Source organism: Crocuta crocuta, unplaced genomic scaffold, assembly GCF_008692635.1.
Source record: "Crocuta crocuta isolate KB4526 unplaced genomic scaffold, BGI_CrCroc_1.0 scaffold256, whole genome shotgun sequence".
In the NCBI taxonomy this organism is placed as follows: domain Eukaryota; kingdom Metazoa; phylum Chordata; class Mammalia; order Carnivora; family Hyaenidae; genus Crocuta; species Crocuta crocuta.
In genome coordinates, this window is record NW_027530999.1 from 1,621,022 (window position 1) to 1,693,110 (window position 72,089).

General features: G+C 36.8%; 2 protein-coding genes across 5 annotated transcripts; one reads left to right on the plus strand and one right to left on the minus strand.

The window, feature by feature from the left end:
• The first annotated feature begins 14,288 nt into the window (after positions 1 to 14,288).
• KCNMB3 (potassium calcium-activated channel subfamily M regulatory beta subunit 3) lies at positions 14,289 to 21,160 on the plus strand. The gene is made up of 3 exons (XM_077770584.1): positions 14,289 to 14,536; positions 18,324 to 18,522; positions 19,678 to 21,160. Exons 1-3 carry the CDS (start codon positions 14,289 to 14,291, stop codon positions 20,056 to 20,058), a joined length of 828 nt encoding a protein of 275 aa, XP_077626710.1. The 3' UTR covers positions 20,059 to 21,160.
• Positions 21,161 to 24,005: 2,845 nt separating this feature from the next.
• PIK3CA (phosphatidylinositol-4,5-bisphosphate 3-kinase catalytic subunit alpha) lies at positions 24,006 to 57,151 on the minus strand. 4 transcript variants are annotated; one of them, XR_013336692.1, is made up of 21 exons: positions 56,730 to 57,151; positions 56,008 to 56,217; positions 54,142 to 54,392; positions 53,122 to 53,367; positions 52,315 to 52,400; positions 49,769 to 49,874; positions 49,106 to 49,258; positions 48,889 to 49,023; positions 43,955 to 44,079; positions 42,986 to 43,067; positions 42,496 to 42,660; positions 42,169 to 42,272; positions 40,799 to 40,970; positions 37,740 to 37,846; positions 36,848 to 36,969; positions 35,946 to 36,024; positions 31,377 to 31,547; positions 30,706 to 30,823; positions 30,436 to 30,587; positions 25,410 to 29,651; positions 24,006 to 24,251 (listed from the first exon to the last, which is right to left on the minus strand). XR_013336692.1 is itself a non-coding variant. In XM_077770583.1 (20 exons), exons 1-20 carry the CDS (start codon positions 57,079 to 57,081, stop codon positions 29,381 to 29,383), a joined length of 3,207 nt encoding a protein of 1,068 aa, XP_077626709.1. In that variant the 5' UTR covers positions 57,082 to 57,151; the 3' UTR covers positions 25,204 to 29,380. The 4 variants fall into 4 exon arrangements, 1 of the variants encoding a protein (XP_077626709.1); XR_013336694.1 differs by lacking the exon at positions 24,006 to 24,251 and having other exon boundaries at positions 25,204 to 25,555; positions 28,457 to 29,651; XR_013336693.1 differs by lacking the exon at positions 24,006 to 24,251 and having other exon boundaries at positions 25,204 to 25,703; positions 28,457 to 29,651.
• Positions 57,152 to 72,089: the final 14,938 nt, after the last annotated feature.

Here is a 72,089-nt window from a genome sequence, read left to right on the forward strand (position 1 = left end):
AGAGTCTGTGACTCCCTCTCTCTCTGACCCTCCCCTGCTCACGCTGTCTCTCTCTCTCCTAGTAATAAAAAAAAAATATATTTAAAAAATAATTACATTTCTGATACTGATCCATTTTCCTATCATTTGTGTTTCTCCTCAGAAAGAGAAATAGTGAAAAACAACAAAACAAAACAACCCAGACAACTTCTAGTTAGTTGATAATTCTGATTGAGTTCTTGTGAATAAAGTTATTCTATAATTTGTAAATATATATTGGAATTAATGAAGAGACATCACTTGGCAAGAAAGTGGTCAAGTCAGGAATAAGAATTTATCTAAAAATAATTAGGACACACACAAAACCACCAAAACCTATGAACATCTGGTCTCTGGTGAAGACCTGGCCACCAACATTCTGTGAGAACCTTAAGAATAAGACACATATCCTGGGGCGCCTGGGTGGCTCAATTGGGTAAGTGTCCAACTCTTGATTTCAGCTCAGGTCATGATCTCACAGTCATCAGATCAAGCCCTGTTTAGCAGCTCCATGCTGGGTGTGGAGCCTGCTTAGGATTCTCTCTCTCCCTCTTCCTCTGCCCCTCCCCTGCTCCCTCTTTCTCTCAAAAAAAGAGAATAAGACACATATCTCTAGCTACTGAGTGAGCAGGCAGAATGTTATTGTCAATAAAAGCATGGGCTTTGAATCTGATCTCTTTTAGAGTCCTGGACCTGCCCTTGATTGCTTTGGTTTTCTGATTTAGGACAAGTCATTCAGCCTCTCTAGGCCTCTGTGGCCTCATCTTTCCAAATTCGTGAAGTATCTACCTCTTTGGGTTATGTGACCAAGGAAATAATGTTCCCGAAGCACTGAGCACAATGCCTAGTACAGGGTTACTCAGAAGCCNTAGCTGAGGTGAAGAGTTCTTATACTGTTGTGACTCCAGGAGAGGAGATAACATCTGCTTGCAAGCAAACTTACAGTGTCATATATTTCAGAAGATCTTAAATGTGGAAAGTACATTAAATCATCTGCTCTAAATCCCACACTGTACTGAGGGATAGGCTGAGACCCAGGAAGGTCATGTGATCTGGGACTAGAAGCAGTGTTTAGTTTTCCAAGGTCAGGTTTCTAAGACCTATTTAACCCATCATGTGACCTGGAGTTTTCCAAAGTATGAATGCAAGCCTTGTACATTGGACGTGTAGGATTATATTAAAATCACATGAGGAGTTTTTAAAATGCAGTTTCCTGGGTCTTACAACCAAATTATTTTATCAGAATCTGTAGACATGGGGCTTAGGACCTGTATTTCATAGCAGGTCACACTTGAAATCAAGTGCCACTCATGTAGTGATCAATACCTTGATTTACAATATTATAAAGCATGCCCAAACCCAGTGCCACCTGAAGACGTGGTTACAGTGGATTTGAAATAGTTCCATAAATCCAGGGCTATCAAATTGTGTAACAGTTTCAGCTATTGCTTCTATTACTTTCTGCTTCAATTATCCAATGAGTTGTCCCTATGCCAGGAAAAGCTCAGTTCTGTGGCTCTTGTCAAATCGCATAACTCAGTGTGGCTCTCTGATCTTGTAAAAGCCCAAGAAATGAATTAATACATGTAAAGCCTTAGAACTAACTGTGCCAGACTTACAGCAAGTGCTCAATAAAGTTTAGTTATTAGTATTATTTCTCATTAGAGCAGGAAGAACATCTGCAGGGGGGTGATGGCTGGTTTCCCTGACATAAGCTTAGGCCATATCTGACTAGCAAAGATGGCTGGAGGCAGTCATTAAGATAAAGGCAATGGGAGATCCCATTAAGACTCCCTAAGTGCGTGGCACAGATCATACTCCCTTGTTGTTTTTGTTGTTGTTTTTTCCTGTGAAGAGAACATAAGATCAGATATGACTTTGCTTTTGATACTTTAAATTGTTGCTTGCATCAGCAGAAACTACTCATAATGGGATGATGGTTCAGTTGGGGATTTAGTTTTTCTCCTACTTACAAACACAGACCCACAAGAATGTAGGCTGTTGTTTTCACATAACGGAATAAGAATCAGGCAGAAGGGATGACCAGAAAGCCCCAGGAAATGTGGATTCAAGTCCTGGGAGCCAAATTGGGATCTCACAGGCTCAAACATGATTATAGTTCTGAGACTGAATCAACTGTGTAAAAATAGTAGCAATTATTTACCTCTTCAAAGAGAGTTACACACCAATTGCAGGGGAATTTGTTAACACATCTAAATCTGAAAAAGAAAGGTTATATATTTATAAGGCTACATTGCAAGGAGGGAGCAGAAGGGAAAAATTTTTAATTGTTATTAGATTTTATTCCAAATTATATCAGTTCATTAGAAACAAATAGTTTATAAAGGACTTAGTGCATAACCCTAATAGAAAAATAATACAAATCAGAAGCATATCAATATATATTTAAAAGAATATTAAATAGCTGCAAGTAACAGTTAAAGTGGCTGTATATACATGGATATTTATAGATGAAATTATGCTTACATTCTTGCACACAGTAATGTTTTGGAAAATGGTAAGATGATAGTACCCTTATCAGAAACATAAGGCAAAAGTGGTCTATCTGACATTTTATTATCCACATTTTAGTAAGCTACAATATAATGCTAATTGATGTTCATGATTTGAGGGTATTGAAAGATCTCCAATGTGTTCTGGGTTATCAAGGAAAGATAAAATGATATTTGATACAGTTTTTTAAAACTTTGATAAAGTTTTTGTTTGATTTTTTTTTAAAGTAGGCTCCACACCCAGCGTGGACCCCAAGGGTGTGGAGAGGGAGCTTGAACTCAGGAACCTGAGAGATGAAGACCCGAGTTGAGATCAAGTCAGGTACTTAACTGACTGAGCCACCCAGGCACCCCTTGATATAGTTTTAATGGTGAGTTATTTTATGGCCCTTGAAAATTTGGGAAATCATATATGGTATAAAATTATCTTAATTGGAACATGCAATTAACGGGGAAAATCCACTCTCTTGCACTCTAATAGACAATTTGTGAAAAGGGAAACGTAGTCAGGGCAAAACATTTCCTCTTTTTATAAACCTTGAACCGAGTATGTCCCTCACCAATTACATAGGGTCCCTTGGGCCTCAACTTTCCACAAGTGGTTAGGTCTCTATGGCAATGCACCTGGCTGCTGAGGCGGAACACAGGTGACGAGGCGGAGGCAGGCGCTGGGCGACCCTGGCGAGATGGTCTGGCTGCAGAAGGTCATTAAGGGTCTTCTTGAGCGTCTAGGATTGATACTCTGCCTTGCCGAGAAAATGCAGAGGCCCCTTTCCTCGCCCACCTGCCTCGATTTCCCCTCTCCCGGAAAGCGGGCGTGCACACGGCTGCCCCGCAGGCTCGAGTGCTTCTGATGGATGCTTGTGCTGAGGCTGGCGGCTCCCTCTGGGACCCCACTTCCGTTTATGCCTAAGCTTCGCCCTTCTTGTGCCCTCAGAGGCCATGACTCAGGTGAAAGGAGTCCATTTTACCCAGCCCCCTGGCCTCATGCAGCCGTTCAGCATCCCCGTTCAGATTACACTCCAGGGTGGCCGGAGGCGCCAGGGGAGGTAAGTCACCATCAGAATCTCTCTTGCTGAATACCGGCTAGAAGAGCGGCCATAAAGGTTAGCTTTGGCCTTCACCTGCTAAGGGTGCCCGCTTGCCATGCCTTCTGGGGGACTCTCAGGGCTTCTTCCCAGCAGCCCTGGCATCAGGGGGCTGCATCCTTTCTTGCTGGCTTCCTCCTCAAAATTTTGAAGGCCAGGGACCTTTTTTAACACTCACCTGTGGCTCCCTAGCATGAGAACATGGCCCAGAACATGTTTGGTGCTGAATAAATATCTCTTGGTTGAAAGAAGGGATGAAGAAATTGCCACCGGCATTTGGTGCCCCTGGTGAAGCATGCTTGGGCCTTGGAGTCACAACCGAACTGAACTGAATTCAGATCTCAGTTCCACAACTTAATGAGCTATATGACTGTGGGAAAGCCATATAATCTCTGTCTGCCTGCCTCATCTCCTTGTCCATAAAGTGGGGATAGTAATAGTCTCTACATGCCCTGGCATGCTCTCTAGTACTGCTCTAGGCACTATTCCATTATACGTTCTCTATATTTCAGCCACTGTTATTAACCACCCACCTTTTAAAAAAATATTTATTTATTTATTTGTTTGTTTGTTTATTTAGAGAGCGTGCACGTGTGAGCAGCGGAGGGGCAGAGAGAGAGAGGGTGGGAGAGAGAGAATTCTAAGCAGGCTCTGCATTGTCAGTGTTGAGCCTGACTCGGGACTTGATCCTATGAACCGTGAGATCATGACCTGAGCCGAAAGTAAGAGTCACTTAAGTGACTGAGCCACCCAGGCACCCCTTAACCACCCACTTCTCCTTGAAGGAGGAAGTGAGAGAAACTATCTTAAGGTTGTCTTTTCTCCCCAGAGAAATGCAAAGCAGAGGAGCTGAGAGACTTAAATGAAGCTGTAGTCCTTCTCTCTGCTCCTGCGTTTGGGCCAGTGGGGTGGTTGCAACTGGGCACTGAAATTGAGAGAAGAGCAATCCCTGACGGTGTTTGAGGAATGGAATATTTAAAGCTTGCCAGCTTACTCTTGGAAGGGGCACACCTCACAGCCAAGTTCACACACTCTGTCTGGAAACGTGGATGGTTTGTTAGTGGCTCAAGTGGAGTTGGGAGCTGAGGAAATGGAAACAGTAAAGACCACAGCAGCCATCACATTCATCCTGTAACAACACTCCTGGGGGTTTGTGCGAGAATGAGGGAAAGTGAGATAGAGGGGTTTGGGTAGAGGTGGGGTTGGAGGAGAAAGAAACAGACCAAAGGGGAAAGAGTCGAGGCAAAAGCACTTGTCTCCTAGAAATGCAGTAATGCTTTTGTGAAAAGACAATTAAAGTGAATTACTATATGGCAGAAGATCAAATGACGAACATACAAGGGAACAAGTTTTAATACCCTGTTCATAATGTAATTAACTAGATGTAAGAGCAGTTGTATTCTCCCCAAAGCAATACAGTCTCACATTTTCATTTCTGAGATGTACAATTGGATTACTGCTCTTTCCTCTTGCTGAACTCTGTGAACCATGCTGACTTTACTCAACCTCATTTGCTGTTTCAAAAGAAGTTGTTAAATAATTTTGTAATTTAAAAAGTAGAAGGATAAAAATAATTACCCAAATCTCCTCTGTAACACAAATTACAGGGAAATGTTAATTTAACATCTCAATGCTTAGAAGTTACAAACACACACACGTGAAATGAGTGTCAGATGGATTATCAAACTTTGACGAACAGCAGCATCTTCCCAAGGATGCTTCTCGCACCAGCTACTGTGTTGGAGGGAGAGGCTGCTTGCTTCTGCAGGGATCACAGCCAGAGGAGCTTGTTCAAGCTCTTAGAAATTGAGTTTGCCGGAGGCTAAGCCAGAAGGTGCCTGTAGCAATGTGTGGGAAAGGGCTGGTGGGAAAGTCAGTTCTGTCTGCAGGAAAGAAACAGAAGGGAGTGGGGGCTGCCTAGACTATGAATACAACACCTCCAGTTAGAAGTGGAAATATATTGCTGGCAAAATGGAATAAAAATGCTAGTCACTCATCTCACTGGCTAGAGAGCAAAATGAGATCATTCTGAAATGCTTTGAGGTCCTTGGATTAAAGGTGCTTGTAAATACCACAAGTTAATTACAGGGATATTTATGGTCTCAGAAAACTGGAAACCCCCCCCACAATATTCAACAATAAGGAAGTAGGTAAGAACTTTATGGCATATCCGATTGATGAAATATTATGTAGCCAGTAGAAGGTTTACAAAGAATTGCTCATGACATAAGAAAGTGCTTATTGTGGTAAGTGAAAAGAGGTTTAAAAAATATAACCTATATCCAGAATGACCGCCTATTTAAAACAGTATAGAGGAGGGGAATAACCTAGTAAGTGAATAGAAATTCTCCCTAAGTAGTAGAACTGTAGGTGATTTTTATTCTCTTCTCTAGACTTTTCCACATTTTCTGAGTTTCATAACATGAGCATATGAAAAGTATATTACTTTCACGAATCCTTTTAGATTTGTTGAGGCTTTCTTTATGGCTCTGTTTGTGTTTAGGTCTCATAAATATCCTTATATATTTGAGAAGAATATATATTCTGTAGCATATATAGGATATATGCATTCTATATTTTCACTTGATAATATAATCACTTTGTAATTACAAAGGACATCCCAAACATTACAAAGTAATGTTACAAAGTAATGTTACAATGTTAATTACTTCGCTGAAATCTATTTCCTTACTGATTTGTCTGGTTGAGCTATCAGTTACTGAGGGGGGATGCAAAAATATCTCATCATCCGTTTTTGAGTTTTGTCTGTTTCTTCCTACAGTTCTGTCAGTGAGGGAATGCTATTAGGTACATATAAATTGTTAGCTTTTCCAGGTGAATCTTTAATCAATATTATTACTTGCTTTGTTTCTAAAAAGCTTTTTAACCTTAAGGTTCATGTCAGCTTGCTTTTCATTAGACATTGCCTAACACATTTCAACCTTTCTACATCTGCGTATTTCCCATGGTCTCTCTCAGCATATTGGGAATATTCCTGCCTTCTGGTTGTCATTCCTGTTATGATGAAGTAAGTCCTCAGTCTGTCATTCCTTTGGGGTTAATCTGTCTTTTTCTCTGGCTGTTTTTAAGATTTTCTGTTGTGGTGCAATATCTCTGTGATGTGTCTAGATGTGGGTTTCTTTTTATTTTATTCCACTGGGCTTCTGGAATCTACGGACTGGCTTTTCATCAATTCTGAAATTTTATTATCTTTTAAAAATATTGCTTCTGACTTATTTCTCTTATTTCTGGAATTCCAAATAGACCACATATTAGACATTTCCTTTGTTATTTTCCATGTTTCTTCATCTCTCTTCAGTATTTTCCATTACAGAAAATTATTCTGTGTTATACTGTAGCTATTTTGCAGATCTATTTCTCTGTTTCCTAATTATCTTTTCAGATGTATCTAATCTACCATTAAATCTGTCCATTGAGTTTTTATTTAAATTATTTTATTTTCTGTTTAAATTATTTTATTTTTCATTTCTAGAAATTATATTTGATTCTTTTAAATATTAGCCTAGTCATATTGTAGAATTTTGCTCTTTCTGATATTTCTAATCCTTTCTTTCTCTTTCCCTCTTTCCCTCTTTCTTTCTTTCTTTCTTTCTTTTTTTCTTTCTTTCTTTCTTTCTTTCTTTCTTTCCCCTTTCCTCCTTCCCTCCCTCCCTCCCTTCTCCCTTCCTTCCTTCCTTCCTTCCTTCCTTCCTTCCTTTAATTTGAGAGAGAGAGAAGGTGAGGGGCAAAGAGAGATGGAGACAGAATCCAAAGCAGGTTCAGGCTCCAAGTTGTCAGCATAGACCTGGACATGGGACTTGAACCTATGAGCTGTGAGATTATGACCTGAGCCAAAGTCAGATACTTAACCGAGTGAACCACCCAGGTGCCCCTCCTTTCTTTATTTCTTTAAATATATTACAGATACATTAAAACATTTTTTTAGTTTATTTACTTTTTGAGAGAGAAGAAGAGAGAGAATTCCAAGCAGGCTCTGCACTGTCAACACAGAACCCCATGCAGAGCTCGAACCATGTGGTTTTAATATGTCAGAACCGTGAGATCATGAACTGCGTTGAATCAAGAGTTGGACGCTTAACCAGCTGAGCTACCCAGGCACTCCCAGATACATTTTTTAAAGTTTTTAAAAAATCTATTTTGAGAGACAGAGCAAGTGGGGGAGGGGCAGAGAGAGAGAGAGAGATCGGGAGACAGAATCCCAAGCAGGCTCTGTGCTAATGTGGGGCTCAAACTCAAACTGAGATCATGAACTGAGCCAAACTCAAGAGTTGGACACTTAATCCACTGAGCCACCAGGTGGCCCCAAATACATTTTTATATACTGCCCACATACCTGAAGTTTTTTGTGGATATAATTCTCTTTTTTCTCACTCAAAGGCCCTTACTGTGTTTGTTTTGTGACTTTTGAATGAGAACACATACTCCTTGAAACTTCATAGGATTCCTTTGAGGCCTAGATTGAAGGTTAGCTCTTCCAGAAAAGTTACGTATTTGCTTCTGCCGGTTGCCAAAGGGTACTACCTACTTGAGATAACATTAAACACAATTCTTAGGATAAGGTTTTGGATTTTTTAGGTAGTGTGAATTCAGGCAGAAACTGTCTCGAAGATTGTGTTGAGATTACAAAATCTCAGGGAAGATTGTAATTTTCCTGCTCTACTTGGTGTCAAGGTTTGAGAAAGGCATTTTCCTTGCAATCTCTTATGGAGCTGTGTGTGAAGGTGATTATTTCTAGTTCATTCTTATACTGAGTGGGAGGTCCTTGGTGGTCTTGGTTCTAGTTGGGTGGTATATTCCTGTGCCCTCCCCCCATACTGTGAAACTGAAGCTCAAGGTCATCAAGTTCTGCACTGCAAATGTCTTCAGGGTGAAAGTTTACTTGAGTACATTCCCTCTCCCCTTTTCCTACTTTTGCATAGTTTTTGTCCTTTGAGTATTTCCAACTTTTTGTAAGCTTTGACCAAAATGTTTTAGTTGTTTGCAGTTAGAGTGAGTATCTAGCCCACAGTGCTGGTGAAACAGAAGCCTATAAACTTTCCATAAAGCATGGGAATGAAGTGGACAGAAATATTACAAAGAGAAAGTATAGTCTAGTATACTACCAGGTCTGTCTTATTTCTAAATTAGATAAGAACCAGGTAATGCAGTTTTTTAAATTGAAGTATAATTGACATACAATATTATATTAATTTCAAGTGTACAACATAGTGATTTTGCATTTGTGTATGTTGCAAAATGGTCACAATAAGTGTAGCTACCATCTGTCATTAAAGTTATTACAATATTATTGACTATATTCCCCATGCTGTACATTAAATCCCCATGACTTTTTCATTTTATAACTGAAAGTTTATACTTCTTTTATTAATTAATTAATTAAGAGATGAGGGTGGGGAGAGAGAGAGAATTCCAAGCAGGCTCCACGTTCTGGATGGAGACTGACATGGAGTTTGATCCCATGACCCTGGGATCATGACCTGAGCTGAAATCAAGAGTTGGACGCTCAAATGACTGAGCCACCCAGATGCCCATGGAAGTCTGTACTTCTTGATTATCTTCCCCCATTTCACCATGACACCAAACTTCTTTCTGGCAACCATCAATTTGTTCTTTGTATCTTTGAGTCTGAGTTTTGGCTTATTTGTTTTGTATTTTAGACTTCACATAAAACTGAAATTATACAGTGTTTGTCTTTCTTTGTCTGATTTATTTCAATTAGCATCAATATCCTGAGGTTGATCCATGTTGTCACAAATGGCCACGTTTTATTCTTTTTTATGGTTGGGTAGAATTCTAATACATATCTTCTATATCTTCTTTATCCATTCATCCAATGATAGACACTTTGGTTGTTCCCATATCTTAATATTATAAATAATGCTTCTATGAATACAGGGGTACACATATCTTTTCATATTAGAGTTTTCATATTCTTCAGATAGATACCCAGTAGTAGAATTGCTGGATCATATGGTAGTTCTCTTTTTAGTTTTTTGAGAAACTTCCACACTGTTTTCATAGTAGGTGCACTACCAACAGTTTACATGCTCATCAATACTTGTCTTCTATTTTTCTGGTTCTAGCCATTCTGACAGGTGTGAGGTGATATCTCCTTGTAGTTTTGATTTGGATTTCTCTGATGATGAGTGATATTGAACATATTTTCATATGTCTGTTCATCATCCACATGTCTTCTTTGGAAAATGTCCATTCAGATCTTCTGCACATTAAAAAAATTTTTTTTTAAATATTTTTATTTATTTCTAGGAGAGAGAGAGAGACAGCGTGAGCAGGGGAGGGTCAGAGAGAGAGGGAGATATAGACTCTGAAATATGCTCCAGGCTCCGAGCTGGCAGTCAGCACAGAGCCCGACGCGGGGCTGGAACCCACGAACCGCGAGATCATGACCTAAGCGAAAGTCGGACGCTTAACCGACTAAGCCACCCAGGCGGCCCTGAAAAAATTTTTTAATGATAGTTTTTTTAGTTTATTTATTACTTTGTGTGCGCATGACAGAGAGAGAGAGAGAGAGAGAACTAATGAAGGAGGGGAAGAGACAGGGAGAGAGAGAATCCGAAGCAAGGCCCATGTTCTATGCTGAGCCTGACATGGGGTTCCATCTCATGACTATGAGACTATGAGATCATGTCTTTAGCTGAAATCAAGAGTCGAATGCTTAACTGACTGAGTCACCCAGGTGCCCTCTGTCCAGTTTTAAAATTGGATTTTTAAAGTTGTTGTTACTGAGTTGTATGAGTTCTTTATATATTTTGGGTATTAACCCCTTATTGGACATATGATATGCAAATATCTTCTCCCATTTGGTAGATTGCCTTCTCGTGCAGAAAGCTTTTAGTTTGGTGTAGTCCGTGTTTATTTTTGCTTTTGTTTTCCTTGCCTTTGGAGTTAGATCCAGAAAAACATCATTAAGACCAATGTCAAGGAGCTTTCTGCTTATGTTGTCTTCTAGGAGTTTTATGGTTTTAGGTCTTATATTCAAGTTTTTAACCAATTAAAAAAAATTTTTTTAAAATATTTATTTATTTTTGAGAGAGAGTGAGAGACAGACCACGAACAGGGGAGGGGCAGAGAGAGAAAGGGAGACACAGAATCCGATGCAGGCTCCAGGCTCTGAGCTGTCAGCACAGAGCCTGATGGGGGCTCAGACTCATGAACAGTGAGATCATGACCTGAGCCAAAGTGGGATGCTTAACCGAGTCACCCAGGCGTCCCTCATTTTTAATCCATTTTGAGTTAACTTTTTTTTTTATTAATTAGTGCCATTTCTTTTCAGTGTAATGAAATCCCTTTAACATTTCTCATAGTGCCAGTTTAGGAGAGATGTACTTCTTTAGCTTTTGCTTATGTGGCATAATTTTTAATCTCTCCTTCAATTCTGAGTGATAATCTTGCCGGGTAGTGTATTCTTGGTTGGAATTTTTTTTCTTTCAACATTTTGGTTATGTCAGGCCACTTCCTTCAGGCCTACAAAGTTTCTGCTGAGAAATCTATTGATAGCTTTTTGGGGTTTCCCCTGTACATAACACTTTTTCTCTTGCTTCCTTAAGATTCTCTCTTTATTTGAACATTTGACATTTTAATTATAATGTGTCTTGATGTGGACCTCTGTTCATCTTATTTGCAACTCTCTGGGCTTCCTGGAGCTGGATGTCTGTTTCCTTCCTTAGGTTAGGGAGTTTTTCAGCCATTATTTCTTCAAATAATTTTTCTGCCCCATTTTCTCTCTCTGCTTCTTTTGGGGCCTCCTACAATGTGAATGGTTTTCTACTGGATGTTGGTCTCTTAAGTGGTCTTCATTTTTTAAAATTCTTTTTTTCTATTGCTCTGTCAGGCTGAGTTTTATTGCTTTGTCTTCCAGCTTGCCAATGTGTTCTGTTTCATCCAGGTTGCTGTTGAACCCCTCCAGTGTATTTTTCAGTTCAGTTATTGTGTTCTTCAGTTCTGTGACTTCTGTTTGGTACTTTCTTATAATTCCTCTGTCTTTGTTCAAGTTCTCACCTTGTGCATTCATTCTTCTCCTGAGTTTGGTGAGCATCTTTATGACCCTTACTTTGAATTCTTTATCAGGTAGATTACATATCTCTGTTTCATTAAGGTCTTTTTCTGAAGTTTAGTGTTTTTTTTCACTGGGAACATATTTCTTTGTTTTCTCATTTGGCTTGGCTCTGTGTTTGTTTAGGCAAAACAGCTACTTCTCTCAGTCTTGAAAGAGTGGCCTTGTGAAGGTCATGAATGTTCTTGTTCACCCTTTCCCTAGCTCTTGGTTGTGTCTCGAAATGTTGTCTAAACTGCGTGATTTATTCTTTCTATGTCCCAGCTGTTGAGGGTATGTCAAAACCTGTCAGTGTTCCAAGGGGAGGGATTTCATTTAGCACTTGGTTTAAGGCTGATTGGAAGCCAGACCCTCAGGCAGCGGCTGTCAAAGTATGCAAATATATACAGTCCTGTGGGGCTGCAATTGGAGACCTAGTTGGCCTTCAGACAAGGTGATCTAGAAGTGTCTCCTGGATGAGAGCTGCAAAAACTGGGGCTCCAGACAAGTGTATAAGCTCCTTTCTGGGAGGTCTTGTCGAGTGATAGCATGGCCTAGAGGGTGTGCAAAGATTGTGTATCCCTGCTTATGTTCCCTGGGAGGGCCTCCACAGCCTCTACATGTGTGGGAAACCTGAGGCCTGTACTTCAGGCTAAAGCTCCAGGCTAAGTAAATAGGCCTTTTTCACAGGAAGATTGTGTGTTTCAGTCTGCTATCTGTGCAGTGCCCGGGGGGTGGTGGCCTACCAAGAACTGTCTCTCTAATCATTACATTCCTGTGGCGCTCAGGAACACCAGCGACTTGGCCACCAAAGCCAGGTGATCAAAGGGGTCCTCTGTGTAGATGCCATCCACGCACACTGAAATTATGCTAGTTTTCTATATTATTACAATTGGATCTGTTAAATCAATATATGAGAAATGCCAGAGAGGCCTTATAATAAGCCTCTGATTCCATGGGTATCTTACAATAAACCTCTGGGATGCCTTATAATATGAAACAACTAAAGTCTAGTTTCAGAACATGAGGGAAAAGATAGAATATTGGGTATTGGAAACCCACAAAATATCCAAATCTTAGTTTATGGCTAAAACTCTTAATCTGTCATACTTGTTGACAAATTATAAACTGTACTGGTTCAAATTTCATTAAATAGTTTTTTTCCTCTGTTCATTTTCTGAGGGTGGGATGATAGAGGGTGAGTAAAATATCAAAGGAGGCTAAAAATCTCCAAGCCAGGTCTTGAAGCCAAGGTTGTATTAACCAGGGAGTGCTGCTGTCCTCTGAAGCCAGAGCTTCCTGGTGCAGGCTCCTGGAACATCCTGGAGTGCCCGACATCTCCCCTCACTCTCTTTGAATTCTAAAGATGTTGCCAGAGAGAAAAAGAGCTAGGGAGAGGAAGGAGAAGGATGTGGGGTAAAGTATAAAATATGCTTTTGGAAGAAAACAAGTAGCAAGTCCCTTGACAAGGTTTTTCTTGGCTTTAAATTTTAGTGAGCTTTTTAAGCAGCTTGATGGTGCCTGAGGTTCTGCCATTATAGCTGCATTTGTTTGGCTTAAGATTTTGATAAGACTCTTAAAGTGGAAATACCTCTGGGACTCATATGCCTAATGAGCAAGGAGTAGCAAATCAATGACATTGACCATAGGAAGTGGTGGGACTCTGGCAAATTGGAGAATACATGCCCGTCCACAGGGACAGCCTCTGTGTGGCTTGGCTGGCTGCTCTTAGGCAGGAGTGTGGACCTTATGGTATTTTCAAAAGTTAATAATCAGTATTTTAATGAGAGATTTCATGATTTTTAAAGTGTTAGCAACTAATTCCACACTGAACACACACACACACACACACACACACACACACACAGAAGGCCAAGCAAAACTCATTTGTGGGCTGGATGCTATCCATGGGTCACCAGTTAGCAACCTTTGTTTTGGACTTTACTGCCCACTGGATCTCCAATGTGAAATAATTTATCACATCCTTTGCCGGTACAGAAGAGAGGGAAGGAGAGAAGAAATGTAAGACCATTCACACAGAGCTGTGAGTAAACAGAGAGGAGGAGAAGAGGGGTAAGGGAAAGAAGACGGCAGTGAAGGCTTCATTATTTTGAGTGGACTGGCCGTGGGCCACCAAGCCCCATAGTAGATGTGCTGCCTTCCAACAGCTGAACATAAACGAACAAGTCAAATCCTAATATTTCTGGATGCTGTTAATTCTAAACTTTTTGAGTCATTCTTTACATAGGGAACTCATAAAATAGTGTAAAAATTATTTTCACGGGTGATATGCACTATCCCTGACAGAGAAGTAAGTTCATAACACTCATTCACATAATACAAATGAAAACTACTGACAGGTAATTCTTCTCTAGTCATGGATTAAACAGATCTCTAAAGACTTCCTTATGATTGTTATATGTAAAAAATAATATTATATTACATTATATTTTATAACACATAATTTTAGCTTGTTTAGATGGACTTTTAACCAAGCTCTGAACATGAGATTTCATTGTGTTGCACTGAACCTTCTCACAACCCTGAGGGGGACAGCAAAATGGGATCATCCCTCCACCCACCACGGGTTGGTAAATGTTCCCATTTCTCTATGAGCTTATTGAAATACCTCCTTCCTACTTCCTCCAAAGGACAGCCTTTTCTGCCTCAGGAAGGAGTAGACATAGAGGCCACGATGACGGAGACTTACCAGATGTGCACAAGAAGCTGCCGTCCAGTGCTGGAGAGGACCGCGCCATGCTGCTGGGGTTTGCAATGATGGGCTTCTCAGTCCTCATGTTCTTCTTGCTTGGAACAACCATCCTAAAGCCTTTCATGCTCAGGTAAGAAATACAGAAAGGAGACCCAGAATTTTCAATTTGAATCAGACGCAAGCACAATGTTAGAGAAGAGGAAGCTGGCTTTGGTTTCTTCAGCCCTCCTGACCACTGTCTAAGGGACGATAGAATCACCTGTTCCTTTATCAGAGAAAGGTGTCACGGTAACAAAGTGGAAGACACTCCTTTGTCACTCCCCCTCTTCAATCTGAAAAGTACTTCTAACAGCTGATCTGTAAATTAGATATGCATGGAGGGAATACATTCTTCCTTTAATAAGCAGCTATCACAGGGAAGGGTTAATCTCCTCTATGTGAGCACAATAAGTTATTTAAGTCTGAGTTTTTTGAGTTTGACAGTGTCAACCTAGCACACAGTAGTTTCTCAATAAGTGTTTCCTTCTTTTTATTTTATTCATTATTAAATATAGCTAATAACAGTTATCCTTTATTAAATATATACTCTATGCCAAAATATACTATATTTATCCTATTTAAATCTGCAGCAAACCTATGATGGTAGCATTATTTTATCATTTTAACTTTCATTTTATTTTATTTTTTTGTTTTTATTTTTTAATGTTTATTTTTGAGAGGGAGAGAAGGGCTGTGAGCAGGGAAGGGGCAGAGAGACAGGGAGACAGAGAATCCCAAGCAGGCTGTATATAGCACAGAGCCTGACATGGGGCTTGATCTCAGGAACCATAAGATTATGACCTGAGCTGAGACCAAGAGTCTGATGCTTAACCGATTGAGCCACCCAGGTGCCCCTTAATATTCATTTTATATATGAGAAAGCTGAGACTCAGGCCAAGTAACTTGCACAAGGTCACCTAGCCAGGAAAGAACTTGCCTGTCATTTTGATATAAGACTGGCCTCCTAATACTTAAGTGAAGTTTGTAGCAATGGCGGCGGGGGATTTCATTAGGGCAGGGGAGGAGCTGTTTGATTTTGGAGGATGGCTTTTACAACATGGGGTACTTTGAGAGAGGGCAGTACTGGGGAGGGGGAAAGCAAGGGGCACTTTCCCTTTGGTTAGCTAGAGTGATAGAAGGCCCAGGGAGAATAGAGAGAGGGAGGCCTAGGAGTTCAGTGAAGAAAAAGGATCATAGAACAGGAAGTAGGTGTCCTGCTTCTGCTATGTATCAGATTCATCTCCTGCCATTCCTAAGTTACTATTAGGGCAATAATGTGGAGGTCACCATCACTACAGAACACAGTGCCAGTACTAGAAGTGCCCAGAAAAATTTCCCTCTGGTATTATCACCAGAAGAATATGTTCTGCTTCTGATCAACCAGCTTACTTTTAGTTAGTAGACACGAGGAATCTTATCTGTGGCTATATATTTTTCATTGCTTTGGCTGCCAGGAAGTTCAGAGTGAGATTTGTGGCCTAGTTCTCATAACTGTAAGGGATCTTATGGTTTGCAGTTTACATGCTTTACCTCACTCTTGACTTTTAGCTTTCTACCTTCCTTTTCCCATTACTCCATTATATGTAGAGAGATATCTATTGTCTGTCTATCTATCTATCTATCTATCTATCTATCTATCTATCTATCTATCATCTATCCTTCCTTCCACCCATCCATCCATCCATCTAGCTGCATTACACATACCTATGTAAGCTGAATTGTGTGTGTGTGTGTGTGTGTGTGTGTGTACATGCACGTGCATGGGCGCACACGCATATGCATGAGTGTTTGTGTGCAGGTCCAGGTCAGATTATTTTTTTAAATGTGATAATTTGGGAGATGTTTTGAGGATACCTTCTGCAACCTGATGCCAAACTGTTGCTCGTATTTAAATTTTTACTTTGCTAAGCATTTCTGGAAATTGTTTGCTTAAAGTTATTAAGCAAGTGCTTGAGAGTGGTGAGTTCTCATCTGTCTCTTGCCTTGTGATTTTGTGCCACCTCAGAAAGTGCTTTTGTTCCATGGAAGATGGCCTACTCCCACCCCCTCGACCATCATCTCTCAATCAATTGATAGATTTTGTGTATTTGTAGGCAAATAGACACACAATCCTGTTGAAAGAACATGCTTATGTTTTCAGCTCTAAATACATGCCTGGTTCCAGGTGCCTGGGTGGCTCCATCCATTAGATGTCCACCTCTTGATTTCAGCTCAAGTCATGATGGTGTGGTTCATGAGATCAAGCCCAGCTTTGGGCTCTGCACTGCTTGGGATTCTCTCTTTCTCCCTTACTCTCTGCCCCTCTCTTTCTCTCCCAAAAAATAAATAAGTAAACTTTAAATATGTCCCTGGCTCTGCCTGAGAGGACTGGCCTGGCCCTCGTACACAGGAAGAAATATACAGCTCTCCATATTGGAGCTTTCTGAAATCTTTAAGGAAGGTTCCAACACACTCAGTTCAGTACTTGGTTAGGATTCAGAGAGCTTAAGTCTAACACAGACAAACAGACAACTTTAAAGAATTATTTTAAGATGCCTAGTCTAAATAAGTACAGGGCTTAATTTTGTGGAAAAGCAGGCTGGTGTTAAATCTGTGAAAGAACCTTATTTTTCATATTTGTATTTTCACTTGCCCAACATTTTATTCTTTAGGCCACATCCAATGATTTGTTTTTAATGCCCTGGGCCTTAAGGTTATTTTAAACTGCACTGTGTCTCAAGTTTATTACATGAATCAAGAAAAATGTTTACTTACAGCCAAAGATCTTAATGGGAGAGCATGAACCTAGCTAAATGAGGCTTTCCAAACATTCTGATTTTAGAATTTGCTAACCTAACGTCTTGTGGTTAAGTCACCAGGAGATAAGGTCAGGGACCCACGTGGGTGTGAGTGTGAGGCCCCAAGGAGTAGTCCTGTACATTGTCAAGCATTTCTTCTTACCCTCCTCTACTTTATCTTGGACTTGTCCTCTAATCATTTTATACATATTTGTCATTTCAACGCCACCACAAAATTTTCGTGGGCAAGAATTTTGTCTACCACTTCTCATGGCACCTAGAACATTGAGTGCATGTAGTAGGTGTGCAAATACACAAGGAATGTTTTCCAAGTCAAACTTTCATTCAGTACAACACTTATTGAGCCTGTACTGTGTGGGAGGCATGGTGCCTCCTGTTTTGAGGAACCTAAAGATGAATAGGATGTAGCTCCTGACCCCAAGTTACCTACTGACAGTGAAAATATGGTAAGTTTTCTAATGAGACATTCCTTCTATTTGCCTCTTTGGAAGTGGAGTGAGTAAATGGAATTGTACCTTGTTACTAGAATTCTATATTGACTAAGGGCCACGCTGACTGTGGCTGGACTCTCCCAAGGGCACATTTTCAGCAGGACAGGCCAATGGGTGCATCTTGAAATGATGACGCATGAACGAGGATAAGATTTCTGAGTATGTGGTTACGGTAATATTTGTCAAAGCATGGTTTGCCAAATACCCGCATCTTAAATACTCCTGCATATACAGATTCCTGGGCTTCACCTCAGATCAACTAAACCCAAATCTCTGGGTGTGAGGCCTTAGAATCCATAAATTCTTCACTTTAACAAACTCGCTCAGGTGATTCTGAAGTTTGAAAACCAATGCTCTAAGGGTTGGTGTAATAAGGAATATGCCCATGAGGTCATAACTGAGATGAAATTTAGCAATTTGCTGTTGTTTTCCCCCTTTCTCAATGTTCTCCATGTTCCCTAATCATTATGTACCTTCTGGAATGGTTCCACATTCCCTTGAAATAGACACATATCTTGGGTTATTACATTAGAACTATAAAAAGTAAATTTTCTAGAGGGTGAAGATCATTTATCTCTTCCAATTGAAGCACTCAGAGAGAAGAGTCGAACTGCACTACCATCCACACTCACATCATGGACGACTGGATGGACTGTGCTTTCCCCTGTGGTATGAGCTGCCAAGGCCGGGGCAAGTACCCATGTCTTCAGGTGTTTGTGAACGTCACTCATTCAGGTCAAAAAGCTCTCCTACATTATAATGAAGAGGCTGTCCGGATAAATTCCAAGGTAAGGTAAAGTTCATGTTATTAAAGAGTTCTAATTATAGCTGCCCTTCCGTGCCAGACCACCCCCTGCAGAGTGCAGAACCCAGGACCATTTCTGTTGGTAAATCCGTTTCCTTCCAGTGAACGTCTCTACAGTGGTCAGAGCAGGATAAATGAAGCTAAGGGCATTCTTGGAGGAAAAATGGGGGTTATAGAATGGAAAGGAATCATGCCAGTTCCACACACTGGTGTCTGGAATTTACAGGCCGAGCCAGTGGACAGTCATTTGTGGGCAGTTTGACTTTTGGAAGTCCAACTCCCCATTGTACCAAAAATGTTAATATGTACTCACAACCCATCTTACATCAAGTAAGCAATTTTTCTTATCAAGAAATGTGAGGATTATTGTAATTTTGATTTTGATAGGTTTCTCAATTGGTTCACATGATTTATAGTGTATATTTTCACCTATGAAAGTTGGTTGCATTAGATTAGTTGACATGCTATGCTCTGCTGTCTTTACTTAGGCACTAATCAATCTGATGACCTCTGTTTTCTATTTTGGATGCAATAATTCTTAAGGTTTCAAACAATTTCATATGCCCTAAGCACAGTGCCTCGAGTGCCTAGTGGATATGCTAACAAACGTCAAGCTTTTTTGAAAACATATCACTAGCTGACATATCCCTTCTTCACTAGTTCTGCAACCTGGGAGCCAAAGCCCATGTAGGCCCCCTCTCTGTGGGCCTAGGGAAAAAGCTTCAACATGCTACCCTTCAGGGAAAGATTTGACTACAGGAAATCAAGAGAAAGATGATAGAGGCATTAATAGGTGTTGAGAACACATAGTGAGCTCAATAGAGGTTTGTTGAATGGACAAAGACCGAGGGGGCCTGCACGGTCCTTATGAAGCTGGTCACTGCCTCTTCTGCAATGTCTGTATCCTAAGAATCCCTTCCCACATTTCCGCTTAGTGTCTGGAAATGGCCACGTCACTCTGTGCCCTCCTACCCACACGTGCCCATGACTTCTACAACAGCTTCCTTCCTCCAGCTTCTGAGATTGAAACTCTCCACGAATAGCTTCAGTTTGAAGTGCTTTCAGAATGAAAACTGTTGTTTAAATGCTCGGTTTTGGGGACAGTGCCCTCATCTCTCTTCTTCTTCCACATTCCTAGTGCTTTTACACACCCACGTGCCACCGAGATAGGAATGATTTGCTCAACAGTGTGCTGGACATAAAGGAATTCTTCGATCACAGAAATGGGACTCCCTTTTCATGCTTCTACAGTCCAGACAGCCAATCTGAAGATGTCATTCTCATAAAAAAGTATGGCCAGATGGTTATCTTCCACTGTTTATTTTGGCCTTCACTGACTCTGCTAGGTGGTGCCCTGATTGTTGGCATGGTGAGATTAACACAGTACCTGTCCCTGCTGTGTGAAAAATATAGCACTGCGCTTGGAGATGAGGTAGGTGGCAAAGTACCTTATATGGAACAGCATCGATTCAAACTGTGGAGTGTGGGGAGGAGCAAAGAAAGGAGCAGAAAGATCTGAAGACAGTGGCCAGATTAAAGTCCTGGCTTTCCGATACCTGCAATATTTGCACCTGAGGACCTAATGATGCCTGCTCACAAACTAACCATGTAGAGGCAATTCAAAGCAAGTACACGTACTTGATATGGGAAACATTAAAAAAAAGCCTCCTTATGCATTTATTCTATGAACACATATAAATTCGCCCTCTTTTTTCTACCACAAATTTCTTTCCACATGAGCCAAGGAAATGCTTTTTGTCCCCACGTGGCAAAATGAACTCACAGTAGCTCTAATTTCAGCTCTAACTGGAACTTGTCCGCATGGAAGTAAATGGTGGAGGGTATTTAGCACCAAACAACCAGCCTAGGTCAATGCAATATAGTTTACCTCAAAACATTTCTCAAAAAATTCTTAGTGAAGAACAAGTTATTTGTTGTTAGGAAGATAATAATCTAGTAATTTCAAAAAAAATGTGGGCCTACCATTTTGCTTCACCATTCATGATAAAGAAGGAAAGCCACTCCTAGCAAATGCACTAAGTTTAGAGTTCTCTGTACTTAACCTTGCCATGTACCATGTAATTTTTCTTTCAGCAAGATTCTCCTAGTTAATTATGCTTTCCATAAGCTCATTTTCTTCTTTGTGCACATTCTGGTGGGGGTGGGAGGGATGGCCAGAAATGGGAAGTAGGGAGAAGCTGTACTGGATGGAATTTAACATTCATCTCAGATAATCTGCATTGTAGAAAAGTCCCACGTGGACAGTCAGCAAATGTCCAAACTTTAATGACTCAACCATGGTTATTCACCAACGAATGTCACAGGCTCTCCCAACAAGTGCTTTCCAGAGTGAGCTGAATTGGAATAGAAAACATCAATTTGTTCTGAAAACCAAAGTGCCTCAAAGTATCTTTTCAATTTTACTAAAAAAGTCTTACATCATGGACCATAGAAAGAATGAGACTTTTGAAGCAACTTTTATATGCAGATGTAATCAAAACAGAAATTTTAATTCTTAGTAAATATTATGCCTTTTAGCAGTTAATTTCAAGTCACAAATTACTAAACAGACTGAATGATTAAATAAAGCAATACTGACTTGACAAGTAATGAACAATTTTGGTGCTCCTTCTTCTAGTGTGGAAGAGTGGGAAGCACATGCGTCTCAGAGGATTTAACTGAATTCATAGGCCATAATCACAACTTTTCAGATATGTATCCCCTGGCAGTTCAGCTGAATGGAAATGAAGGTTCAAGCCTCTCTCTTCTCATTTATAAAATGGGGATAATCTCTTCCTTCATGGGGTTAAGGAATAAACAAGGTAGAGTATGTAAAACACTTTAGTTTCTGGCACCTAGTAAAAGTGCTCAAAAATGTTAGTAATTTTTTTTTTGTGCTAAGTTTCTATATTCAGTCAGCCTTATCCCTGTTTTGGGTAAAAATCCAAAGCAAATGGAATCAGTACCTCTGAGAGATTACTTTACTCCCCTGTTCACTGGACCATTATTGACAATGTCCAAGATATGGAAACAACCTGTGTCTATTCACAGATGAATAAATTGTGATCTCTCTCTCATACACATACACAATGTACACACATATGTGAGGTGTGTATACATACACACAATGGCAGATTATTCAGTCTTTTAAAAAAATTTGTCTTTTATTTTGAGAGACAGAGAGCGAGCGGTTGAGGGGCAGAGAGAGAGAGACACACACACACAGGATCTGAAGCAGGCTCCAGGCTCTGAGCTGTCAGCACAAAGCCCGATGTGGGACTTGGACCCATGGACTGTGGGATCATGACCTGAGCCGAAGTCGGATGCTTAACCGACTGAGTCACCCAGGTGCCCCTCATCCAGTCTTAAAAAAGGAGATCCTGCCATTTGCAACGACGTGGATAAACCCAGAGGGCATTATGCTAAGTAAAATAAGCCAGACACAGAAAGGAAAAAACTGCCTTTCACTGATGTGTGGTTTCTAAAAATGTCAAATACATAGAAGCAGAGAGTAGGATAGTGATTACTGGGGATGTGGTCAGGTAGGAGAAATGGGGAGATGTTAATTAAAATGTACAAACTCTGCTGTAAGATGAAGTCTAGAGAGCTCATGTACAGCATGATTATGGCAAGAATACGAGGCTGAATACTGGAAATCTGCTACGAGAGTAGATTTCAGGTATTCTCATCACACAGACACACAATGTGAGGAGATGATACATTGATTCACTTGACTATAATCATTCACTGTACATGAATATCAAATTATACTGTACACCTTAAATATATACAATTCTTATTAAAAAGTAAAATATATTCAGTCAGCCTTGGTACCTTTCCCTGGACAGCTGGTTCGAGGGGCCAGGGTAGAGAGCTGTAGGAGAGCATATCTCCCCACCTTCTCTTGGCGAAATATAATATACATTTAAGACTCAGAACATACTGCTTAAAAGGTTGCAGCAAATTATTTTGTATACCAAAGACTTTCCTGAAATAAAAGATGTAGGCACACATATTTTAAATCATTCTGCAAATTGAGATTCTATAGATTTCTAAAGGGCAGATCTCTATTCCCTTTCTTAGTAAGTTTGACACCCATCTAACAATGTGCAGTTCTCGGGATTCAAAACCACTCGCGTAAAGCCTAAAAAGTCTGTGAAAGTGTGAAACCTAGTGTTGCAATGACCAGTTTTCCATTCATACAGTGCGGCTGCTTGGTTCACCTCATAGCCTCATCTCAGGAAAGAGGAACATTATGCTTGGAGAACAAAGTTCATTTAGAACAATGTTAATTCAAAGTCACGCAAAGCGTTTGGCAAAGAAACAAAAGGTAAGCCATCATTTGCTGTTAATTGCTTTGAAGTACAGAGTATTGACGCTCACATGTATTACTGGCCCAAGAAAAGTACAGATCCCCCTGTTGCAAGGCTTACGGTAACTGCAAGTAAAATCAGTTTGCTTCTACCCCAATCTCACTTTTAGGTTCTGGTCTCCAACAGACTCAAAAAAAGCCTGTCTACACACACAAACACATTCATACGTGTATGTGTATGTTTCTGCTTGAAACGCATATAATTCTTTCTGCTTAAAAGAAATTAATATCAAACAGATATCTCTAATATTCAATCCTAGGGCAGAACAATTGCTTTTAAGGCATAATCGTTTTCAGGTTTTCAGTCAACTATTCTTAGTTGTTATTGATCAGAACTCAAGTTCAGCTAAATTTCGATTACTAGCNTTACTAGGGCAGAACAATTGCTTTTAAGGCATAATCGTTTCAGGTTTTCAGTCAACTATTCTTAGTTGTTATTGATCAGAACTCAAGTTCAGCTAAATTTCGATTACTAGCAACACCAATTTGCTTGTAAGTATTCAAAAAAATGGCAAAGTATAGTTATCACGGGTTTTTGTTTAAAATATGTAGTACACTAAGGATTGCTTGGACACCAGTCATTTTTTGTTTTTGTTTTTTTTTTAATAAACAGCGTGATGTTACAGACTGCAAAGTTAAAAGAAAAGCAGACATTGACAGTTTCTGATGAGCACAAACAGTTAAGTGCAGTCACAGGCCAAACTTCTTGCTGGGAACAGCAAGACTGGGAAGAGGTCTTAAATTTAGTGACACTGTATTATTCTATATTCTCAGTACAATAACACATGCATCTTGCTGTGTCAAATCCTTTTTGGGTCATCAGTTAAAGAATATCTAAAAACATTTTTCTCCTAATGAATGCAGTACACCACAGGAGTTCAATTCATTGAATGACAAAATATAGAGAAATAGATTTGCTACAATAAAAGGGGCCAAAAAAGGGTGGTGGGGACTTCTTGTTGAAGCTTCCGAAGTCAACATTTGATGCTCTAATAGTCTTCTTTTGGTTATGCCGCATTCCCCAAGATGGGTTATGTTCCCGAAGGATATATTCTTTTAGATTTTATTCAACCCAAGGAAGTCCGAGGACCGAATCACATCGAAACTATTAGTTGTATTTGAAACTTAGGTTCCAGAGCCAAAAGCATTTCTAGAAACCACATGAAGGCCAAGCTCTCCAACCACTCTTTGGAACATAAATGTGATAAAGAGCTTTTACTTTTGAAATTGATAGATCAGGACTACATTTGGAAATTCATACTCAACTTAAGGAGTTTAGTCTTATTAAAGATATTTTGAGAGAACGTAAAACAACGAAAATTTTCTTCCTCCTCGCTTACCTAGAAGGAGTAACAAAAATAAGAATCACCTAAAAATATACATGGCTCTTAGCATAACCACAAAATTGTTGTAGTGACAGATTATATAAGATTTCAGATAAGATTTCAGACTTAACTGGCTTACAAAATGCATTAAAAAAACCTTTCCATACTTACCAACATGAAGAATGGAGGCTACTGTTGGTAGTGAAAATCAGTTACCTAAACTACACTAAATGTACAANTCATTGTGTAAAAAGTCAGAAGATTTCCTTATGGCTCATAACTGTCACTTTATGCTAACTAGCACGGCTGTAATATTAACATGTCTACAACTAAGGAAAAGGAATGGTGCTTCACTGATAAAAAAAAAAGTGTGAAACCTTAATCAAGTGGAATACTTGGATCAAATAAGCTTATTTAAAAACTAACATCCCAACTTGGGAAACTCCTAGTAAATTCTAAACACTTCTGAGCTTTAGAACCTGATGTTTACACCTTTTATGGAAGATGCCTGTTGCCTAGGGCTAGTGAGCAGTGTGTATGCAAAGAGAAATGTGTGCAGATATAAACACACCAATTTCACTAATAATAAGGAAAAGAGAAGACAGCTAATTTTGAATGCCGAATTCAAGAACCTAGTACCATAAACTTTCTGGCGCTGTAGCCTTTTCCATGGCTGGAGTAATGATTAAATTTTAACCACAATTTTTTCTTAATATCTCCAATGCCATTAAAACAAGGCATGCCAACTCTGACTTTATACATCTAAAACTACAGTGCTCTGGAAATTTCTGTAACATCAGAGCCTGAAGTACTGAATTGTGACTCATTAATTTTTTTTCTTTTTAACCTTCTGAGGTAGAGTTACCAATCCAATTTTATCAGGACCATAGTTATCTTAAGCTAAACCCCGTAATCTTTTCAGAAAGTGAAAATAACTTTGTAAGGAAAAAAGGCTTTCCAGGCCATGGCACGTAAGATACATTTATAATTTTAATGCAATTAAAAAATAAAAATGGTTTGTGTTTGTATTTTAAAAAACAGCCCAGCTGTATTTCTCTGTCACCAAGAATTGTTATCTGAGGATCCTGTCCATGCTGAGTTTTATACTTCAGCCTTCACAATCCCATCCTTGATGAAGAGTTATTTCCCTCATGGTATGCACAGTATACTCACAGCTTTCTGCTTTGTCTTTCGAAGGCCCCATCTAAGGCTTCCCTTAGAGGCGCCCCATCTGAGCAGGATGGGCATGAAGAATGTAATTCATTCAGACTCCCCCTGTTCTGCCCCCTCCTTGCACATTCTCCTCTTCTCAAAAACATCTGAAGTATGAAAGTTGTTTTTAGATAGTAGAAGCACCACAGTCCATTAACACCGCATAGGGTCTTTAACCTGAAACATTTTAGTGATGTCTTGGACATCAAAGTCGATTTCTAAGGTGGATTCTGAGTACGTGGGTCCAGCCCAGGTCTGCAGTTTATGTAGACATAGAAACAAAAGGAAGTCAAAACATTCGGAAAAGGTTAACCTGCTGACTTTAAAATAATGCTGGAAATCAATTTTTTTCCAAAGAGTTGGCAAGCATGGGCTATTGGTCAGAATATGAATTAAGTGGATTTACAAAATCATTAAGAAACAAATCCAAGTTTATGTGTTGTGAAATTTCCACGATTCTTTTAAAATAGATAGGCTGTTCATAATTTTTTGTGATGCTAGATCACTCAATTTTTGATGGAAAAAGAATACAGGATGGACTGTATTTTACCTATGTGAAAATCACCAATCCATTCAAAATAAAATCCAAGAGGGTATATACATTCTAATCAAGTCATTGATTATTTTCCTGATTAATAAGAACTACACTTTACACAAAATACTTTATCAGCAGCTGTTTTCATCAAAAAACCAATAGTCATAGTTTCACAGTTGAAAAAATTACACATTAAAATATTTTACAATTCATTGTATATTCACCAGGTTCCCATTTCCTAAAGGGCTTGTAATATAAAGCAGATTAGAAGGGAAAACCTCAGAGTTGATTACTTTTGACACTGAGTTTTACAGAGGACACTAAGAACCACAAAAAGCTTAGGTTCTATCAGAAAATAGTGACCAAATTCCATTCTTCTTTAAAAAATCCAATTAGAAACATCTTTTTTAAAAACCAAATTCTACAATATGATTAACAGATTTCAAATTAACAGCAGTCTAAAAATCTTCAAAATAAATGATTCTGTATAGCTGAGAATATGATAAAAAGTTAAAACATGATTTTCAGATTATATCTTACTAGAACTTGTTTAAAATTAAGTTTTATTTTCTTTAGGTTCTTTAAACCTGCTTTTTTTTTTTCCCTCCAAAAGTCATTGAAGGAAGTATTTTTCAAGTGACCAAATGAGACTGTTGAGTCAACAGTCAGTTATACCACATTCAGTGACAAGGATGGTCGGCCACAGGAGCCGACCAATCCACGGGGTAGGGTGAGGGGGGTGACCAGACACTGCAGTACCTGGAAACGGCTTACCACTGACTTGACATCCTAGTCACCCTATGGAGTATTCAATTCAGTTTTTGGTTCTTTGCTTTCTGAGCACTACCTGACCCTTTTTTCTTCTTTTTAATGTTGTCTGCTTAAACTCCACTTGGATTTGTGTAAAGTTTACTTTGCTTTTAGCAAAATCACTTAATCTATAGAATCTTAATTCTATTCTTAGTAAAATTTGTCTACACGTCTTCAAACAGAATTAACTTGGTTGTAATAACTATTGAAAATAAATGTAAATGATGAAATAAGCTGTGTGGCTTGTGTTTTAATGGTGGAGAGGTCCCAGGGGAAGGGGACTATCTGGGCTCATGTGAGAAATGCACAAATTATATACATTTTGTGCAAGGAAGCTCAAAGCTTTTTTGGCACTCGGGTAAAACGTGGCTCTCTGTTAAATCTCCAGTTTCTATCATCAGAGTTTCAGATTTGTACTATTTCACTGAATTTTCCTGTGGTTAATCCCTGACATAGAAAAGACTGGGATGTTAGCATGTGTTAACTGAATATATGTAAAAGGCACAAAATGTTAAAGAAGTTTTAATAAGTTATGAAATCTCTATCTGCAAAAGAATCTATTTGGCTTCCTGCTTAAAATGGGAGTTTAAATTCTTCTTAACTATTCCAAGACAGTTTACAGGAGTTAAGTTCCCCTAATCTTCAAATTTATTTTTCTTGTTGGCAATATTATGTACATGCTTTAGTGAAGTACCTAAATCTCCAGTAATTAGGCCCTTTAAGGGTTCTAAAACAGCCAAATATTAAGAGTATTTCTATTAGAGTCCCTTGTTCACTATTCAAGACTTCTATTATAGGTAACTGATTTCATAAGTGAATATCGTTTAAGTGGTGCTGTTTTACTAGAGTGTATAATGTGCACTTTTTATAAAGTTGTATTCCAATAATACACCTAATCTAGAAAACTGTCAGTAAATTATTGCACTTTTTCTGGTGTGGCACCTGGACGTTTGCTAAAGCTATTTCCTAGGGCATTAATCATTCATTTCAAATACTGAGTAAAATAACAGATTCTAGAATGATGACTAGCATTAGCCCCTACATCTTGGGTTAATGTTTTCCAAAGTGTTTAAGAATGTATCATGTACTCAAATGCAATTTAACAAAGTTGGAGAGTGAGCCCTAACCGCTTGGAAATGGGACATGATCTTAAAATGGTTTAAGGTCCTACTTTTATTATTGAGATATTGCATAAATAGCCTAAAAAGGTAAAAAGTTCATGGTTTCTATTCCCCCATATTATAAAGTATTATTCATGAGCATACCTCGGTAGAGGGGCTGAAGCAATCAGGAAGATACGCTATACTGTTTTAGTTTTGGTAACTAGTTTCATGATTGAGGCATTATCAACTACAAAAGAAGGTGGAAAATGGGGGATTCATATGAAAACAGAAATAAAAGGAAAGAGGATGAACTTCAATCAGTTTTCCTTATGTAGTGATACATTAGTCATTGGTATAAATGGGATAGTGCCTGAGCCTCACCCACGGACCGAGAGAAAAGCTGACCATGCTGCTACGGACAATAAAAAATTTGGGGTGCAAAACAATGCATGACTATGGGACAGATCATGTAAATAAAGAATATATATTAATGATAGTTTCTATAATATAAATAGCCTTTAATAAAAAAAATAATCTTTTTTAATAACATTAATACTCACTTCTATTTTCTGGAAACATGCATGAAAAATGTATTCAATTCAATTGCAAAAGGAGAAAAAAAAAAATCAACCTAAGGCGAATACTGTACAATTCTGGAGCAGGAACTCTTCCTGCTCCTTCTTTATCTACGATGATTATTGTACTTTGTGGGAGCCCAGAATTTCCCTGGGAAATAAGAATCAGATTCTTGTAAATACTGTCCAGAAAAAAAAAAAAAAAACACCCAAAAACACCACCTTATAACAGGTCTCATTTGTGACTGCTTCCAAAACTTTGCAGATAAGACCCCAAATCGTCAAAAGGTTTGATTTATTAAAAAGGAAAAGTCTCTGGTGAAATCTCAAGAGTCCCTTCCACCCAAAGCAGTTTTCTTCATTAAACAAGGAGTCAAAAAACCCACTTCAAACTATAAATTGAACAGCAATGGAAAAATAAGAAATCTTCATTATTTTCTAATCTTAATGCAATTTAACATCAAACTTCAGTTTCCTTGGACCTAATGCAATAATAGACTTTGTTGTGTCCACAATTTCAAAACATAGAACATTTGCAAGACAAAAAAAGAACATCATTCTTTTTCCTTCTCCGTCATTTCTATATATTTTGGGGTTTTTTTGTTTTGTTTTCTTTTTTAAAAAAAGATACAAACAATCTTCAAAGTTTACCTTTTTGGACTTAAGGCATAACATGAAATTGCGCATTATTCTAAAGCTTAATTTTGAAATGAACTAGTTTAGTGCTCTCAAACCCTGTTTGCGTTTACATTATTTAAATTATATAGTATTTTACTTCTGTTCTTGTGTAAATTCTAATGCTGTTCATGGATTGTGCAATTCCTATGCAATCAGTCTTTGCCTGTTGACAGTTATTAACAGTGCAGTATAGAATCCAGATAATGAGCTTTTGGTTTCTCAGTTATCATTTCAGTTCAAAGCATGCTGCTTAATTGTGTGGAAGATCCAATCCATTTTTGTTGTCCAGCCACCATGATGTGCATCATTCATTTGTTTCATGAAATATTCCAAAGCCTCTTGTTCAGTTTTATCTAAAGCTAGGGTCTTTCGAATGTATGCAATATCATCAAAAGACTGCAGTTCTGGCATTCCAGAGCCAAGCATCATTGAGAAAAGATTTATGAAGAGATTGGCATGCTGCCGAATAGCTAGGTAAGCCTTGTAACACATCTCCTGAAACCTATAAGTAATAAGAACAGTTCATCAGTATGGAGCAAATGGGGTTAAGACCTTCAGGCCTCTGCTCAAATGTCACGTCATTAGAGAGGCCTTCTTGGGCAAACCTATTAAAAACAGCATTTCTCTGCCCACTCCCCTTGCCAAGACTTTCTACCCTCTTTACCCCACACTAGAATGTAAACTCTGTGAGTCCATAGGATTTTGTTTGAAATCCAGCACCTAGAATGATGCCTGGCACATTAGCAGTTTATTAAGGATTTATTAAATGTATGTACTGGTCCATACTAAAGCCTTTAGGGTTTAGGCTAGGGCCAGGATAGAGTTACAGATAAAATGAGATTTTAGAACTTAAAAGTATTTTAAGGTCTGAGATAGACTGATGATATACCAGAAGGTGGTAAGAAAAATTATGAATACACATGATAATTATAGTTGACTGATCTCCTCAAATTGTATGACTAAACAATGTTGTCTTAAGCACTATTTATCAGTATAGAGAAGGTGTGGTCCAATAATTTAAACAGCAGTAAATAAAAACTTTTAATATATTAATAAGTTTAAGAGTCACTTTCTTAGGCCTTAATTAACTAAATAAATCATTTCAGGCCTTAATTAACTCAATAAATTGTACCCCCCCTTTTTTTCAGAGCATTACACAATAAATAACCACATTAAAATGTTCAGTTATGCCAAAATGTTAACATTAAGTTGCTTGAAAAATATCACTTATTTTTGATAGAGCAGTGAGAATTCTATACTTTGCATTTTTGATTTCTTGAACTTACCTTTCAAATTCTCTTGTCTTTGTGCATTCTTGGGCTCCTTTACTAATCACTATTAAGAAATCTTGTGTCAAAACAAATGGCACACGCTCCCGCTTATAACCAAACTTTTTCTTCTTATGATCCAAAAAGTGTCCAAAATCTATATGAAATAGCTTTAAAAAATAAACAATTATATTATAGCTTGACAAATGCAGAATACAATATCCCAAATTAATAAATAAAATCCCAAATTAAGAATGCCAAAACATTTTAAAAAGAGAAAGCTATTACCTGTCCATCATCTTTAACCATGATGTTACTATTGTGACGATCTCCAATTCCCAGTATGAAGGTAGCGACACAGTATCCGGCACACGAGCGTGTGAACAGGTCAATGGCTGCATCATATCTACAAAGAAGAAACAGAGACTTTTTCAGCAGTGTGCAAATATAGTTATTAAGCAGGTCCAAATTGGGAAATGATGGTCAAAGTCTCTAGTAAAGAATGAAAACAATCACTGACATTAAGAAGAGGAAGTAATTATTTCCTAAGATTTGAGACAGACATTTCTAGGTATCCTCTGACTACAGCGGAATTCTTACTATAGTGAAAAAATACTGAACATGTCATGAAAAAAACATTTTTTCCTAATCATTTCAATGACCTTCAAGTATATTTTGAAATGTTTAATGATAATTTTTTTAAAAAAAGAATAAGCAATAAGAAAAACACATTTTAGATACCTAAAACTGAATGTATAAAGTTGGGTATATGGGATTTCACCAAAATTCAATTCTGATCATTCAAACACAAAATCTCAAATATTTCAAAAGCCGAGCATAGTTTTTTCCAAAGTAAGAACAAATGTCTTCTCTGGTCTCAGAGAAATGTACATCACCATTAAAAGCCTGGTCTAACACAAAGTTAGACGAACACAAGAAGACAAGAATAATAAACTCACATTTCTCCTTTGTTCTTGTCTTTAAGCCACTGGTGTAGCGTGTGGCTGTTGAACTGCAGTGCGCCTTTCAGGCCGCCTTTGCACTGAATCTGCATAATAGTGTGAGAATTTCTCACCACCTCAATAAGTCCCACACAGTCACCGATTGACAGACAGCCATAAGGTAACATTCTGAAAAAGGATCAAGACATTTGCAATTAAATGATGGCATTTTAAAATAGTACATATTTTAGTAGGCTAATATAGGAATATTCTTTTTGCAAATTTGTCGTGCATGATCTTCACTCCTTTTTAAATTTTTTTATTACACTATGACAAACATTCCTAGAAAAATCCTCAAAATTATCTGGCATCATTTGTTTTAACCTTCAAATGAGAAAGCATTTAATTATGTAAGAGAAAAGCATTAAGAAAATTATTGTGACAAACTTGTATAAACATTTATGACAAAAATTTTTCTTTTTAACATTTATCATTGAGAGACAGAGAGAGACAGAGCATGATTATGAGAAGGGCAGAGAGAGGGGGAGACCCAGAATCTGAAGTAGGCTCCAGGCTCTGAGTTGTCAGCACAGAGCTTGAAGCAGGGCTTGACCATGAGACCATGAGATCATGACCTGAGCCTAAGTTGGAGGCTCAACCGACTGTGCCACCCATGTGCACCATAAACATTTATGATTTTAAAAATATGGGTGAATTTCAATTTGTTTAAATCTGACACCTAATAATACTTTAAAGCAGTAGTTCTCAAATATTTGGTCTCAGGACTCCTATGTACCCTTAAAAATTACCAAGATCCCAAAGAGTTTTTATTTAGGTGAGCTACATCTACTGATATTAGAAATTAAAGGAGACAATAAAAAAATTAATGTATTAATTCATCTAAAAATAACAAACTCTTCTGCAATAATACAAATAATATCTTTTATGAAACAAAGGATGTCATATTAAAAAATTCTTAGAAGAGTGACACATTCCCAAATTTTCAAAGTCCTTTAAGGTGTGGTTCCACAGCGCTGAGCTGGATGCTCACATACACTTCTGTATTCAATCTAATGAAGTGTTTTAATTGAAGCATATGAAGAAAATCTGGCTTTGTACCATTATGTAGGTAGAAAAAAGAGGGGTACTGTAATAGCTTTTTCAGATAACTATATTTTTCCTTGATACTATTCTAAAACTTGACAAGAAGTTGTTTTTCAAGTTACAGTATGGAATATGAAACTATCTTAAACTCTTCACACTCTGTTACATTAAAATCCATTTGTCTATCTTGCCTCTGAATGGAACTTTTATGCATATGTGACTTTATCACATGCTGTATTGGTCACCTGGAAGATACCAGTTCACTGAGTTATGAAGATCTTTCAAATGCTGATACTTTTCATTATATCAACTACAAAAATCACAATTGTTAATGACACCACTGATCTCATCAGTAAAGTCTTTAATTTGAGGAAGCTGTTCTGCTTACAGTGGTACACACAAGTTTTTCAAAATTCTGATTTTTTGCCTGAGAGTTCAAATTTGATCTTTGACAGCAAATACTGTCAGTTGTTCACCTTGAAGAGATAGGCTCATATTAATTCATTTTCAAGAAAATGTCTGCCAAATACCCATGTCAATAACCAAAACTTATTTATTTGTTAAGTAAAAATGGTGTTCTAGGAAAAAAAGCAGCTATTTCAACTTACAACCCAAATAACCCACAAACGCTGTTTTTCTTGATAAAACCATACTTGGATACACAGCAGAAGTGCTGTATGGATTTCTCCCATTCATCACATGGTATTAAAAAGAAAATGTAGACAAGGGAGATGTGAGGAGGAGTTAGAGACAATGAAAAAAAAAATACCATTTGGCACATAAGTACCAAAAACTATGGTTTTTAGTTCTGTTGTTTTCATAAGCTACTGGCAATTGTTTCCATCTTTTGTTTTTTTTTTTTTTTACTTCTTAAGTTCCTAAAAGATTACAGTCCACACTTATTTCATTTTCTCAATTCCATTTAGCATAACTTCTATATCTACTACTCTACTGACTCAATTCTTCTTACAGTTAACCATGGATCATCAAATACAAGGGCTTTTTCATAGTCCTTACGCTCATACATCCCCTGAAGCACCTGATACAATAAACTGTTTGTGACTCTCTCCCCAGTTTTGGATTCTGTGAATTACAAACTCTGGTCGACCTACCCCTTTGACCATTTCTTTTCCGGAAGCTTTCTTTCTACCTGCCCTGATAAATACAGGGATTTCTTAAGGCTGTACTCCTGCTCATTCTCTCTTTGTACTTTAATTTTATTATTTTTGAACATATTCATAGTTTCAAGAGTCATCACATAGTCTTATACGGCTTGTTATAAAAAAAAAAAGCAGAGAATCCAAGTTTTTTCAAGAATAAAAATGCTATGATTTTGCTTAATTAAATTTATATTTTATTTAAAATTAAACTTTAAACACTTTTACTTAAATTACTTAAGTCAGGCAGATAAAGACAGCTACCATATGTTTGCACGTTTAGAAGGATTAGGAGGAACTTAACGGAGGACCGTAGGAGAGAAGGGGGGAAAAATAGTGGGGGAGAGGGAGGGAGGCAAACCATGGGAGACTCTTGAATGCTGAGAACAAACTGAGGGCTGATGGGGGTGGGGAGAGGGGAAGGAGGGAGATGGACATGGAGGAGGGCACTTGTGGGGATGAGCACTGGGTGTTATATGGAAACCAACTTGACAATAAACTATTAAAAAAAAAGAAATTTTTAAAACTTAAAACCTTTTTGAAGATCTGACTTACTTCCCAATGATCTAGCTCAACTTTAGGTGCTTCTTTAGCACAGCCACTAGTTTACAATTACATATTGTAATTACCAGAGTTACAGTTAAATTCTCTGCTCTGCCTAGTTTTGCATTCTCTCTTTTGTTCTGTCCTTCCCTGGGAGCAGTGGTAGTAATGGCATGTGTGTCTCTCAGATACAGAAAATTACACCAAAAGAGGAAACTTGATTCATATAACATTCATTGCTTTTGGAAGGCAGAAGAGATTAAGCAAAGAACCGGGAATTAAAAATTTGAAGATGACGACTCAATTTTGTACTTCAGCAAATTCCTTGACGTGTCTGTTTTTCTTCTGCAATAAGAGGGTTCTACTAGGTGTCACTGACACATTTTTATATAGCAGCTATGCTCCATCTTTAAAAGGCATACAAACAAACCCTAATGTACTCAGCTGCGGCGGCTAGAGCGGACTCCTATGCTTAAACAGACATTTTTCTTTTGGAGAGAGTGGCCTTTGCTGGAATGACTCTAGATTTGCAAAGAGACGAGAGAGAGAAGGAAACACTATGAGAAAAGAAATGACAAGGACGAGATGAAGCACGACAGAAAACTTAAGAGATGTTACTGATAACTGTAGAAGGTTGGGCAAAAACCAATAGAATGGCAAAGCTTTTTTTTTTTTTTTAATTTTTTTTAATGTTTTTTATTTATTTCTAGGAGAGAGAGAGAGAGAGACAGCGTGAGCAGGAGAGGGTCAGAGAGAGAAGGAGTCACAGACTCCGAAACAGGCTCCAGGCTCTGAGCTGGCAGTCAGCACAGAGCCCGATGCGGGGCTCGAACCCACGAACCGCGAGATCATGACCTAAGCGAAAGTCGGACGCTTAACCAACTAGGCCACCCAGGCGCCCCAAAGCTTTTTTTTTTTTTTTAAAGTTTATTTATTTATCCTGAGAGAGACAAAGATAGTGCGAGCTGGGGAAGGGCAGAGAGAGAGGGAGATGGAAAATCCCAAGCAGGCTCTGTACTGTCAGCATGGAGTCTGATCTCCCAAAACCGTGAGATCATGACCAGAGCTGAAACCAAGAGCCGGAGGCTTAACCGACAGAGCCATCCAGGTGCCCCAAATGGCAAAAGCTTTAAGATCAGTTCTTTTAGTTCTGTTCATAAATTTTGCTGTCAAACGGACTCAAGATTAGAGGCTTTATGAAGTTTTTTTTTTTAATTTTTTTTTAATGTTTTATTTATTTCTAGGAGAGAGAGACAGCGTGAGCAGGGGAGGGTCAGAGAGAGAGGGAGTCACAGACTGAAACAGGCTCCAGGCTCTGAGCTGGCAGTCAGCACAGAGCCCGATGCGGGGCTCGAACCCACGAACCGCGAGATCATGACCTAAGCGAAAGTCGGACGCTTAACCGACTAAGCCACCCAGGCGCCCCTAGAGGCTTTATGAAGCTTTAAAATTAGAAAATTTGTATTATGAAAGAAACTTTCTTTAAACCTCTTAATTTCTGAATGAAAATACGGGGCTTTTGCATCTTCTATGTCATGTCCTAAACAGTGACAGTCCAGATGCAGTTGCAGAGTCTTTACCAGCTTATTACCTACCTGAATCTCTGAGCTACTCTAAGGCAAGGAAGAGGAAGACAAATGAAAGCAGTGTAATCACCTAGTATTAATTACTCCATACATTTCCTTATAGATCTATGTCCCTTCATATTTTTAACTGATATTTACTAATAGTTTACTTTCTCAAGATAACTTTTAACATACATGTTGCCTTACTCATTACTTACCGAAGATCAAGACCTTGATTTTGCCAGATATTTTCCATAATGCGAATGATCTGCAGTGTTAGCATATCTTGCCGTAAATCTGCAATTCAAATAATATGTACCACCACTTAATGCCATAAATGCAAATTTGGGTGTCATGTCATATTGCTTTCAAACAGAAAATAATACAGCTATATTTACTTGTCAAATTAATCTATAAATAAGCAGTATTTTGATTCCTTAACCCATTTCTAAAGTATCTGCATAAACTCACCTGTATAACAATATAAGCTAGTATGTATTTCACAAAAGTTTTAAACTAAAATATTTAAAGCACCTATCCTTCTGAATTCTTAAATTTGAACTTGTTTATATTAAAATACTGGGGTTAACAGAATTCAGTGCTAAAATGTCACTCCTCAAAGGAAACCCATCAAAATCCTTCCATTTTGCTCCTACAGCAGCCTGTTTTCCAAGTACATTAGGACCTTCTTTTATATGACTTCTTAGCAGACTACACTTTTCTTTTTTTTTTTTTTTTTAATTTTTTTTTTTTTTTTTAGGAGGGAGAGNTAATAACTCTCTTCTCCCTGTAAGACTGTAAACTTTAAGAGGGCAGAGATGTTTTATTTTTACAATTTGATGGCCTAGCACATCAGATATTTATGGAACGAATGGATACTCACACAGCTAAACAAATAGAAAGTTATTTCATGCTTTTTGATTCTCAATTTAGTATTTCTTTTCTTTTTAATAATTACACATACATGTTCTAAAGGTTAAGACATCTGTTTAATATTATGTATTTTAACCACATGCATATTCCTTAAATGGCTTTCAATAGTCTTCATGGTTCATAAATATCCTGTGTATAAAAAGATAGCTAAATTCATGCATCATAAGTTCATTAATATCTTCCTTACCATCCCCATTTTTAAAGATGATCTCATTGTTCTGAAAGAGTAACTCTGACATGATGTCTGGGTTCTCCCAATTCAACCACAGTGGCCTTTTTGCAGAGGACATAATTCGACACTCTTCAAGCCTTTAAAATAGTTAAAAACTTTACCAGGTACCTTACATTTTTAATTTTTTACTCTCAAATTTATTTTTAACATACAGACAGTATAGTTTTTAAAGTGTTATAAAAACTTAAAGTCTTCTCCTCACTTCCATTTATGAATTCATTTCTAAGGGGAGTATAAATAAAAAATAAATATTAAGGTTAATAATTTTTATATAACAGCATATGAATTTTCAACAAGTATAGGGACATACCATTAGTTTTATAGATACTACATTTCTTTCTTTTATTATTGTTTTAATGTTTATTTTTAGAGAGAGAGAGTGCGGGAGGGGCCAGAGGGGCAGAGAGAGAGAGGGAGGCACAGAATTCAAAACAGGCTCCAGGCTCTGAGCTGTCAGCACAGAGCCTGATAGGGGGCTGGAACTCATAAGCTGTGAGATCATGAGCTGAAGTTGGACGTATAACCGACTGAGCTACCCAGGTGCCCCCAGATACTACAGTTCATTTTTGTATTGTATGAAACCAGAAATTCTGGCCAGAGAAAGTTTTAAACTCTATTACTAAAGTAATAAAAACTCATTCTGACTAAATTCAGTTCTGAACTTAAGGACACTGAACAACTCTTATTTTGCAGGGTAGGATAATAGGAGAGGGAAGCATATATAATTGAACATTCTATTTATAATGACATTTGAACTTTTCTCCAGACTTTCTCCAGAAAGGATTTTTTTTTTTTTTAAGGATACTTGTTTAAATATATCAATAAAACTTCCAATGAGGTATGTTACCTGAGATTTCCTAGCTGATGAGCAGGATTTAGAGGAGACAGAAAACCCTGTAGAGCATCCATGAAATCTGGTCTCCGCATTTGTTCAACTAAAAACTTCATCTGTACCTGATAAATGAGCACAGTCATGATTAGACTTCATAAAAGGTAAAACTAACTGCTAATCTCTTTTATATGCTGGAAGCTCAGCTCTGTATAGTCCATGAATCCACGTCCTGTATTCGGATCGGCAGGATTTCATTCGCACAGAGCAGCACAACTCAGGCAGAGGCAGGAGGGGCGTTCCCGGGCACTCCCCTGTGACAGCTCGGCATGCTGACGCAGCCATGGTTTGCCTCTAGAGCAGGGCTTGGTCAACTGTGGCATTTTCTGCAAATCAAACTGCATGGGATGTAGCCATGCCATTTTATTTAGATACTGGCTGCTTTCACACTAGAACAGCAAAACTGAGTAGTTACAACAGAGACTGCATGGCCTGCAAAGTCTAAAATATTTACTATCTGATGTTTCAAGAAAGAGTTTGCTGATCTTTGTTCTAGAGGAAAAACTATGGAGACATTACGTTAGCTTAGTAACTTTACTTTGAAGCTTTGCAGAAAACACCATATTCATTTCTCTCTGTTGAGTAAAAAAGGTCCAGTGAAGCTAAAAGAAACTGTTCAAAACATGTTACTCTGAGTCTCACACTATACTCAGATTCCAGTATGTATGCAGAAACATCTCCTTTTAATCAATTTTTAAAAAGATTTATTTTATTTTGAGATGGAGTGTGAGTAGGAGGAAAGGGGCAGAGAGAGAGCGAGAGAGAGCGAGAGAGAGGAGAGAGAGAGAGAAAGAATCTCAAGCAGGGTCTACACAGCATAGGAGCCTGGCATGGCGCTCAATCCCATGACTCTGGGATCCTGACCGGAGCCGAAGTCAAGAATCGGACACTTAACCAACTAAGCCACCCAGGTGCCACTCTTTTTAATCACTGAACCCAGAGTCCAGACTGCGGAGCTATATAGCATGCAATAACTGCCATTTTATTTTAGGAAATCTTCATCTATCAAAAATATAAAAGGTAAGTGGGGGGCAAAAGAGGTTAGGAGCTAAGAAATTAATGATAAATTAATTTTCATGCTGTAATTTTAGTAACAAAGCTTTTTTTTTTTTTTTTTCTTTCTCACTATGGATAAGTGAGTACCTAGAAAATGTAGTTTATCACTGGCTAGGGCAGCTCTTGCTCCTGTAAAGGCATTTCTTCTTCTGGCACTATCAACCCTAACGTTACCACACTGCTTCCTATGCTTTACCATGGTTGTGCTAGAACATGACACCAAAGGAACGCTTTTGTTACTACAGCATTCTTAGTTCCCCATTGCAAGCCCATTTAAGCCAATAGTAATGTAATGACTTTCACGTTCCTAATTAACCCACTATATCAGAGCCAACCTGTGATATTAAGCTGTGAAGATTCCAGCTTAAAGAAACCCTTATATTTGCAAATATCGAGTTTCTTTTTTCCATACCTCAGTTACAATATAAATATAATAAATTTTATTCTTTCAAAGCAGTCTAGTCTATTCTTGCTAATGATTCCCAGCATCAGAAACAGTACAATTATTTTCTAATAACCTCTATTTGAACTTATATTTCACAAGTTCAATAAAATCAAATCAGTCACACACTCCATGACATTTAGATTAATATAGTAACTGTCTTTAAATTTTTTTTCATGCAATATTAAGGTATTGGAAAAATTCATTCAGTATTGCTAATTTATATCCTTGTGCTTGGGAACTCACCAATGTACTGAGACTTTTTTCCCATTTCATTAGAGATGAGGAATGATCTCACTTTTTACTATAGGATGTGGTAGATTGAATAAAGGGTAGAGAGGAGGAAAAGGTCATGAGAAATTTTTACATTTCATGTTCCTCAGTTACACTAAGCGAGATTGCAGATGACAGGTATGTGATAATGCTCACTGCGTGACTAAGAGTCCATTTTATTTTATTTATTTTATTTTTTATTTGAGAGAGAGAGATAGAGTACACGTGAGCAGGGGAGGGGCAGAGAGAGAGAGTCCCAAGCAAGCTCCATGCTCAGTGCACAGCCCAGTGTGAGATCACAACAGTGAGATGATGACCCGGGCTGAAATCAAGAGTTGGAAGCTCAGGGCACGTGGGTGGCTCAATTGGTTAACCGTCCAACTTTGGCTCAGGTCATGATCTCATGGTTCGTGGGTTCGAGCCCCCCGTTGGGCTTTGTGCTAACAGCACAGAGCTTGGAGCCTGTTTCAGATTCTGTGTATCTCTCTCTCTCTGACCCTCCCCTGCTCACGCTGTCTCTCTCAGAAATAAATAAAACATTAAAAAAAAAAAAAGAGTTGGAAGCTCAACCGACTGAGCCATCTCGACGCCCCTGAGTCCATTAATAATTTTTTTTTGAGAGAAAGAGACAGAGTGCAAGCAGAAGAGAGGAAGAGAGAGAGGGAGACAAAGAACCTGAAGCAGGATCCAGGCTCTGAGTTGTCAGCACAGAGTCCGATGCCAGGCTTGAACCCACAAACTGTGAGATCATGACCTGAGCCAAAGTTGGATGCTCAAGCAACTGAGCTGCCCAGGTACCCCATTTCAAACTTAGAAATGTACAAATTAATTTCTTTACACTTATTTTCAAGGTCATTACTAAAAGCTAATAAATGACAAAACATAAGGAAAAATCATTTTAAAGTTACGGCGATGTAAAAGAGAAGGAAGGGAAAGAAGAGAGAACATTTACTGAGCACCTTTTGTGTTCTGGGGACTGTGATATGTGCTTCAGCATTATCTCGTGTAACTTAATGCTCACAACTACACTACGAAGAAAGGATCATTACTATTTATAAATAAGGAAAATGGATCTCAAAGACTAAATAATATGTCCAACATTACACAGCTGAGAGGTGGTGGAACTTAGATCCAAATCCTGACATGCTTGATTCTAATGTCCACAATCTACGTCTATATCGGGCTCTCAAATTACCCTGCCCCACTGCAATGAAGACTCTCAAAAACAATCTAAAGAGTCACATACCTTTTGTGTTTCATCCTTCTTCTCTTGTTTGAGAATGTCAGTTAAGTTAATGAGCTTTTCCATAGCCTCAACTTGCCTATTTAGGTGCTTCAGATACATCCCACATGCACGACAATAGGACTCCAGAAGCAGGCCAAACCTCTGACTAACTGTTTTATTGTGCATCTCGGATCTAAAAGAACAGTGTTAAGATTTAAAAAAGCAAAAAAACTCTCATATATACACACACCTACCCACACGTGCATGCACGCATGCACACACACAGATACACACTCATTATATATGGTTCTTAAAATTTTTTTGAATGTTTATTTACTTATTAAAAATTCTTTTAATGTTTATTTTAAGTGAGACAGAGACAGAGCACAAGTCAGGGAGGGGCAGAGACAGAGGGAGACAAAGAATTTGAAGCAGGCTCCAGGCTATGAGCTGTGAGCACAGAGCCTGATGTGGCGCTTGAACCCACAAACCATAAGATCACCACCTGAGCCAAAATCCGACGCTTAACTTATTGAGCTACCCAGGTGCCCTTATGTGGTCTTAAATGAGTATACATATGTAACCATTTTAAAGAAAATAAGAAAACCCATTTCTGAAATCCAATAAATGTTATAATCATACTAACAATAAAATGATTCAAAACCTATCATTTGGAAGCAAGAATAATCAAGAGTCTAAGATACTTCCTGAAATTGTAAATTTAATAAACTAGATTTTAGGCCTATTTCAACTACTTTTCATTTACTAATATCAGCACAAGATCTATTAACTATACCGAACAAACTGATGGCTACCAGAGAGGAGGTGGGTTAGATGGATGGGGAGTAAGGGAAGCAGTGGCTGTGATGAGCACTGGGTGTTGTATGGAAGTGCTTAATCACTACACTGTATACACTGCACACCTAAAACTGATACACACTGCATGTTACCTGGAGCTTACATAAAAAATATATATATATAAACATGAAAAAAAGTACATTAGGCACAAAAGTAATAAAATTAATAGGGAGGGTGTCCTCCTTTTCTAGAGTATTGATTGCTCTGAATTCCAAGGTAGGACTTTTTTTGGGGGGTATTTTTATCTACACATACAACTGCAATATTAAACAATATTAATCTAGCAAATTTTGTTTTGCTTAAAGAAAAGTCTAAGTCTTTAAAAATATTTCAGCTCTAATTTCTGTATAAAATTCAGTTTTGAATTTTACTGCTTACTTAAAAATTTGAGGGGAAGCTTACAATATACTTTCATTATGGAAAAACTCTTCCAGACAAAAACAACAATATACAAGTAATAATTATTTATAAATCTTTTAAGAAAGCAAGTAATATATACCTAAAGAATTTAATGGGAGAATAGCGTGACTTACTTTAAATGCCAAAAGAAAAAGTGCCCAATCCTTTGATTAGTCAATGCTTTCTTGAGTAAAAATCTCACAAGCAGGTTATCCAAATACTGTTCATATTTTAGGACCTATGTGATTAAACACAAACATAAAAACAGCTTTGCATTAATCAGGGTCAGGTTTTGCATGGTTGGATTTAAAGAGAATTTTTTTAGAAAGCAAATAGTTACTACTGATAATAAAACTGATTTTTAAAAAAGCATAAAACCAGTGTAGATAAAGATCCATAGTCTGGGTAAAGTTGCACAGATTTAGAATAAAACATTATTTTTCTATTTTCTATTATTTTACCTGTACTAGCTGAATTAAGTACTGAGAAAGCTTGTCATCTGTTAAGTATTTTTCCAAGCATCGAACAGCAAAACCTCGAACCATAGGATCTGGGTAGTTACAATCCAGAAGCTCCATTGCCTGTTCAGGTTTGATTGGGGGCCAATCTTTCACTAAGCAGTACATCTGTTATGAGAAAGACAATAAATTATATTTAAAAAGCATAAGATAGTTGTGAGTGAACCCTGTAAAAATTGTCTTAATTTCTTAACTTAAAATTAGTTTAGATAAGAGCCCTCCTTATGAATTCAGTGCTTTAAATGTTCAATTCTAATTAATTTTATCAGTAAAAGCAGTTTGAATGGTATTTTTCTCCACTATATTACCACTATTAATATAAACATAGTTTATTTCACCTCTTACATTTATGTAGACTTTTTGAGAGAAAACAATTTAAACAACATACCAATTTTATACAACAGTTATTCTGTAATCTCAAACATGCATTTACCTGAGCTACTTCATCTCTAGAATTCCATTTAACAGACAGAAGCAGTTTGGGTAGAATTTCAGGGATAGTTACACAATAGTGTCTGTGTAGAAAAGACAAAACACAAGAAACATTCTTGCATGTTATTCAAAAGGCCTAGATATCTAAATCTTCAACTATTAAGAAGAAGTTCTAAACACTTTTAAAACTTACCATGACAGTCTTTTTTAAAATCAAAAGAAATTGGTGTTTAGCACTATAGTTGCATATATATGTACATATACCGTTATAATGTCAAGGAAGACAAAAGAAAAATCCAAATGGAAGACAAATACTCAGAAAAAATTATGACTATTTTATAACACTCTTTATATAGCTCTTTTCATTTACCTACTTATGCAACAGAAGCCATGCAAAGAGTCACCATTTCTATTGTAGTCACTGGACAAAAATTATGTTTATTGGACTTTCTGCAGAAATGCACTGCAACTGTTTTATTTAAATAAACCACCGTATGCTTTCCAAGTAGTGGGATAATTTCTTCATAAGTGAAAATAAAGCACTGCACTATTACTTTGAGGAAGTGTAAGAAAAAAAATGGAAGGAGCACCTTAAAACTGAAATATCTAGACCAACTAAATCACAACTAAATCACATCTAAAACTATAAGGTAGCTTTTTTGGATCTTGAATTTCATTAAGAAAAAAACCTCCAAAAACCAAATCCTAAAAAAAAGGCCATCAGGGATTTAGAATTTTAAAAAAGCTTTCAGGGCTTTAAGATGCAAGCTTAGTACCAATGGAGCATGGTTTGCTAGAAATACTGATCCTTATCCACAGCTTTAAAAAGAGTAATATTTATAATAAAAAAAGTCATGTAAATTACACTTTATGTATTTTAACAGGTATGACAAAACCTGCAAGATAAGCCAAAATCAGTTCTTTCTCCTGTTTAACAGAAGAAATAGGGAATTTCCATCTTAACATTTACCTGTGGCTCCACAGGAAATCTTTCTCTTGCTCAGTGATTTCAGAGAGAGGATCTCGGGTACAAATTGCTCGGAGCTGTTCTTTATCATTTTCTCTTAATTCATTGTCTCTAGCTAGTCTGTTACTCTGTAAAACAAAGTAATATCTTATATGATTTTCTTTGCCGTATTTTCCCCTGGATTCATGAGTGATCTACAAAAAAAGAAAATTGCCAGTAACTTTCCATTGCTTATTAACTGTTGTGAAACAGTTTATTCTCATCACAAGACTTTATTTCAGGGAGAGGAAAGAACCAACTTAAGGCAGTATTTATGGAACAAATCCAGTATCTTACTAACATTACCACCAATCACAGAATAGTAACTGCCAAAGTTGTCAAGGATAAGCCCAGACCAGGATACTAGGGGGTAGCAGTGAATAACTGACTTCTCTTACTGATGAGGCCTCTTCCTAGTACTCTATTAACTAATCTGCTCATGTTTCTGGAATAAAAACAAACAATAGTAAAATAATAGAATAAAAATGTAAACTCTTTCATAAAATTTATTTTATTCCTAATCTTTGCTTGAGTATATCACTGCAAGGCTTTCAAATTTCACAAGTAAAAATAGGAGAAAAAAGGAAAAGAAACACCCTTATTAAAACACTGAACATTAAATGTTCAGACTAAAATGAAATCACCATAACTTTTGATATAATTCCAAGATTCCAAGTAATGTATTTATTTCCTTTAAATACAGATATATTAACTGCATAATGAGTAATTCTGAATTTATATGAATTTATTATGAAAACAAATATACATCCCTTAGAATGGGTTACACATATCCCCAATGGCTAAAAGTGAAAGCAGGCATTCATGCTACTTGGCTTTTATCAACAAGATTTGTTAACATATTAACATTTAAATATTGTTTTTATACAATAGTGTACAGAAATATCATTGGCCCATGTCCATCAACAAATATTAAAACACATACTGCGTGCCTTGTTTTGTTCTTCCTACTAGGGGGTCTTAAATAGTAAAAGAACCTGCACTAAGAGAGCCTCCATTATAGTGAAAAAATTCAATGAGCAAATAAGAAAAATATTCGAGAGTTAATACACTCTGGGTGATGTAATGGAGAATGACTGAGTGGGCACTTCACACTGTGTGTTTGGAAATGGCCTCTGAGAAGGGAATATTTAGTTTGTGATCCAAATGACAAGAACCATCCACAATTAGATCAAGGAAAACACATCTGCTAATGGAGGAAACAGTGAAAGTGACCCAAGGAGAGAAGGAGTTTGGCATGAGAGGGGAACAGGAAGATGTGTGAGCCGGAAGTCTAGTAGATGACGGGGAGGAGAGATAGGAGGTCATGTTCAGGGCATGTAAAACTTGTAGGTCAAGATGAAAGGTCTGGATTTTTTTTTTTTTTTTAGAAAGCTATTTATTTATTTATTCATTTATTTTTTCCTTAAATAGCTTATTGTCAAGTTGATTTCCATATAACACCCAGTGCTCATCACAACAAGTGCCCTCCTCCATGCCCATCTNGCCAGATTTCATTCTTTGAGAAAGCTATTTAAAGGATGAATATCATGATTTGATTTGTTTCATAGAGATTATTCTGGTTGCTCTGTGGACTGAGGAAGACCATTTATTTATAAAAAATTTTTTTAAAAAACATTTATTGTTGTGAGATGTAGAGAGAGACAGAGCATGAGTGGGGGAGGGAGACACAGAATCCAAAGCAGGTTCTAGGCTCTGAGCTGTCAGCACAGAGCCTGATGCAGGGCTTGAACCCATGAATAGTGAGATCATGGCCTGAGCCAAAGTTGGACACTTAACTGACTGAACTACCCTGGCGCCCCTGAGGAAGACCATTTAGAAGGCCATTACAATACTCCAGGTAAGAGATAATAAATACTTAACCCTCAATTCACAAAGAAAAGTGGTCATTGTCACTTATCATTTTCATTTATCATCTTTGTCCAACTGACTCAATATTATTGGCTTATTTTTGTTTTTATTTTTAATACAAAATAAAGAATAAACAACTGTGAAAAAACTATGTGAAAAACAGTTTTATTAGACATCTTATTAAGAATTTAAAAACAGTAGCGGTGCCTGTGTGACTCAGTCAGTTGAGTGTCTGTCCGACTGTGGCTCAGGTCATTATCTAACAACTTGTGGGTTTGAGCCCTGCATCAGGGTCTGTGTTGACAACTCAGAGCCTGAAGCCTGCTTCAGAGTCTATGTCTCCCTCTCTCTCCACCCCTTCCTCCCTCGCTCACTCTCTCAAAATAAACAAACATTAAAAAAAGAAAGAATTTAAACACAGTAGAACCAAATCCATAATCCAAATGGGCAACATAATTTGAATGCCACTGGCTAAGGAGCGAGTGACATCTAGATGACAGCTCATGAACTGTCAAGCAACGGCCTGGAACATACACAGTTTATCAGTATATACTGATTCCTGATTTCAAATACATAGCTATTAAGTTCTAGCTTATCATTACTTCTGGTTTTTCTTCTTGTACTTGAATTGTCAAAATGTATTACTTTTGAAACTCAGATAGTAACCCAAGAAATTTAAAAATTTCTACATCACCTTTTTCCTTCAATCATCTTTGTATACACATTTGCCTGTGATGTTTCTTCACTTAAAAAGTGTATCAAGTAAATTTTAGTGAACAACATCATTAAAACTGGAAGAAGGATAAGGCATGGTCCAGGTTCTTGCAAAAAAATACTGTGTGCTGAGGTTATTCCTGTTGAATGACTGAGTATGAATATCACATTTCCTTTTCGTTCTTGGAAATATGTTGTTCACTCACCATTTCGTAAGTTTGAGAAAATTCATCTATGATACTCTCACCTGATGTTTTACCTATATGATGAACTGACCGTCATTATTAGAGACTGGAGTAGTGGTTCTCAAGTGGGGTGAATCTGTCCCCTCTACCTCTTAGGACCTTTGGTATCATTTGTATCTTAGATTTATAAAAATTTTCAACAGACCCAATGGTAACTGAAAAACTAATTCTCTTATGAAAATAAATACATTTTTTCCTTTAAAGAAAAAATTTTTCCCAGAAAGAAAAAAGTCATAAAATATCAGTCCTTACAAAGAGTTAGAACTGCTCAAAAAACAAAACAAAACAAACATCAAAAGCTAACTGGCACAACAGACTCTGATGGTAAACTGAATTCAGTGATGAATGTATGAATAAAACAGGAGATAAATCAGTTTGAAAGTAACTTGACTCTGATAATTCAAATGGTTTACAGGCATTGCTAATTGGACAGGACTATGGACATTTCATGGGAATGAATACTCAACAATATTTCAATCCCAATTTCAGAATTAAGGAGTTCCTGGTCAGTTATGGTAGAATAGTTAAGAGTAAGAGGCTCAAGACTTATTAAACAGTGACATAGGAGAAGTTATTTAAACTCCTTAAACCTGTTTCCTTCCTGGTAAAATAGGTATTATAATAGTACCTACCCTCACAGAGACTGCTTTTAAGATTAAATAAGATAAAACGTGAAAAAGTGATTGGTACGGCATTTGGTGTATAGTAAGCACTTGGCAAATGTTAGCAATTATCAACAAGAAATTAAACTGACAAAACAGTGGCTACACTTTTTAAGAAAAAGAATTCCTTTTTTAAAAAAAGTTTATTTATTTTGAGAGTGTGTGTGTACAAGCAGGGGAGGGGCAGAGAGACAGGAAAAGAGAAAATCCCAAGCAGGATCTGCGCTCTCAATCCCATGAACTGTGAAATCATGACCTGAGCTGAAATCAAGAGCTGGATGCTTAATGGATTGAGCCTCCCAAGTGCCCCAATGAATTCCTTTTTAATGTGAAAAAAGTAAATTGTACTTTTAGTATCTGATAGAATTCAGTAATGATTTTAAATTAATTTGTACTTATCAAAACACTTGCTACATATGTCTGAAAGTATACAGGCAGGAAAGTTATGATTATTATTAATCAGCATACAAAGGGATATGTAAACTCCTTACTGAGAACATAGCTATAAACTAATAAAGTTCCTCAGTGCGGGATTCCAGCTGGCCCTGGGTATTGCTGTTACTCAGGTAGGCATATTTCAGGACCTCTTGACCCCATATTCACTGATTGGTTAATGTAAAACCAGGCCAAAGAAAAAGTGATAAATTTGGAAACTAGGGAAAGAGGCAACAAAGAACAAAAATATCTTTTTCTCTTAGCACTACACCTTTGCCCTTGAGATATAAGAGAGAATTAATGGTTCTTTAATCCAGTTATATGGTGGTTCCAAAGCAATGGATGAGACAACTTGATTCATATTTAAGCTCCATTTTATATGTAATCTTTTCTAACGAATCTGGTATGGTGGTAAAGCTATTTCCTCTGCTTCCAAGCTCAACAAGCAACATACTCATACTTTTGTTTCAACTTCAAGGTTACTGTCTCAGAGAAATAAATTCTTTCTTAAATTCAATATATATTACCTTTTTGCCCCCACCCTCCGTAGTCGTTCTTGGAATACTATTGATTTTTCCTTCATAGCACTTAACCATGATTTATAATCTTATATTTCTGCTTTTACCACTTTGATGTCTATTTTTACCATTAGACCACATACACAATGGAGGTCTCTTTAGGTCACAACTTTATTACTCAGTACCTTTCATACAATAAATATAAACATATAGTTTACATTCAATTATTTGTTAAATGAAAGCAGGCTAGGGCTCTGAATAAATTTCAGAAGAGGCAGAGCTGCAGTAAAAGTATTAGCATATGGAGAATGGGATTATATCCCAATACTGTCCCAGAGCCCACAGGAGCTATGCCAGTATAACTAAACCACATGAAACCCTTTCCAAACAAAGAGTATAAACCCAAATCCACAGATTATGGTTGATACGTAAGAGAACTCAGTGATCTGCCTTACCAGTCCTGCATGAGAATAACTGAATCCTGCTTCTCGAGACACAGACCAATTGGCATGCTCTTCAATCACTGACATATCTGGGAACTTTACCACACTGCTGAACCAGTCAAACTCCAACTCTAAGCATGGGGTTTCCTAAAAGAATAAAAGTTATCATATATATTATGCTTGACTGTAATGAAAGAAAAATTCTAATTTATGATAATCAAAAGCTTACTTTATTTGGATTTGACCCAGTAACACCAATAGGGTTCAGCAAATCTTCTAATCCATGAGGTACTGGCCAAAGATTCAAAGCCATTTTTCCAGATACTAGAGTATCTGTGTAATCAAACAAGTTTATATTTCCCCAGGCCAATGGACAGTGTTCCTTAAAAAACACACAGAAATATATTTACTACTCTGTGGATTAAATTATAAAATGCATTTCAAAATACTTTTCTTTCCCGAAAAGGAGAATGATAGTAATGATTAGTCACTACAACAATATCAATAGTAAGCCATAAATTTTCTTGAAAGTATAAGCACTCTCTGTTTTCCCATTTGAAATCACATGTGTTTTTCCTTACTTATGAATAGGTAATACGAACCAAAGCAAGCCGGGCAGATACTGGTATGTCACCATTTAACAGGGATTTGTGTGCAGTCATTTCACATATTTAAAAAATTATATCAGTGTGAACTCAGGAAATACTCATCATAAATAAATTCAGGAAACTCTCCTAAGGTACTCTTAGACACATTTATTTATTAAAAATTTTAAAATATTGGTCAATTTTTTAAGTAAGAAAAAATTCATTTCTTGATAAAAATTCAAATCAGCGGTTATAATCTGGAGTTTTTAGAAGTAAATATAATTATTCCTTCTGAAATACTTTACCTCTTTAGCACCCTTTCGGCCTTTAACAGAACAAATGGAAAGGCAAAGTCGAGCAGCACGAGGAAGATCAGGAATGTATATATCGTAATTTAGCCATTCATTCCACCTATATAAAATATTAAAGGAAAAAATAGTTTACCAAAAAAGGCTTTATCCAGAGTATATAAGCACCCTACAAATCATCAAGAGAAATCAAATGAAAAACAGGCTGGAAATCAACTGGAACAGACACACTTCACAGTTCACAAGGTCATATCCAAATGGCCAATAAACATAAAAAAAAGTAGTCCATATTATTTATTATCCAGAAAATGCAAAATAAAACATCACTATACAAGGGATTAACTAAAACTATAAAGGCTGATGATACCAACGATGATACCAAGAGATAAAAGGATGTGTAGTAACATCCTTTTCTTGTTCCTGAACTTAGGGAGAAAGACATCAATTTTTTACCATTGACTATGATGTTAACTGTAGGTTTTCTATAGATGGCCTTTATTATGTTGAGGTAAGTACCCTCTAAGCCTATTTTGTTGAGAGTTTTTATCATGAATGGATGTTGTGCTTTCTCAAATGGTTTTTCTGAATCTGTTAAGATGATCATACGGTTATTATCCTTTCTCTTAATGATGTGAGGTATCACACTGATTGATTTGCAACTCCTGAACCCTTGCATCCCGGGAATAAATCTCACTTGATTGTGGTGAATGTTTTTTTTTTTTTAGGTTTCTTTCTGAGATAGAGACAGAGAGACAGGGTGACAGAGAGAGAGAGGAGAGAGAATCCAAGCAGGCTCTGTACCACCTGAACCCAGGAACCACAAGACCATGACTTTGAACCGAAATCAAGAGTTGGACACTTAATTCACTGAGCCACCCAGGTGCCCTGCCCCAGTCAATGATTTTTTTAAAATGTATTGTTGGATTCGGTTTGGTGATAATTTGTTCAGGATTTTTTGCACCTGTGGTAATCAGAGACACCGGCCTATTGTTCTAAAGTAGGAAATTCTTCAAGAAAAGATAATCAAATGAAAGTCCTTTCTAAATAGTTAACTTACTAAAATTTTGAGCTTTTAATCTTATATTATTAAACAAATTTACCTTTCACTTTTTTTTTTTTAATATTTTTTATTTATTTCTAGGAGAGAGAGAGAGAGAGCGTGAGCAGAGGAGGGTCAGAGAGAGAGGGAGTCACAGACTGAAACAGGCTCCAGGCTCTGAGCTGGCAGTCAGCACAGAGCCCGATGCGGGGCTCGAACCCACGAACCGCGAGATCATGACCTAAGTGAAAGTCGGACGCTTAACCGACTAAGCCACCCAGGCGCCCCTACCTTTCACTTTTATAAAACTAGTTTACTTTTGGTACTTGGAACAACTAGGATAGATCAACCTAATATTATTTTGAGGTCTTTGCTTGGGGCTTGCTGAACTTCCTAGATTGGTTACAGCTTTCACAAAATTTAGAAAATTTTTGGCCCTTATTTCCTCAAATATTGTTTTTCTCTTCCTTGTACAACCACCCTACCCAACCTGTGACAGACATGCAGTGTGGATGGGAAATAAACTTTTGTTGTTATAACAAAAATTGAAAAGATCCTTTGTTTGTTTTACAGCATAATCTAACTTAAATGATGTGCCTTCTGACTGACAATTGTTCAGATAGGGCAAGGAACTATTTCACTTCCTCCTGGAAGAGAAGGCTATCATCTCTTTGTACATCACCTAAGCCTTAGAATGATGGCCACATCCAGCAACTGAATTAAGTATAAAACTGAATTTCTTGACTCTCCTAGAATTCAATCTAAATTTATTATAAATTTTACTTCTTGATGTTTTACTAGTTGTCTTTATTGCTTGTCTATAAAAATCCATCTTTAATCTTTAATAACAATTTGAGTGCTCTTAAAATATTTCTATTATATTCATGGGTAGATTTTAAATTCCCAAATGATTCCACAAAGAGCCAAAGAAATGGCAGGATGGCAAATTGTTGGATTATATTACCTTTTATTTCTTCATTATACCTAGGCAGTAACCATTTAAAATGTTCCTTAAAACTTCCCCTCCCTCTAAGAAACTGATTTGTTCCCAACGCCTCTTCATTTGAATGTCATAAACACCTATTCCTGTGAGGGATGTGAGTGCCTCAGAGTAGTCTGGCTCTGCAGTTGTCGGCCAACTCTCACTTCTTCTTAATGTAAATGGAAATGGAGAGAAGAATAAAATGCTAGGTTTACTTAGCATTTAGATCTAATGTGGGGAATCATGATGGCACAAAATGTAACCATATTGTTTTCTATTTGATATAATGGAAAGAGAGAATCAGAAAAGTCTTTCACATAAAATTTTACAGAGAATCCATAAAATGATCCTGTGATTGATACTCATTTGACCGAAAGACCTTATGCTCTATATGTAAATGTCTGGTAATTTATATGACTTGTATAAAACTAATGATGCCAAAAAATTAAATGCTTCTTGTATTGATTACATTGCTAAACACTAACATGGCTTTTGAAAATATAAATCCAAACACTTCCTTACCTGGGATTGGAACAAGGTACTCTTTGAGTGTTCACATTATCACATAAGGGTTCTCCTCCATGATAGATACCTGTTCGAACATAGATCTTAAAAAGAAAAAGAAAGTATGTGTATACAGATACATACAAACATAATACACACATGCACAGACACTACAGAATGAATATTAAACAATAATAAAATAATGTAGCTGATACAAATGAAGAATCCATTGGAAGTTTCTGTTCAGATGTAACTTTTCTGTTCTCCCTTTCTTCACATATATACTAAGTTAATACTGATGCCAAACAAAATGTGTTGCTGCCTTTAGGGGGATATCAGACTATTAAAAATCAATATAGGCTCACAATCTTTTTAGGCCAGGTATGTAATTCAGAGTTTTTCATATTTTAGGAAGATAAATTAGTACATATACTAAATATTACTTCATATTCTTAGCAGTTGGAACAGCACTCCATAAAGACATTAATATTTCTGCAACAAATCACATTAATATTTATACTAAATGGGATAAAAAAGACTATAAAAATTCCTGTTTCAGGTTGGGTCAGGTTTTGCTGCCAAATGAATTCTGTAAACACTTGGCTTTAAGAACTTAGATTTAGGGAAATTAGAATTATTGGAGTATTAGAATTATGGATATTAGAATTACAGAAAAAGGACTGTATGCTGTGCGATAGCTGAGGCAGAGGAGCGGACTGCAGCTCTTTGAAAACACAGTGCAGGTCAACAGATTATTACATATAGTTCAGTAAAAAAAGTTTATATAAAATAATTTATATAATAAGCATCAACACTTGACTTCACCTTGTCGATGTCTCTAATATTTACATTCACATAGGTTGCACAAAGGATTTTTATTCTGAGTGCACTATTTATAACCCAAAGGGATTTTGTAGATGTTTCTCCATTCATATACGGTGTAGCTGTGGAGATGCGTCTGGAATAAGATGGCATCGTGAAACAGTCCATTGGCAGTTGGGAGTAAAGGCTTTCTTTAGCCATCAGCATCAAATTGGGCATCCTCCCAAGCATTATACAACTTCTTATGTACTGTAAAGGATGAAGACAGGAGGGGAGAAGCCATTTCTTACAAGGTGTTTCATTTTAAAAGCAGCATGTAAACAAACAAAGAAAATTAAAAACAATGATCAGAGGATATTCATTATGAAGACATTGTTTATATCTTTTTTTTAATGAGTATTAAAAAAATTTTTTTTAATGTTTTATTTATTTCTGAGAGAGAGAGAGACAGCGTGAGCAGGGGAGGGTCAGAGAGACAGGGAGACACAGAATCTGAAACAGGCTCCAGGCTCTGAGCTAGCTGTCAGCACAGAGCCTGATGTGGGACTCGAACCCACGAACCATGAGATCATGACCTAAACCGAAGTCGGACGGTTAACTGACTGAGCCACCCAGGTGCCCCTATATCTTTTTTTTAAGTTTTATTTATTTAAGTAATCTCTACACTCAACATGGGGCTCAAACTCATAACTCCGAGATCAAAAGTCACATGCCTTTCTAACAGAGCATGTGGTGCCCCAACACTGTTTATACTGCAATAAACAATTTAGTCATAAAGTGTCTATATCATGCTATATCTATAGTCATACCTCAAATATCATATATATAAAACCTAAAGGAAAAAAGCATCTGTTCTCTCAAGCACATCATCTATCTCTCAAATTAAATAACAGTATTAAAAATAAACTTATGAATACTATTAATATTAATCATTGAATTTTCAAAAAGTATGTCCTAAAAATACAGATACTCATCTCCAATTTTTAAATTTAAAATTAAGTATTTTTGAAGTTTGTTACTTACCTTATACTGACTCAGAGGATATTTTTCAAGGAAGTATTCATCACATCCACACACTTTTAAAATATACTTGCCCTGATATTCTAAAACACAGAGTTTTAGTTGTTCAGATGACAGCAACATACTTCGAGTTTTTTTCCTGATTGCTTCAGCAATTACTTGTTCTGGCACACAGTCATGGTTGATTTTCAGAGTATACTTCTGCTTGTCATTATTTGGAGAAACTATTACCCAAATCACCACTATTATTTGCCCTGTAACAGGAAAACATTATTAGATGCAATCGCCATATATTTTTCATTTTTTAAGAAACAAATTTCAAAAAGAATGAACTACCATTATTCTAATCAAAATAGGAAATGACTTATAATCAAACTAATTAAATACAGGTAAATATCAGTAGAAACCACAAATCTTCAAATATGATAGGGCTGCCAGACCGTGCCCAGATCTCATGTTTCATGGCAAACACCCAGAACTGTGACTAGTGTGTCACAAGTCCTTGAGGCCATGCTAATTTCCATTCTAAACTTCATGACATACTTAATGAATACAACCCCTGTGAAAAGTGACTTATGATGGTAGCAAAGGTTCAAAAGTACTTAAAATAGAAGACTTTCTGGCAACTATGGGAATGAATCATGGAGACGTAAAGAAAATGCTGAATCATAATAAAAGAAAAGATGGCAGAGGAAGGGAAAGAATATGAATTTTTTTAATGTTTTCCTTTTAAAATCAGTTAAGCTGGGAGGAAGGTGGATGATGATGAAAATGGAAAAGATTTAAACTATGGTAGAGTGGTCTGGAAGTTCACAATATAGTTCTCTCAACTTTTCTGTAGGTTGGAAAATTTTCATAAAGAATGTTGGAAAAAAATGAAAAGAGAATTCCATTAAAAATATTTTTTTTAATGTTTATTTTTGAGAGAGAGAAACAGAAAGAGCATGGGCAGGGGGCGGAGGGAGAGTGAGAGAGAGAGAGGGAAGCACAGACTCTGAAGCAGGCTACAGGCTCCAAGCTGTCAACACAGAACCTGATGTGGGGCTGGAACTCATGAGCCATGATATCATGATCTGAGCTGAAGCTGGCGCTTAACCAACTAAGCCACACAGGTGGCCCAAAAAGAATTCCATTTTAAAAGGAATACTAAAGTAGAAAAGAATTTCAAATGAAGATCTTATGCTATACTGCATTAAACTACTTTGAATATTTTGGGTGAAATAGTAGTAAGATGTCTACTAACAAAATTTTGTATTTAATAATATGTGAGAGTTAACTTATTCTATAACTTTAAATTGAAGCCTTCACTTTGTTATATTGGAAAATATATATATTTATCTGATACAATGATATTTTCATTTCCCAAACTATAATTTATAAATTTCCATGTTCACTTAATTCTAGAAATTGATACACTAAGTATCAGAGGTCAATCTATATATGTCATTACCAGACTTAATTACTGTATTTACCACTAAAGTTTATTTTTCTTTCTATATATGATAAAAAGTAACAAGAATGTGCAAAGTTTTCCCAACATTTCATAAAGTATTTCTATTTATAATTTCTTTGGTAAAAAGATGATTGACTATAACTGTGTAATAATGAATTTCACAAAGTTCTTTAGTTTTATTCTAAGATACATAATTCACCAAGAGATCACCACCATGTGCACACAATTCATTCAATCAATAAATATTCATTATACACACATGTATTTGGCACTCAGCTATATCTTGTCAGTATAAGCAGTCCCTGCCTTCAAGCAGCTTATCATCTAGATGGGGTAAAAAGACTCTACAAATATATAGACACAGATAGAAATTTTTACTATAGTAACCAATTGTGGTGAATTGACAATTTTCTTACCTTTATCTAGTTTATTATATATGTGCTTTGGCAGTTCCGGTGAAGATTCTACATTTGGAGGATAGACATACATTGCTCTACTATGAGGTGAATTAAGATCCCGAAGATCCACAGCTTCTTTACAAACATTCAGGATATTTCTTCGGAAGTCCTGTACTTCTGGATCTTTAACCATATCAAATTCACACACTGGCATGCCAATAGCAAAACCTTAAAAAAATCACATAAAGAATATGTGCTTAGAAATGGAGACCTTGACAGATTGGGAAGGTCACAATATTGTAAAGAAGTCTCTCTGGGTTTAAAGAGATTTTAATAAATACATATAGTAAAGTAAGAGTTGATAAGGACTCAAATATATTTAACATATAGAACATAATATATTTAGCGATTTGGAGTAGAGGTAGCATCCATGTAGTTGTTTTTAAAGAGTAATACAACAAAAGTGGGATATAACAAATCTAAGCCAACCCTACAAATCATAGTTCTTAAAATAAAATTTATAGGACACTACCAAGGTGATAAAAATAGTTTCTTAGCTAAATAATCAAAAGATTATGATAGATTTGTAATGGTTTTTATTTCAAAATTTATTTGAGGTTACAAAGTTAATTAACTGATTCAGACAAATATTTTAGTAATGAGAAAATAGTTAAGTTTCATAGTTATTTGCTTTCTTAGAATAGGATGACAATGCCATTTAGTAAAGAACTGTATCATACCAATTTCTCGATTGAGGATCTTTTCTTCACGGTTGCCTACTGGCTCAATTACTTTTAAAAAGGGTTGAAAAAGCCGAAGGTCACAAAGTCGTCTTGTTTCATCAAAAAATTCTTCCCTTTCTGCTTCTTGGGTAACACTTACGAAAATGTAAGAAGATTCATCTTGAAGAAGTTGATGGAGAGGATATTTTCTTGCTTCTTTAAATAATTCATGCTTTATAGTTATTAATGTAGCCTCACGGAGGCATTCTAATGTCACTATCATTCCATTTGGTAGTAAACATTCTACTAGGATTCTTGGGGGCATCAAGTGGATGCCCCACAGTTCACCTGATGATGGTCTTGGAGGCATTGTTCTGATCCTTTACAAGTTTTACATATAAAACTATTTTAAGGAATTAGATACGTGGCTGTCCCAAAGCAGAAATCTAAACCAAAGGGAAAAAGAAAACCACATATGTTAAATACAACTATAGATGAGTACATTTATGGTATTACTAAATGTAAAATCTTTTTCTGTAGTTTAAATTGTTAGGGTAAGTATTAATAATTTATCTTAAATATTTTGATGGAGACTGTTGCTCCAAATTAGGCTGAAAGAACTGATTCCAAAGCAGAAATTAGAAGAAAAAAAAAAAAACCCACTTGAATTTAATTATATTTAATAAAATCACTAATTAAAAACATTTTATTTTACTAGATTTTTAAAAAGTCAGGTCTTATCAAGACAGAGCTGAGGCTATCGGAAGAATGAACAGTAAATCGTAACTGAAATTAAAATTCCCATCACATATCATCTTTATCATTTCTATTTTATGGAGCAACAAAATCTGAGCTGGAAAGGATCTTTTAGATCATGGGTCGATTGCTCTGATTTTAAAGATGAGTAAAGGCAAGAGAAGTCAAATCTTCCTTTTCACTCCCTAACTGTACTCTGTGGTAATGGGAAATTACATGGCTTAGTCTTTTTCTTAAGTTAATCTTTGTAATTTCCTTCTTTGTATTGATTATTGTCTAAGTGACTTTTTAGACCATTCTGCTTTTAAAGTATAATTTAGGTATATATTTACTATAATATATAAAGTGTCATCAATTCATTTTCCTTGAGATACGAATATGAGTATCCATCTACTTTATCAAATAACCCACTAATACTTGATTGAAATGAATTGATCTACACACAAATGAGACCCACTGACTCTCTGTTAGTACAATGCTCCAACAGTGTTAAGTACTCATAATATTTTAAAAAAATATTTAGTATTACGATCTGAAGCCCTAATTTTTAAAGATGTCAACCATCTTGGGCATTCTTTAGAAGATACTACAAAACCCACAAAGCACAAGTTCATTTCTTGCTGTTTATGTTTATATTTTCTCTTATTCAGTAAGCTACACTGTAAAGGCATAAAAAAAGGTAGTGTGAGAGACACTAAAGAAATATAAAAGAAATGAAAGTCAGGCTAGAGAAATGAATCAAAGGCCCAGATAACTTAACTATATTAAATTATTCTATCAGGCACTGTGGACAATAGCCATAAATGACACTTTGTTTATCTACTAAAAATGTACTGGTACTGAAAAAAAAAAAAAAAAAGTAACAGGGCTGTTCTACAGGACCATGTTATGTCCTGGGAGTATGATAATGGATAAGATAGACATGGCCCTTGCCCTTACAAGGCAAAGTCAAGCGTGTGATGATTATGTGTTTGTTGGGTATAGGATAAAGTCACAATTAATTAAATTCAGAAGCCTGCCTTTTCTGACTTCTGTATGTCATACCCATCAATACCTAATCCATCAATAAACTTTGTTACTTCTATCCCCTGAATCAGTATACTCCACTACCACTCTCAGTACCCTGGTTCAGGCCACTACTATTTCTTGTCTAGACTGCTAAAGCCTAAATTGTCTCTCTAGGTCTAGGTTTGCCCCCTATAATCCATCTTTCACCTTACAGCCAGTAGGAGCTAGAAAGGGCAATAGGACCTACTTTGGGCAAATATTTCTACTGGTCAGTTGCAAACAAGAGCTTATAGTATGCTTCAGAGTTCTAACACATGAAGGAGGTAAAAAACAGAAATAGAAATTTCAAGCCCTCTCACATCTCTAGAAATTCGAAATCAATTGGAAGACAGTAGAGAATATAAAACTATTTTTAATAGTTGAAAATGTTTCTTCAAATTTATAAAAGAGACCCAAAAAAGTTATAGGATTTAAAATATAATTATTCTATTTCCTATGCTTTTATGAAAATTCATTGGTTACTAAAAAGACCAGATGGATCAATCTGTGTGCATAATTATAGAAGTGACTTAAGCTAAGCTTTTTAAAACATACAAAAAAATTTGAAGAATGTAAGGGAAATGCCAAATGACTACTTTTAAATGATGATCTGCCTGCATAAGAAAGTTCAAATAAAAACAAAACAAAACCACAAACCACACCAAAACAGCAGCTGTGTTTATAGTTTGCTTTGTTGAATGGTGATAACAGGTCCACATTATGGAATCATAGGGGCAGCTATTTTATATAATAAATAAAATCCGAGTCTCATATGTTCCCTAAGAATTAGCAAAAGAGAAGTCTAGTGCAGTGGAGAGATAATGGATTCTAATCATTATCCTACTATGGTATATTTATGGGCAATTAACAACCATTAAATATTCAAGACACACCTTCTTATTAAAAGAATAAATGTGATCGTAGCCATAAAACACTTGGATATCAGAGACAGCAGGCACTGGTTGGAACTACAGTAGTACTAACTAGAAGAGAGAGGATGCTAACTTTCTTATTTGTCTTCTTCTTATGTCAGGCCCTATTCTGTACAAACCTTTACCTCAGAGCTCACGTGAACAGAAGTGTAGAAGAGGGGAATGGAGCTAATGTTACCCACATAGATCATACACTTAGGTGGGCAATAGCCCTTTCAGGGTAGGCATTACCACTTTACATATGAGGAAACTCAAGGTCCAAGATGTGAAGTTATTTGCTATGGATTTTGAATCCAGGTCTATATGATTTCAAAGTGCACACTATAAGCATTCTGCTATTTGGGCGTCAGTTATGGTCAGGTAATACTCATTGGTGGTAAATAAGAAAATGGGTCTTAGGTCACAAAGGATTCAAATTCTCACTGCGGCGTTGGGTTGGGGGGCGGTGCCTGGGTGGCTCAGTTGGTTTAGCATCTGACTCTTGATCTTGGCTCAGATGATGATCTTACAGTTTTGTGAGTGTTGGGCTCTGCGCTGACACCATGGAGCCTTCCTGGGAATCTCTCCCCATTTCTCTCTGATCCTCCCCTGCTTGTGCTTGTGCTCGTGCATACTCTCTCTCAAAATAAACATTAAAAAAAAAAAATCTCATTGCCTTAGTAAATAGCTGCCTTGGGCAGTTTAACTCATCTCAATGAACTTCATTTTTTCTACTCCTTTGTTTGCTAAACTGGGATAATGGCAGAAAATTCATCAAATTATTGTATTAAATGAGGCAATATATGAAAAGCATGTAAGCAAAGAAAATGGCATACAGCAAGCACTAAATAAATGTTAAATATTACTAATAAACCTGTAGAGTACACCCACACTATCTTTTCAAGCTATTATGAATTATCCAAGGCTGGTACCAGATGGGGATGGGAAAAAGGGGTTTGAGGTCTTTTATGGAGGGAGGCGAGTAAATGAGCTTTATAAAGCAGTGCTAGCTTCAAGAGCTGTATCTTGAAGGTAGCACTGGTAATGCAAGGCTCACACACAAGTCTGGAATAGTATGGAGTGGCTCAGAGGCTGGTACCTTCGTAGCTGTTTCTAGTTCCCCAGACTCCTAATATTTCTATTTAAATGGTAAGCTATCTACAGTGTAAGTAAGGAATCTCGTTGTTCCCCCTCCGCCTTTTGTTTTGGAGAAATACCTACTTATGCTAGGCTCTACGCTAAATATGCTATGAAAACTAAGGCAAATAAAATGTGTTCTCTTCAGTTGTTGAGGGACTCATACTTTATTAGGGAATGAAAGACAAAAACAACTTTGACAATGGAAAAGTTATCAGACAGAACATGCACTTTGGAAAAATCACCGGAAATGTCCCAACTGCTTAAGGAGGTGAGGGAAGGCATCAGAGAAGTAAACTTTAAGTAGAATATTATAGATTAGTAGGGATCTTGCAGAGAGGGTAGCTCGGACATGGGGGAGCTGGATGAGAAAGCATGTTAGATTGCCGCAAGAGTACATGTACAAAGTCACAGACTGTGAAAGAACACAGCCTGTTACCAGCAATGCAAGTTCTATTTTCATTACTTGAGACTGAAATGCATGGGAATACATAAGGTGTATAATAGGAGGGAAAGAGGCCAGGAAGGGGGGCAGACTCCATATTAAGCAGTTTAAATTTTATGTAGTACATTATAAGTAAAAGGCAGAGTCTTCTAAAGTATTTTGAACAAAGGAATGACTCATTTTTTTTCATGATTTTAAATTTCAGATTTTTGAAAAATATTTCTTTTCAGGGGTGTCTGGATGGTTAAGTCAGCTAAGTGTTGGACTCTTGATTTCAGCTTAGTTCATGTTCTCCTGGTGGTGAGATGAGCCCCATGTAGGGCTCCACACTGGGCACAGAGCCTGCTTGAGATTCTCTCCTTCTCTTTCTGCCCCCTCTGACTTGCACTCTCCCTCTCCCTCAAGTTATATATATGTTATATATATATATATATATATATATACACACACACACGTTATATATATATGTATACGTAATTTTATATGTGTGTGTAATATATATGTAATTTTTAAGAATACAGGACATAATCAAATAAGCATTAAATCAAGGTATAAAAACAGTATCTTCTCAATTCTCTGAATTTGGGCAAAAAAATCTCCAAAGTCAAGAAATCAGTGTGTGTGTGTATGTGTGTGTGTGTGTGTGTGTGTAACATTTTAAATAAAAGGGCCAATACATTATAGAAAAAAAATTAAATGCTGTTAAAGGTTTATCCAAATGTAAGTGCATAATCTATTTACAAAGAAGAATAACTTATTTGAAAAGCAACAGAGGGTGATATATCACTATAAAATTAATACCCTACTGGGTCTACTGGGCTTCTGAGTTCAGAATGCCAGGACTAAATATGTATATACTGAAAAATGACTACTATTCAGGACCCTTAGGAAATAAATTAGTTTTAAGTATCCTATTTTTTTTAAGTTTATTTATTTTTGAGAGAGGGAGAGAGAGAGAGAGAGAGAGAGAGAGAGACATACAGACAGACAGCATGAGCGGGTGAGAGGCAGAGAGAGACAGAATCCTAAGCAGGCTCTACACTCAGCACAGAGCCTGACAGGGGTCTCCATCTCATGATCGCAAGAGATCAAGAGTTGAAATCAAGAGTCAAACACTCAACCAACTGAGTCACCCAGGTACCCCTACAATTTACCCTTTTCTTGATGAGTTACAGTCTTCATTATAAAACCAATTACCGTGTTATTCTGAAAAACAATACGGCAAAGCTCTTCAATATTATTGAAGGGTCTGAGTATATTTTTGGCCCCAAATCCAATGATCCCAGGTTGGAGATGGTGCTTTTTCAAATGTCCCCATCTCCTTGTTTTCTAGCAGTCTAATGGTTATTTCTCAGCTGTGCCTGCCTGCATGTGACAGCCTCCTCTTCTTTAGCTATTTACTTAGTCAGCATCAACACTTGACCACCATGTTATAACAGTCTATAGACTAGAGACCAACAAACCAAATGAGGATATGAGAACCTTTGCTATATAAACTTGGGAAACACAAAATATGTAACAGATACCAGAGATTTTTGTTTACTTCCTTGTTCTGGCATTAAAATTACTGTTTAAAATTACTGTGTTTGGGCAGGTGGCATTGAAAGTCTTTGGTTCTTAGAAGGCCTGAATCTGCATTACCAGTCCAAGGGAGATCGATGGTTTTGTTCAGGTGGAGTAAAGACAACTTTAAGCACTAAATAAGCAGCAGAAATGAAGAGCAGAAAATAGTGTCAGACTCTTCACTGTCACCTGACTTTCATAGTGGAAGGTCTCTTAATTCGTTGGACAATTCAACTTAAACATCTGATATGCACTCTTTCAGTCTGAGAAGACAATGACATTTTGACGATTTGTTTTTTAATTCCTAAATTCAAAGCCTCTGCTCACTTACATTAATATAATGGTATTTTCAGGTTTCATGATTTAAGGCAAAGCTTGTCAAACTATGGCCCATATGCCAAATCCAGCTCACCACCTGCTTTTGTAAATAAATTTAAATGGGAACACATCCAATAAATTCTGTTTATATATTGTCAATGATGCTTTCCCACTATAGCAGCAGTGTTGAGCAGAAGCTAGAGACCATGTGGCTTAAAACATTTAATATCTGGCCCTTCACAGAAAAAGTTTGCTGATCTCTGATAAGTTGTCAGAATTAACGCAATATCAACTGGAGAATTTTCTAAATGCATACTGCTTAATAAATCATCCCTAAACCTGCCTTTTTGACCATAATTCTACACTTTCACTCAAACTCCTTTGGGGCTGAGGTGGAGAAGAAGCATTAATTTTAAGCCAGTGAACTCAAAATCTTGAAATAAGAAAGTATCTCAGAAGTCAATTAATTGGATATTTTCAGTTTTGGAGCTCACTGCCAGATACAGAAGTTTTTGTGGAGCACTTCTAAAGTTATCCATTCCATAATTTCTGCCTTTTCTACCACTTCACATGCTTGTCAGTACTAGAATTTTTTTCTGAGTCTTTTTACTCCCCAATTCCTTTAGCCATAATTCAAGCAAGATGGTTTATCATCAGCATCTTCGTCATCACTTATTCTTTTGCTAACTAATACCCATTTCAAAATGCAGCAAACAAAATCTAGTATGTGCCTGTGAATTATGAGTCTCTGTAAACACATCCTAAAGTGAGACCTTTTCTAACTTGATTACTTTAAAATATAAAGCATATTTTAGGTATTTTAATTCATGTCTCAATTTCAAAATGTATGTTTTAAACATAGTTGTTTTTAAAATAATATTACATCTGCATCAGAAAGTCATTAAAAAAAATACAGGGTGCCTGGGTGGCCCAGTTGGTTGAGTGCCTGACTTTGGCTCAGGTCATGATCTCACAGTCTATGGGTTCAAGCCCAGCATTGGGCTCTGCGGAGATAGCTCAGAGACTGGAGACTGCTTCGGATTCTGTGTCTCCCTGTCTCTCTGCCCCTCCCCTCCTCGTACTCTCTCCCTCTTTCTCTCTCTCTCTCAAAAATTAACATAAAAAAATTAAAATAGAAAGTCATTAAAAATAATATAGCTAGTTATTTTGAAGTGTACCCTTGGAAATTTAGGGGGTTATCTACACTGATGACTCCACTGGCAGCTTAATCACCTCAAACAGCCATAATTTTGCTAAAATAAGCAGCCTGTGTCCTAGAGATCTATGTTCCACAATTATAGAAGCTTCTTAAGTGTTTACTGAATGACCAAAAGTTTTACACTTATTTCTTATTTAACTGATGCATTTAACCAATGCTATTTGATTTAGTGAATACATTTATAAGCCAGTATATTTAGATATATGTTGACAAGATATTTTCAACCCTCATTCTCAGAGAGGTCAACTGGGAAACATTAACATGTAGTTTTATTGCTAACTCAGTTCCATCTCTTTATTTGCTCATTAACTAGAAAACACACTTTCCTGTTTTTTAATTACCGAATGTATCCTTACTTTAGTCTGATAGAGGACAAAATAAAAAACTTCTATACTTGCTACAGAAAAAATATGATTAAAATCTGGACTATTAACTCTATGATCTGATTACTCTCCTTATTTTTTTTTTATTTTTTTTTAATGTTTTATTTATTTCTAGGAGAGAGAGAGAGACAGCATGAGCAGGGGAGGGTCAGAGAGAGAGGGAGTCACAGACTGAAACAGGCTCCAGGCTCTGAGCTGGCAGTCAGCACAGAGCCCGACGTGGGGCTCGAACCCACGAACCGCGAGATCATGACCCAAGCGAAAGTCGGACGCTTAACCGACTAAGCCACCCAGGCGCCCCCTGATTACTCTCCTTAAAAGTTACTTTAAATACTTCCAGTTAATTACTCCCTTTCTGCTACCCAGCCTCTCACATATGTATCTATGACTGTACTTTAATACATTCTTAATAAAGTTATTAAACATATCCATGTTTGACTTGCTACTAGACTATGGACTTTTCCAGGATAGGGTCTTTTTTGGGTCACAACAGCCCTAGAGCATAAGAAGTAGGAAATTTAAATTGTTGAAGTTATTAGCCCAGGGAAAATGGAACAAGGGCCTGAAAGAAAGAGAAGTACCAGTAGTAACAGAAGAGATGGACAAAGATACCTTATAAAGGGAAATTAGGGGCGCCCGGGTGGCTTAGTCGGTTAAGCGTCCGACTTTCGCCCAGGTCATGATCTCGCAGTTCGTGGGTTCGAGCCCCGCGTTGGGCTCTGTGCTGACTGCCAGCTCAGAGCCTGGAGCCTCTTTCAGAGTCTGTCACTCCCTCTCTCTCTGACCCTCCCCTGCTCATGCTCTCTCTCTCTCTCCTAGAAATAAATAAAACATTTAAAAAAAATAAAGGGAAATCAAAAGCATCAAAAGACTAACTGTATTTGAAGGACTACAAAGCATAATTTAAAAAAAAATTCACTGCAGTAGACAGCATAGGAAGCAAGTGTTTTTTGGTACAATTTTTCATGAGCCCCAGTTAGGGCCTCTAAAATTCTCTTCCTCCAAGAGTCACTGAGCTATTGTTGGAGTGAATCCAAAGGGACAGCTGTAATATACACTAGTGCTGGAAGGATGTATTTTATCCACTTCTTTCAAAATGCTGTCCTTTACTGACCTTTACAAGCTGACCATGAGGAAATAGATTTAACTCATTCTTTTAGCTATTCACAGACCATAACAACTTCGGGGTGGAAAATCAAGTTCTCATGACTGGTATGTAGAAAATTCAAATTCCTTTAGAAGGGCATACAATTCATTTTCACTAAGAAGTTCACAGTGTTGTGAAATACACTTCAGAGATTTGAAAATACATTTCAGAGATTTAATGGGTTATTTAAAACAAGGGTTCCCAAATATGAGGTTCAGAGATGGGCTTAGGAAGAGTCTGTGCTAATGGATTTTTTTTTTTTTAACAACGGCAAACAACTAAGGTCTAAGTCAGTAATGTCAATGGCAATGTGTGATTTGTGATTTGTGATTATCAATACATGCGAATAAGGACTTTATTTAAGGTGAATTAAAAGAATCCAATGTGAATAGCAGAATCAAGTGGGGTAAACAAGCATAAGAGCCATTAATGAAGTAAAGTATAGATTAATAAATATTTGATCTTAGGTTATTACATAATGAATTTAAATTCCATATTTTATATAGATATGTAAAGAAACCTTACCAAATCTCAAACCATGAAGCCAGTAATTTTACCAATTTGATAAAAGTTCAAATTTTAGTGTGTGATAGAATAAAATTGCTTAAATCTAAGTTCACCAGGAGACTGAATATTAATAGAGATGACAGAGGGATAGATAGGATTATGAGGAAAGGTAAATGTAGTGAAACAATGTGGAAAATACAAGGGATATTTCACAATATCATACAATTTAATAAAACAAATGATTCCACAATGACACGAGTTTTTCAGGAAATATTTCTTTTCTCTTTGTGAAGGAGTAAAGGCAGATTATTAGAGCCACATAAAACAAGCAGCAGGCAGTCAGAGGTCAATGGTAAATTAGGAAACTCCAGAAACTCCATGTACATTTTTATATCAAGATGGCAGTATATGGCAAATTGTGATTTCAAAATACAGAACTGAAAGAACGACTAGCACTTCAAAGGAAAAAATACATTAATATTTCACCTTGTTTTTTTTTAATTTTTTAATGTTTTTAAAAAATTGTTATTTATTTTTGAGAGAGAGGAGAGAGAGATGGAGAGATAGAGACATATACACAGAGTGCCAGCAGGAGAGGGGCACAGAGAGAGGGAGACACAGAATGCGAAACAGGCTCCAAGGCTCTGAGCTGTCAGCACAGAGCCCCATGTGGGGCTTGAACATGCAAACCTTGAGATCATGACCTGAACTGAAGTCAGATGCTTAATCAACTGTACCACTCAGGTGTCCCTCACCTTGTTTTTCTAGTAGTAGCATATTTTTTGCTATAATTCTTTGATTACTCCTTATTAACCAGCACACATTGTGACTGATGCCATGTATTGGTAAGACAGGTGGAGAGAATTAAGGGTGCCTTCTTTTGCCCAAAGAAAAGGACAAAGCTAATGATTCCATAAAAAGAATATAATATAACCAGTGAACTGAGCTTTAACATCTTAATACCCTGAACAAAACAGTCAATGGACCTGAAAACAGTTTGGAAACCTCTACATTTTTTCAACTATGGTATTACTCAGTGTTTAATAGCAAAGGAAACAACATAAATGAGACCAGACTAGTTCTAAGGGTACCACAGAAATGGTCTAACCAGTGTTTCTGCTTTGGTTCAGATCACTGCTCCATCATCCTCAGCTCTAGTGACCTCATGGAGAACTCTGCGTTCTTAATACTTCCCTGGGAGTTTTCTTATTTGCACAAAGTGAATAAACAGTGATTACCCCACAGTGATTTATAAGAATTAAATGAAATAATACATGTTAAATCTTCAGCATAGTGCTTGGAGCATGACAATTCAATAAAGATTCCCTTTCTTATCTACGGGATCAATGCTATCTAGATCCATGGGTCCAGAAAAGGGCCAGAACTTTATGGTTTCAGGCCGACTTCATAATTATGAAAAAATCTTTGATGCAGAATATTTTGCTTATGTACTTGATATCTCTAGACAGGTCTCTGTTCTCATCTTTATATTTGTCTCTGTAATCTTAGCGAACTGCAAAATTCCTAAAGGATGAGACCTGTATCTGTTTAACTCAGTTTGTACACTCTGAGCACAGCCAAAACATCAAATGGGTATGGCGTATTTCAATAATGATAAAACAACCAAACACAAGTCAACAAAAGACATAAGAAGAAAAACAGAAATACATACAAAAAATCTTATTTTAGAATTATGCTATATGTAATTTGTAAAATCTACTTCTTTACATTTATACATGAGATTATACTGGTTTTCTTATTTAAAGGAAAACAGGGAAAATGCAATGAGCAACAGAAATAAAAATGCAAAGTGACGGTTACAAATACTTTTGGCTCTTGGACTGGAAAAAATAACGTCCAGTTAGGAAAAGAGAGAAGTGAAGACGAATTACGTAGACCATACCACTGATTTTCTCTTCATGTTAAAAAAAAAAAAAGCCTTTTAATCGTATTTGGTTTGATTGAAAATAAACAGGAACGAACTTTTTGGGCTAAAAACCAACAATACAGCTCATCATCTACATTAATTGATTATATGGTTCACTTAAAGGAAATCTGGTATAATGTGGAGAGTAATTTTTTAATGAGAAAAAAACCCACTCTCCTTGTAAATGGTTACAAACTAGTATCTTTATATAAAAGAGAGAAATAATCCTAAAGTATTTAAATTTTACAGCTATATCTATATCAAGGGCCAAGAGTATACTTCAACAATACAGGGAAAATAGAACCCTAATTATGCACCTGATTGTCTACATGAAAATTTTACCAATATGAGATCAATGGAGACAAGCCCAGCAAGAAGGAAGGAAATGTAAAACATGGAGGGGTTCTTGAAATGTTACTCTAATTTCCTTCTAATCAAACATTTTAGCTCCCATGGAACATAAAGAGAAAAGGTCCTGAAAGATAAACCTTTTATAGGAAAATTTATAAACTTATTACTGATGATACCCAAAATATGGGGCTCATAGTTCTTTGTAATTCCCCTTTCTTTACAAACGAGACTCATGTCCCATCTACTTCAGGAAGAAAATAAATTTATTACTTGGAATTACATAGATGTTGCCAACCACACATTGCTTCTTTCTTGATTGATGGATTAAGAAAGTATAAAAGGGCTCTAACTTCCTAAGTGTCCATCAACGGACGAATGGATCAAGAAGATGTGGTTTATCTATACCATGGAATACTACATGGCAATGAGAAACAATGAAATCTGGCCATATGTAGCAACATGGATGGACCTTGAGGGTGTNAATAAAAAAAATAAAAGGGCTCTAACTTTTCAACTTAAAGTCAGTATGAAAACTAACTCCCTCTCTTTCAAAAGTCTGGGGGACTTCACCAAAGATAACTTCATTCATTTTTGCCCTAAAGAAGCTAACACCATCCTGGATTTGGTTGATTTGTAACACTGTTATTTCCTGGTTGCTAGTGATTTACAGAAAAAGAAGAGACAGAGAGTACATTATCCAGGTCCTAGCTAGATAAATTCATTATAAAGTTTAAGAATATCCAGATTAAACATCTGAATTAAGAATATTAAGTACAAGGTAACCCTAGCAATTTGTCTTCCAGCTTGTGTGACTTTATTCTTTTAAAGATCTGTAATAAATTGAAGGCAAAATGTTTCCATAAAACAAAAGGATGAGAACTTCCTTATCAAATGACTATTTCTTATTTATTTATTTATTTTTTATTTATTTATTTCAACAATCTTCTTCCAAGTCTTCTTACTACTATGGGTGAGGGTGGATGAACTTCGGGAAAACATGTGCTTCACAGGGTTCCTTTTCGTTTTCTATATTCATCAAGAATGAACAGCTATCTTACTTCTTTATGTCATAGGATGAAGATATAGTTTACTACTGGGGCTTTTAGTCAAGTACTATTTCTTCTGGTGGTAGGTCTAGATGCTAGTGTCTAGATGCACTAAAACTTGCCTGCACTCCACTAATTAACCTTATGGTCTTTCTTGACAATGATGAAAAGATGAGTCTACTGCCATTAAAAGTGAAACTTGAGTTAGCTACAGATTTCTCAGTAGATCAGTTGTGCTGTCTTCCTCAGAACATTAGTCTGTAACCACAGACAAAGACAAAAGAATCCCCAAATGAAAAAATAGTAAATGTACAGTCTAGTACAGTCCAATAAAGAGTCCAATAAAGTCCAAAGCTAGCTATGACTGGGGGTACTAGTAGACCCAATAAATTCACCTAATTGAATCCACATTTATTTCACAGAAAGTCTATTTGCTTTGGAGTATTATTTTCATTTTTGACCAATTCAACATTCTAAACTCAAAATCTGCCATCCACTCCAATTTCTGGCAATAACAGAAAAGTTTAGTATTTAATAGTAATGGTGAAAAACTCCACTGAAGTAATTTTTGACCAACTTTAATTGTGATTTGTCATCCTTCAAAATTTGATCTCTGATAAAAGGGCTACTTCACTAAAGCAAAATCTGAAATAATGGTGAATAGCTGTTTGGCAAGCAAAGGAACACAGGTCTCCCAGAAGTACGACCTGAGAGAAGGGGGCTTAATGTCAGCACAAGCATCACCAAGATGTGAACAGAAGAGTTCTGAGTGATAGCAACAGCAATGTGGAGGTATGTAAGCACAAACGCTTTTATTTTTTAATTTTTTATTTTTTTACAAATAGTTTATTGTCAAATTGGTTTCCATATAACACCCAGTGCTCATCCCCACAAGTGCCCTCCTCCATGCCCATCTCCCCCCTCGCCCCCCACATCCATCAGTCCTCAGTTTGTTTCTCAGCATTCAAGAGTCTCTCATGGTTTGCCTCTCTCCCTTACCCCCAACATTTTCCCCCTTCTTCTCCCCCATGGTCCTCAGTTAAGTTCCTCCTAATCCTTCTATACGTGCAAACATATGATATTTGTCCTTCTCTGCCTGACTTATTTCGCTCAGCATAACACCCTCAAGGTCCATCCATGCTGCTATACATGGCCAGATTTCATTGTTTCTCATTGCCATGTAGTATTCCATGGTATAGATAAACCACATCTTCTTGATCCATTCGTCCGTTGATGGACACTTAGGCTCTTTCCACGTTTTAGCTATTGTTGAGAGACGCACAAACACTTTTAAAACCCAGTTATTTTCAGCCACTCTAATATGAGCATGGTACTTCAGAGAATCCATTTAATGATGAAAGAGAAATATTAGATGGCCTTTGTCTTTTAAACATTTACTGTTCACTTACACTTAATATAGTATACCATGTATCTGGGAAACTACAGTCACTATACCTTAAAATGAGAGCAATGAGAATGACAAATTGAGATGGGTGTAACTGTGTAAAAATAGCAACATAAGTGATCAGTAAGTAGAATATTTCTATTTTATTCATTGATGTTCAGTATCATCAGCTGACCACTTAAGACATATAGTTAAACAATAAAAAATACCTTATAATAATTCATTAAGTTAAACTGCTTCCTTAGAAAATGTGTCAACTGACAGAAACTAGTTATTTAACCTAAGTCATTAAACTATTATCCCAACAACTACTTCACACATTACAATTTATTAGGTAATCTTGCTGAAATTAAAATAAAGGCACAGAGCGAGATATAAGAAAGTTTGAAAAAGAGCATTTAAAGAGGCTAAAATTCTGAACCCTAAATAGGGAGTAATACTCTAGAAAGGGAATGAGTGCAAAGAGATATTGTGGGGGATGATGATACTGAGTCTTGCTCAGTAATGGTTACTACAGGGCTGGACACGTGATGGAGAATGCTCAGGTGAAAATTTAAAGTCTGTTATGGTACATAAAGAGCACATTCAAACCTCTATTTCTTAAATTGCAAGATTAAGGTTAAACTAAAACTGGACTGTAAACTTTTAACTTCATCTAGTCAATGCTTATACTTTCTCTCATTTGAGAGTGGCTTCGTGGTCTAGGTGATCACAGTCTGATAGTCTCATACCAATTTGGTGGAGCATAAGAAAAAAAGGCACAGAAAAAATTCTATAAAGTATTCCCAGTGTCAATACTGGAAGTCAGAAATTCACCCTTTGTTGCAACCTCAAAATGACAGGGTTTTGTTTTTTTTTTTTAAAGATAAAAGTATGGGCTCTATTTTTAAAGCATAATTAACAAAACCACAATAATTAGCTTATTAGTTAAAAAAATCTACTTTCACATCTCTAGGAATCGGCTGATTAAAACCTGTGCTTGGACCCTTTGTCTCAATTGGCTTTACAATACTAGTGTTCTTAGCCATCACTAGTCTACTCACAATGGTATCACTAGCACTAAGATCCAAATAACAGTGCTGTATTTATGACTGCACTTTAGTTTACACAAAAGCAAAATTCTGAGAAGAGTATGAGTCATTATCCCCAGGGTAAAAAAAAATGTTTCTTTGGTCAGAATATGAAACCTATTACTGAAACTAGTAATTTAGCCTAG

Bases quoted from the DNA above. Each gene is read 5' to 3' on its own strand.
- KCNMB3 (XM_077770584.1), top strand. From the start codon at position 14,289: ATGTTCCCATTTCTCTATGAGCTTATTGAAATACCTCCTTCCTACTTC. The intron at 14,537-18,323 runs GTAAGAAATACA...TTCCAATTGAAG, and splicing joins CTAAAGCCTTTCATGCTCAG to CACTCAGAGAGAAGAGTCGA. The intron at 18,523-19,677 runs GTAAGGTAAAGT...CCACATTCCTAG, and splicing joins CTGTCCGGATAAATTCCAAG to TGCTTTTACACACCCACGTG.
- PIK3CA (XM_077770583.1), bottom strand. From the start codon at position 57,081: ATGCCTCCAAGACCATCATCAGGTGAACTGTGGGGCATCCACTTGATG. The intron at 43,068-43,954 runs GTAAATGTTAAG...TTTTCTACACAG, and splicing joins GATTTCCTGTGGAGCCACAG to ACACTATTGTGTAACTATCC. The intron at 36,025-36,847 runs GTAAGGAAGATA...TTTGAATTGCAG, and splicing joins CATCTTTAAAAATGGGGATG to ATTTACGGCAAGATATGCTA.